The sequence below is a fragment of the Glycine max genome, chromosome 9 (genome assembly GCF_000004515.6).
Source record: "Glycine max cultivar Williams 82 chromosome 9, Glycine_max_v4.0, whole genome shotgun sequence".
NCBI lineage: Eukaryota > Viridiplantae > Streptophyta > Magnoliopsida > Fabales > Fabaceae > Glycine > Glycine max.
Genome location: NC_038245.2, coordinates 31,954,135 through 32,016,885, shown reverse-complemented (window position 1 = coordinate 32,016,885; position 62,751 = coordinate 31,954,135). Strand labels below are relative to the sequence as shown.

The following is a 62,751-nucleotide window of genomic DNA, read 5'->3' as shown; positions in this document are numbered from 1 at the left end:
TCATTTTTTAGATTTTAAATTTAATCATTTAATGAATTTTAAAAAATTCAATCTATGACCACCTTTGCTGGTTAATTAATTGGTTGGCTTTCAATTGAAAACCCTAAACTAACTTAAAACGAATTATAATTTTATCTATCAGAATATATTCTGTCAGATGAAATTACAATTTCTTTTAATTTTCTACTTTACAGGTTTAAATATTTATATCAAAACGATAATTTAAATTCAATTTAAGTTTATATATTTTACTATATAGTATTTTTTAGTCTATTTATAATAAATTCATTATAAAATATTATCAATCAATATTTCTATAATGAACATATTTAAAATCTTTACAAAACACAAATAAAAACATTTATTGACTATATTTTTTTACCGCAAAAATGTTGTTAAAACTATTCTTACAACTTGGATTTGATAACAATTACACTGTAAATAAATTTTTAATTATTTAACTCATGCATCAAACAAAAATATATGTTGACACACTTCTATTAAATTTTGCTTGTACTTAAAAGAACAGATAGGATTTTTTTTTAAGAGATTTTTTTTAAGAGAGACAAAAGAGATAAGATGAGTATATGACATAGAATCTACGTTAACACATTTTTTTTATGACTCCACGTTAACACTTAGGTTATTTTTTGACAAAATTAACTAAAAAATTAGTTAAAAATTGAAAGAAATAGCTAGCTAAAAATTAAAAGCTAAAAAATTAATTTTTAAATTAGAAGTAGCTAGCCGGTTAAACTAATTTTTTAAATCACTAAAAAATATAAAATGATAAAAAAATAATAAAATTATAATTTATTTAAAAATGTAACATGAAAAATAAATAAATATATTGAGGATAAAAATAAAAAAATATAAAAAATTAGAAGATAAAAACTATGATTTTAAAAAATATTATTTTAAGTAACATTTTTAAAATGCTAAAAATTACTTATTAAAATGAACTTTTAAGTTAATAAAAAAATTTAAAATTAACTAAAATATGTCACCAAATATAACCTTAACCAGAAGAAGAAATCAGATTTCGTGTACCGGTGACAAAAGAGAAAACGTACATAACTACATAACGATATTTATTAAATAAATTTTTCTATGGTCAACCCTAAAACAAGAAGAAAGTCAAATTATAGATACGTCTCAATCAACGAGTCGTAAACTAATAAAATAATTAAGAACCTCTCCATCAACATGTAGTACGCATTAGGTTAATAAAAAGATTTTTCTATACACCATTAATATTAACTTTGCAATCTATTATACATTTTTTATACCATGCATTTCTTTTATATGACTCTTATAATACAAATTTATGCAAATGAATAAAAATTGTTTTTATTTGAAATATCATTATAAAATAATTGAATTATTTTATCAATTCATATTCAAATTAAATTAAAATTAATTAAATTTAATATAATATATTTAATCATTTTAACACCTAATAGTAATAAAAATACCATTTAAAATTCTATGCTATTTCAATATTTAATTTTACAGTTTTTTTATTCTCAAAATATTTAAATTATATGAATGTTTTATAATAATCAGTATATATATTGTAGAATGGATATGTCTCATCTAAATATTTTATAATTTATTTAAATATTTTTTCATTAAATATAACTCTATTTTTTGTTATTAAATATATTAATAATGATATCATACAAATTATTCAAATAACTCTGATTTTAATATTTATCGAACCTTTTAGATAGTAAATTAATTTAAAATTTTATGAATAGTTATCATACAAATTATTCAAATAAATAATAATTTTCACTATATGATACATAATATGTGGAAAATATTTATTTATATAAATTTATAAAAAAAAACTAAAAATAAGTTTAATGGTAAAATTAATTCTTTTAACTTTTAAACGTAAACTTCTCATACATTTTTTTTGGTATTTCAAATAAAATAAATATTTATAAATTATATATATATATATATATATATATATATATATTTATATATATATCCAGTAGTGTATATTTTATTAATTGCTAATAGAAGAATAAATACAGGAAATTTTCTAGAAGAATCATGAAATTTTCAAACCATAGAAAGGTTGAAAGATGAAAATGACACTTCTCAATGAGATTTTTATTATTTTGATAATTATTACATGTAACTTGTAAGTCACATATGACAATAAACATATGTAGCGTTCACAGCACATTCAATACATAGTAACAAAACCAATCACAAGTAGTGGTGATTATTATTTAAATAACTGAATAATAACATGCATAGTTTGTCTATAGCTAATTAATTAACACTTCCAATAATAGCATTACTATAACCATTTTGGACATCATTGAATCTGTCCCAAAGCATGACTCCACCATAATTTGAAGACTGTTTAATCACAGGAAGAATCTGAGAGGTTAACACATCAGCAGGCACAAAGCCACCACTTGGAGCAGCTGCTTCAGATGCAGGAAGCCCCATGAAGACTAGAGAAGCTGGCACTGTGATCCACTGGTTCCATGAATTGATCAAATCGTTGGTGTTTCCACTGGAGTATTGGCATGAAGGGTTGTTGTAGAACTGAACCCACACATAGTCAAAGAGCCCAGTTTGGATGGCAGCATCCAAGTGTGCATCAGGGATTATGCACTGTGGGGCTGCGGACAAGTACACCTTACTCTGTGAGCTGAAGCTGTTTAGTGCCCTGGCTAGGTCATCATAATGGTCACTCCCACCAGACTCAATGTCAAAGTCAATGCCATCCAAGATAACATCACCTAATGGCCCTGATCCTGAATTACCAGAAGGAAAAAGATTATTAGTAGACTAATGTTAATTAACACTCAGAGACAAAGAAGAAAAATATACATATCACAAGTAATGTGATGTGATAGAAAAGAGAGTATTAAAGAAAAATAACATATGTTGATAATATTGGACTATTAATATGATACCGATCTTAATAGATAGTGTGCTTAATAAAATATTGTAATTGTCAATAAATTTTATTGAATAATAAGTAGTGATAATATTATTTTTTAACATCCCTTATGAAATCTAGATCTTGTTAATCAATATTCTTATTAAATTGATTTTTTGTTTTGCTAAACCTTTATCAAATCGAATAAGAAATTAATAGAAAACTTTTATGATTATTCTATTGAAGCCGTATTTGAAATTATAAAAGAGTGCACTCCAACAAAAGTATTTCCACTTTTGATTCTTTAATTAGTATCCTTAAAATACTTATCAACATTTTTTTGAGAAGAGTGTGTTAGTAAGTATATTTTTAATATTTTTCTCTTAATATATCTAAATGTTTGTATATCATTATTCTTACCAGTTTGGCCTCCAAGGAAATTCTCCCAGAGGTAGTTTGCAAGTTGTGTGGCATCATCAGCTGAGCTGAGGGAGTAGCTTCCAGCACCACCTCCAAGAGAGAGCAACACTTTGATGCCAAGGTCTTGGCAAGTATTGATATCACTGCTCAACCCTGTGCAACCATTGTTGTTAGGGTCACAATGACCAGCAAGGTTGAGTTGTGGGGTTTGGCCATTTCCAAAAGTGGACAAGAAGGCTATGTTCACATATTGGTAGTTTCCTGTGTTGCAAGCTTCTGCTAAGGTGCCTTCTCCACCGTTTTGGCCCCAGTACACAGCGATTCCTGCTGCATGGGAATGGTTGATAAATAAGGAAAGGGACAAGAGAGGGAATAAGAGTAATGAGGCTTTGTTAGGGGTTTTCATGTTTCTAGTGGGTTGGTGTGTTAATCTTAGCTTCTTGGTTTGGTTTAAGATGAGAGTCTAGCTAATTGGTACCTATTTATAAGAGTTGGAGGCGTGTGAACACATATAATTAAATGTTGCAGCAAGAAAAGCCTATGAGCCGTGTCTGATTGGATATCAGGAATGTGTATATAGTAATTTCTATGAATTTATTTAGGAGTTTAATATATTTTTTAATGTATAGTTTTTAATGTTCCTTTCTAATGTATTGTTTTTATTGATTATAAATTATGAAACAATGAGTAAGACTTAATAAGCAAAAAGTAAAGCTTACAAAATTTTGTAATTTGTAATAAATTCCAATCAATCAATATAAAATCTATTTAAAAAAGTATGTTAACAAGACATTTTTTAATTTTTTAAAATTAATTAAAAATTATCTTAAATATACTTTTTAAAGTAATTATTAAATAATTTCGTAATTTGTTACACATAATGATTATTTATTTTAATTATAAAAATACTCTGATTAGAAAATAAATCTTAAAAATACTGTTATTTAAAATAAATATTCTAATTCTAATTTATATAGAGAAAATATTTATAAATAGATAACTGTGTAAGAAAAAAAACCGTGTGTGGTTAAGAAACTCTATCTTCTAGCGTAACATCCTGTAAGCTGATTAAAATAGCATTATCGTGTGAAGCAGAAATGGGACTAGAAACAGTGCATGACTATAACGCTAAATTATGTTCTGACTTCTGATAGTTGGTCAAGTTCGGTGGAATAAATGCTACCTTAACCAGTACGTTGTAGAGTTTTTTTATTTTTTTGAAACTCAAAATGGTCTTAGGTTCTTATTAGAGCCTATCAATGTTGAAGGTGACGCGTGATATCTAGAAAACGACCAAGTCACCTAATTATCGTCTTTCTTTAATTTTGATATTATTTGAGTTTAATTATTGATAAAAACAATTTTTTTATTTATTTTATTTATTTATTTTTTAATCGATCTCTAAAATTTATCATCTCTGCTACCACTAGTATATGGGTTCCTACTTCGAAAGTTAAACCTGTCCATGATTGCATTAATTCTAAAGTTTTCTTTCCATAGATTAATTAATAAATATTTCACTTATATAAATTAAAATTAGAATGTTCTATTTTTTCCTGGTTATAAAAAAATAGAATGTAATGTTCTTATTTATTATGTATTAATTTTATGGATAATTTTTATATAACTTTTTAATGAATAGTGTTCATTTTTAATGTAAATTTATTAAAAATAGTATTAATTTTTCAGTATATAAAAATTTATTAATACTTTATTATTAAATACTCTTAATTATTCTACTTTGTAAGAGAATAATTGAAAGAAAAAATAGATGTACAGTTACATATTGAAATTTTCGAAAACTAAAATTTTAAAAATGCTGAAACAACAAATTGAGCGAGTATTTTATTAATTAAAAAATTCTAAAAATACTTTCTAAGACATATTCATTTTTATTTTTATTTTTATCTACAAACACCTATTCATTATTCACCATTCATTATACATAAACATATGTGTAATTGTTTTGGTGAATTTGAAAAAAATATTTAAAATTATTTTTTCTTTTAAGACTAAAATGTGATTTTTGTCCTTTAGTTTTTAACATTTATGATTTTAGTTTTTCTATTTTTAAATCGAGACACTTTATCTTTTATTATTAAAAAATTCACGATTTTGGTTTCTCATCTTTTAATTAAAATATTTTATTTTTCACTCTTAAAAAATCATAATTTTAATTTTTATGATCAATTTCAAATGTTGATATAAATATTATGTAAATATTGGCTGATACATGTCTTTTTGTTATTCACATGATAAATATTTTTAAAATCATTTAATTTTTAACAAGTTTAATTTATTAAAAAAAGAATTAAAAAATATACAATTAAGTCTGAAATTGAAAAAAAATATTAAACATAATTCTTTTTTTAATAAAATATATATACATAAAATAATGATATCTTTGGGATTTTTAAGAGTTGAACTCTTAGAATATTGTAAAATTTTAAATTAAACATATACACCTGTCATTTTCAAGGTGAAATAAATGTACAAATACAACTTAGTTTCTGTTATGGGATGGGCTCTTCTCATCTCTATCTTCTTACATGACAAAGAAGAATTTTACCTGTCCTGCCAATCCTTTCAAAGTTTGCTGTTGTGATGTAGTTAGTCATTTGCACCTGAGTAGATCCAGAACCTCATCAAAAACTGATCAGTAACATGCTGAAGACCGCAGTGATCTCTCCCTAGTCCCTACTTTAATTCTTCATTTTTCTCATGTAATTGTCCAAATTCCAAAGCCTTGAGTTCCTCTAAAATTGAAGTTACTGGTGCCAATTGGAAACAGTTCCTACAAAATGAATTTGGCTCAATTTGGAAAATTTTCACTTTATATTTAAAATCTAATTATGCACCTTAACTTTTTTAGAAGCTCTGTTATATAACTTGTTCAAAAATTAAATAACCGTTGATTTTAGTTTAAAGAAGTTTGATTCATTTTAACTCCTTATTTTCTTCTTCTATAAATACTCAAGGAGAAGATTAACTAAATTGGGCAATTGTTTTTAATGCATGTAAAGGCTTTTGGTGAGTAAAAGCCAAGATGTATTTTAAATTGAATCAGGGAATATACACCTTTTTTTGCCTACTTTAGGAAAAAAATGGTCCCTTGAGCCATAACCAATGCAAATATTGCCTTCAAATAACATGGTGACAGTAAAATGTATAACAACAACAACGGTCCTGCCTTATCCTGGAAGACAAATCAATCACAACTAAAATCCATTTATTAACAGCTGTACAGCACAAATGCCAATAGAAGGCAAGAGGCCAATACTACTCATTGACCGGCATCAAAAATTATTTTTTTGTTGTCAATGGTGAAGCTCAACTAAGACCACTTTCAATCTGTAACATCGGAGTGTGATGATGTTGGAGAATCCCTCTTCCACAAAAACATTTATTCCTTCCTTCTACTCAAGTTCTTGTTCCTCCAATGTACCTAAAAATTAAGAAATAAAAGAATCATCAACCATCATTATAGAACCTGAGGTAGAAACCTGAAGTTGTCAAAATTAGAGAGTGCTTCAGCCTGAAGTAGCTTCACCAATAATCACCACAAGAGCATATGCCATCCTTAAAATGGTGAAATTGATTGGTGTCCCTGATGACAATTTCACGTTGAACTATATATATCTTGGGAGATAAGCTTGGCAGCAATATGACAATCTCCACAAACACGGAGGTTTTTGGTAATTCTCATAGGAGATTCTTGAGTCTTCAAAATAGCAAACACAATAGCTAACTTCTCGCTGTGAACAGCTGGATGGCATTCTTTATCCTCCTCTTCCTCATCATGAAGGGCAGAATCAGTCTCGGGCACATAACCTAACTCTTTCATCTTCCCCATCAGCACACTTAGCTCTTCATATATCTCCTTTGACTGTGGATGGTACGTGTCACCTGCAAGAAAGGTGTGGACCTGATTATTCAACTCAACATTGCTGATGCAAGGCATTTTCTGAATTCTTCATCTCTTCATTAGTGATCGAATAGCTGTTACTTCTGTCCACCTACCAGCCTTTGCATAATATTAGATAACAACACATAGTAACCCGATTCCTCAGGAGCCAACTGAAGTAGTTTGTCAGCAGCTAAACTCCCAATATCCATGTTGGAGTACACCCGACACGAACTAAGAAGTGCCCCCCAAACTCTTTCATTAGGCTCCATTGGCATTTGACGATATTATAGGCCTCATCCACTCGTCCAGATCATCCTAAAAGATTCACCAAATAAGCAAAGAGTTCAATTATGGGTGTTATTTTGTAATCATATGTCATCTGCTTAAAGTAAAACTTCCCTTCATTGAGTAATCACGAATGGCTACAAGCTGAGAGAGTTGCAACAAAGGCAATAGAATCTGAATCTTGGCCTGAATTTTGCATTTCAGTGAAGAATGCCACAGCATTATAGCCTTGTCCAGTCATACCATAGGCAGATATCAATGAAGTCCATGATGCAACATTGCGAAACTTCATTCTGTCAAACACTCTTTTTGCATCTTCAAGACTTCCACACCCAGCATACATATCTATCAGTGAATTCTCCGTAAGCAGATTTGGACATAGCTTCTTTCTCTCAACATATTCATGAATCCCCACATGCTTGAAGAACACTAGCACAAGTGATTGCATCGGGTTCCATTTCACATTTCTCCATTTGTAAATATAGATCTACAGATTTTCCAGGCATTGAGTTTTTCATATATACACTTATCCTTACATTCCATGAGACCAAACTTTTCTTCTCCAAATTCACAAACATCTCTTTAACATACAAAACATTTTCCGGTAAAGTGTTAGTTACTGCTGGCAGGAGGAGACTAGCCATTGTACATGCATCTGGCTTCGGCCTCACACCATCCATTTCTCGGCAAATCTCCAATGCATCATCAAGCCGCATGAGTTTGATCCCCAGCGATGGGTTTTCTTGAAAACTTAGATTAAAAACCTTGGAATGCAGATTGTTCAAGGTTTTGATATCAGGGTATTGGTCTAAAACTTTGCCCAGAAGCTCCAAAGAAAGAACTGGGTTTTTAGGGACACCAATGATTTTCGAATTGAAGAAGCCAAAGCTTGTAAGTTGGTAAATTGGTTAGTCAGATGATGAAAAGGTTTCATGAATCTGAAACTGTTACTTTGGTTATATTTGATGACACAGCATTGTTAAGCAAAACCTGGATATTTTACCCCGTTTCCCTGCTGTTGTTGCAGAGAGTGAGATTGAGAGTGAAATCAAAATTAAACCAAAAACTCACAGCTAAATGGCAAAAGAACGAGAAATTTGTGTTGTTAACGTTACGATAATTCTGCCCTGTAGCAATTTGCTAAAAACCTTCGGATTTTATGTTGAATGCTCCTGCTCTACTTTACTTGAACATGCCTGTGCAAGAGAAATTCTTGGGTTTTAATTTTTACTTATTATGTTTTTGTCCCTAAATTCTTTAAAGGGTAAATACCTTGAAAGTATAAGATAGTGATAAATTAGCCCATAAGAGATAAAAAAAAAAAATCAAAATGTAAAAAGTAGATAGATTAATCTTGTGTTAAATTTGTGAAATTATTTTATCCATATTTAATGTTTGAGTATCAATTTAATAATAAATTATATTTATAGGATCACTTTTTCATTACATTATAAAATTTAGGAATCATCATTAAATTATCCATAAGATTAATCTTTCTATTTTTTACACATTTAAAGACACAAATTAAATTTTTTATCTTTAGGAGATAAATTTATCAAAGCAATATGAATATTTACCAGCAATAAATTTTCCATCTAGTCTCCATATTTTTCATCAAATTTCATCGCTACTGTGCCTTTGGTTATCAATTAGCATAGTTTGATAAAAAGAAATAGTGTAAAATAGTCATACGAAACAATAATTTTATAATTAGATGATAATATAACATTATTTTATATTATCAATGTATCACTATTAGATTTAAGGATTAAATATATTTTTCATCCTTGTAAATTAACACTTTATTTTTGGCTTTATAATTTTTTTTTTCATTTTAATCCTTATAAAATCTGTTTGTTTTATTTTTCGTCCTTAAAATACTCTAGATGATATTTTATTTTCACCCTTCAAAACACTTTGTCTATTGTTCAAAGTGCTATCTAAAAGACCTCAAGAATGAAAAATGAAATAAACACATTTTACAAGGACTAAAATGAAAAAAAAAATTAAAGGGATGAAATTGAAAAAAAATAAATAAATTGCAGGACAAATTGTATTTAAGCCAAAATCCAATTAATAATATTTTTGTTGACTATGATATTATTAAGGATGTGTCCGACTGAAAGCATAAATAAATCATTGTTAAGAATTTTAAGCACACATAAGATAAGTATTATTTTTTTAATATAATTTATTTCATACACAAAGATCAAGATCAATTAAGATTCAAACATTGAATCACTTAATTCAGGATAACAAACAGTTACCCCTTGTGTCAACTTGTGTAGCTAATAATCAATGTTTTTACTTTTGTCTAAAACATCAATATTATATCATCTTGATTAAGGGACAAAAATCATTAAGATAATACTCAATATTTTAATATACGTTAACCTTATCAATCATTTTTTTTTTTCTAACCTTATTAATCATACATGATTATTTGCATTTTCTGATCATGTAATTAAAAGATAAATTCTATTTCTTACTTTTATATTTCTATAACTAAGAGAGGTATATGACAAGAGAGAAGGATGATGTGGAATGAATGACCTTCACTCTTTTAGATATTAATAGTCTTGGCTTAAACCGAAAACAAAATAAATTTATAAGTGTATCGAAACAATACAGTGATTTTGCAGATTACTTCAATATATGCTTTGTCAGATTTTACATTGTAAAGTTCAATGCCACAAATTTTACGCATCCAGCAATCCATGGTGCTTTCATCCAGATCTTGAATCTAATATCCCCCATAAACTGCAAAACTCATCCAACAATTCAGATTACAGACATTAGGGGAGGAAAAAATATTAGAGACCAGATTTTAGTGATAAACTAAATGAAACTAAAATCTAGTTACCGTTAAGTGTTTTTTTGGCTACAAACTAAAATTAGAGACCAATACCATTAGAGTACAAAGAAGTATATAGCTGAAAGCATTTTTTTAAGAGGTTTAAAAATTAGAGAAGTGATTTGAAAACAAGAAAACTCAATAGAACACAACATCTATAATTCCTTTACAGCAACAAAAAAAAAATTCTTGAAAAGTAATTAGCTACCACTAGAGAAGGCAAGAACTAAAGAAAGAGGAGAAATGGATATACTTAATCTTTAAATAGATGAAAGCCAATGCGGGAAACACATAAGAGATGTACATAATGAAGTAATGCAGTGTCCTTTAAAAAAAAATGAAGTAAAGCAGTGCACCTTTTGGAATTAGCATTAGGGAGGATAAAGAATTAAAGATGCAAATTCTAAAAAAATTGATTAATGCCAAGATGTACATTTTTTAAGACAAGGCATTCCTCTATTCACTATCAAATTGATTTATTAATTTATTTAATTGAGGCAGAGAAATAACACTATGAATTTCAAAAACAGAAGTTATTGGAATTATGTACCTGCTAGCCTTTAAGACACATATGACATTTTGCTATCTTCAATTCAATCATTACCAATATATTGTCGGTCAATCTGTTCAAGAACCTCAAGTAAGCATTCCTCCATGCTTGCCAAAGTAGCATTGGCCCTAATAAGCTCCAAAACCCTGCGAAGAATCCCAACCCCAAGCTCATGTATAATGCTTCATAGAAAACTGAATTGTCATCTTCGCCATGAATTGCTGGTTCTTGAGGCTTTACTGTTGTTTCATCTCCAGGGCAACTTTTGTTGAGTTGTTCACCACAAAGACCAAGATTTCCTTCAAAACTAGAGGCATCAAAGGTTTGCAACTGTCTTCCCCAAGGGATTCTTCCAATCAGTGAGTTGTTAGATAAGTCTAACATGGCTAGGCGATCAATTTTAGAGAGAGTAGAAGGAATTTTTCCAGAAAAATGATTTCTTGATAAATCAAGAAATTCTAGAGAACTCAAATTCCCAATGTCAGAAGGAATTTCTCCACGGAAATAGTTTCTTGATAAATTCAAAGAAACCAATCCAAGTAAATATCCAATCTCTTTTGGTACTTCACCTGTTAAATCATTGCTTGAGAGATCAATGCTCTTTAGAAGATACTCGGATTCAAAAACATATGTTCCTGACCTTTCCATGTCAAAAACACATTAGTGTCATAAATATTATAGTAAGTCACTAGAGGTGAAATTTTCCGTATCCTTATAAGTTCCCTTGGGATTACACTCCTGTCCGTCATTGCAGTAAAATTGCTCAGACATGTTGGAATTCCTCCTGACAAGTGATTCCTTGAGAGATCCAAGAGATGAATTTGGCTCAAATATCAGAGATGTAAAGGAATACTTCCAAAGAAGTTATTAACTCGCAAGCTCAAGATTTTCAATTGTTGCAGACTTTCTCCAATCCATGAGGGTACTGGACCAGACAACAAATTTTCACCCACATCTAATATAACTAAACTAGAGCAGTTCTTCAACGTGAGTGGTAATTCTCCACTTAAATTGTTGTTTCGCTGGACCAAAGCTTCGAGTTCAACAAGAGTACACATGGACTGCGGAATCTTCTCTGACAATTTATTTTTTGTTAGATCAAGAAATTTAAGTGAACTTAGATGTTCCCAGCAGGTTGGCAGCTGTCCCATTATTTGACAAATCCAAAGTGCGCATGCTTGTAGTTGTATTTATTTCCACACAAGAATGCCTTCAAATCTGAAATCTTATATTTGGAAAGATCCAATGTGTAAGCTTGTGAAAAATAAGTAGGAATTTCACCTTCAAATTGATTTGAATTTAGAATTATAAATGTATAACCATCTATAAGTTTGATTGGAAAATTTGGAATTGTACCTTTGAGACTGTTGTAAGACATATTCATCCAACTTATCTGAGAGATCAAGGATGGAATGAGAAACTGAAAATTTTGAATGAGATTGAAACAAAGATGAAATATTATCATCTGAAAGACTACAGTTAACTAGTCTCAACTCTCTTAAGTTTGGAATAAGCTAATTAATTATTTGTAGACAATGATTCCTGGACAAGAGTTGTTAATGATGAGAGAGAAGATAGCCACTTTGCACTGTTAATTTTAAGATCAAAATTGCCATCAAGTCTAAGAGTATGCAAGATAGGAAGATTTCCAACCTGAAAAGGGATTACTCCAGAAAGTGAAATTTTTTGAAGAGCAGGATACCTCAACTGTGACAGATATCCAAGTTGATAAGGAATTTCTCCATGGATACGATAATTGTGACTTAGATCTAGATATCGTAAACTTGTAAGCTTCCCTAGTTGAGAAGGGATTGCTCCATCAAGACTATTGATTTTCAGATCAAGATACTCCAACTTTGAGAGATTTCCCGGTTGATGAGGAATCCTCCCACCAAACCCAACACTGATAGATTGAGATATCTTAGACTTTTTTTTGAAGTTGAGGAGTGCTTGTCTCTCCCTCTCAATGCATTTCACATGTGAGCTCTGTGATGGTGAGTTGAATCCAAGAATGGATACTATGGTATGCGAAAAGCAAGCGCAGTAACACTGCAAACATGATTTTCAGAAAATAACTTCCCATTGCAATTAATTTCTCTGGTGTGAAATTTCCGCTATGTTATGTACTTTGATAAGAGAAGAAGAACAAACACCACGAATTATGATCTGCTATCTGTTCGAAACCCAGCAACAAGGTTTAAATAGTTGATATTATTGTAGCAACAAGGTCTCTCCCTCTCACATGTGATCTCTGTCCTTATTGACTATTCCAAGTCAAGCAAGGAATAAAATTTCAAAGGTAGAATTATTTAAACGATATGAAAATGAAAGGAAACTCCTCGTGCCACACAATGAAATAATGGAAATAAAGATGAAAATGAGATACACAATTATCTCTTTATCATTTTTTTTGGTTTTAAATCGACATTGAAGCAAAACGAATGTATTAGGTGTTCAATTTTTTTGAATTACGGTGAAATTTTAATGGACAATATATTTCAACTAAATTATTTAATATTTATCAATACTTTATTTTATAAAATATTTAATTTTTTATAAATTTACCATTTTAATAAATTGAAAATAAAATAAATAAATCGTAAACAACTATAAAACCGACGGAAGAGAACGCTCACGCCTCCGATTATCATTTATGAGACAAGAATTAAGAGAGGGAGGGAGATAGGGGATGTGCTAGAACGAAGAAATATTAAATTGATAAATTTTTTTACAGAAAGAATATTAAATTGCTTAAAAACATAAATATTTAACAACGTAATGTTTTATAAACAATTATTCTTATAAAAATAAATGTTAAAAGAGTTTAAAATAAAAATAACGTATGAAAAAATTTATAAAATCACGAAGAATCATTGTTGAAAGAGGTTGCTCACTCTATTATTTCGATTGCTTTTGTACTAACTAGGATTATTGGTCCCAATGAATTTAATTGTGGAAAAACTGGGTCTTCACTGTACTCTTTTTCCGCACTTAGGGCCACTTGACTAATACATGAGCTACTTCCTATGAAGTTCCAAAAATATCAACCAAATCAAGGAAATTAGTTGTGGAAAAACTGGGTCTTCAGTCTTCATTGTATTTGTTGGGCTGTGACCTAAATGCATATGGAAGGTTATTCTCTTATTTCTTCTGTTTCGTTCTGTGCTTATATAAGGCAAGGATGTCCTGTATTTTACACAGAAGATATGCTTCCACTTGTATACTGCAACCATAATAAAAAAAGCTTTCTGTTTTCCCTCCTGTGGATGCAGCCTTACTCAAGGTGAACCACGTAAATCTGTTTTTTGCATTTTTTCTCATCTCTGTCTCCCTTTCAATTTTGCTGCAATCTGTGTATATGATGTTTCTGTTCTACTGCATCTCCTGCTGTTGTTCTTGCTTGTTCTTCATCACTTCCATAACAGTATTCTTTTTCCACACTTGGGGCCACTTGACCAATACGTACATCAGCTAATTGCTATGAAGTTTCAAAAATATCAAGCAAATACAAAGATAAATGCCATAAAACAAAAATAAAAATATAAACTGAAAGCCTACAACGACAAGTTATTTTAAGCTTTTTCAATATTTTAGGTTTAATTCTTTATTTTTATTGATAGACATGAGATTTATAGAAAAGGTGACGAGCCTCTCTTACGCTTGTAGTTTGGTGGAATTGGAACTTCTAACAAGATGTCTTCTAGGACTAGATAGCTCATGATTCTGTAATTCACATCAAATATCACATTTTATGTTTTTCATGAGTCGAGATATCCGTTGCTGACAATCATTGTACATAATATAATGATGTGTCGTGACGGCACCCAAAGAACATTGTCTCTAGGCCCTTGAAAGTCATGAAGCGCCAAAATTTGTGTTTGTTGATCCGAAGGGGGTTAGACCAGCCTGCCGCATGAGGCAACCTGGTTGGTTTGTGATCCCCCTCCTGGAATGACACAACAAACAGTGCTTGCTTTGTGGATGGATAAACAAATTCGTGGGTCTCCTTTCTCTAAGATTATTCATGTCTAATTGAATCTACATTTGTCATGCATTATATATTCAAACTGAACAAATATTTATTTGCCCAGTTATAAAGCAGGTCAAATAGGTATACTACTATAATCATATGTGGTTGAACACTGAAGTACCCACCCTTAGTTGTTTCACTATGCAGTTGTTTCACTATGCAGGTTTGCTTATACCACATCTCTGTGGAAGTTGATATGGCTTATTCACATTTAAGATAATAATGAAACAATTATTTAGAAACAGAACCAAATGGTTGATCGGCATCAGCCTTGCAATTGTGTGAAGGGAAGGATAGGTCATGGTTCGAATTTCTTTGCTAACAAAAACTAACAAACTAATAATTAACATTTGTCGATAAAAAAATTAAAAATTGTGGGCATTATAGTGTATCAGATGAAGTTATGTTTTCAGAAACAATGCCTTCTGCATGAATGCACCAGGAATCGTATATTTTGAAATAATGGTCGCAAATGATGATAATCTGAGTTATTGGTCACACACACACTCAACGAGTGGTTAGGAATTACTGAAAACTGTAATTTAAACTAAAAACTGTCCGCACTTCATGAGATAATAAGGTTTACCTGTTTTTTTATAATCTTTGCCGTATAATTATCAAGGTTTCAATCACCAAAGAAGCCCCGTTCCATATGGTACTGAACATTCTCCAATATTAAGGATATTTGTTTGATACACTCTGTTTGTTGGACTCTTAAACACCATTTTCTACTTCTAACCGTAAAAATTCAATCTGAAATGAAATCTGAATTTCGTCTCTTACACTCATTATGGAAAAAACATGAAACCGTGGAAACCAAATCAATTAATTATAATTTTTGTTTTGATTGAACATTTTGTATCTAATTTCACAAAACAATTAACAAGCATGATAGATTAACAAGGATAAAGCCCTTTAACTCAGCCCTTACTAAAAGCAGCTCCTCAACTTCTTCTATGAAAGTTGGGCTTTTTGTTCTTTAAACAAATGTATTTACACCTTCCCATAATTTTGTAGTGTGATACTACTAGCCCTAGAACTTGTATTGTAGTTTAATGTCAGAACCAAAAAAGTGTTAATGTTGTTATGGGGAAACAAGGGTAACATTTTCTTTAGTCCTTTCTTTAGAAGGCATGCTGACATGAAAGTTAAAGATTCAACATATGAATTGACTATTTTCAACAAGGAATTATTCCATTGTTTGTATATGACAGATAGAAAGAAAAATGGCTATGGTCCTCCAAGTACAGCATTCTCAATGTCTTCTCTGCTCAAAGCATAACTAAACCTTCTCTCCACATCCTTTTCAAGGTTCCCAGGTCCACTCTTCAGATACCTGCACCAATTAAAACTCTAAAATGTAAACCTCATTATGTACCACCATTTTTGTTTCTTATCAACCATTATGCACCACCCATTCAATGGGATTACTCTATACATAGTTACCAAGTATTTCACATCCAACTTTAAAAGACAAGCAATTTACATTGTAATACAGGTCACCACATATGAGGTATTATCCTCTTTTTAGTGCTCGGTGGCTCGACACAGTTTTGTCCTTGAAAAGCACCTTGGTAGGTTAAGGGAGGAGAGTGTTTATAAACTACCCTTGGTCACAACTCCTCAGGGATGTGGGACTTTTTGACAAAAAAAACAAGCCCACTTATATATTCTCTCCAGGCATTTATCGGTCACCAAAATAAAAATCTCCAGGCATGTATCTTCAATGACTTCACTAATATCAGCTGAATCTCCAAGAAGCATCATTTTTAACAAATTAATAGACATTTAAGTAGTATCCTTCTGATTCGTATTCAAATCGTGACACCAAATTACTTCTAAGATCCAATTATATCACTTCAAGTGTGCAAACTTTCCTCAATGGAAACAAAAAGCATTCCTATTTTCACTTTGCAAACATTCTGATTGGCACATCCTCGTGACACTTTTAGAAAAAATCATATTCCTTAGAGGCAGGGAAGGGAAAGTATCTCCAGACAATATAGAAATAATCACATATGATCAGTGATATGAGAAACATAAAACAGAAAAAGCGCAACCTCCACACCCTTCTAATTTTAAATAAAGAGAAACATCTTATCATTCAAAATGCACATTATCATTCTCCTCCCTTTTAATCAAAGAGAAACCTCTTATCTTTAACCATGTAAAACATTTAATTGTCGATCTTTAAATTTTTTGAAAAAAATACATGAATGTATGACTCCATTCAAGAAAAGAATTTGACTCTAGCAATAGTGCCTGATTTCTTTTACACTTATTGAGAATAACATTTGTAATTTTAACAATGGTTATCTTAATACTTTTTGCTGGTAAACATCATTTAGCTTGCCAATTGTTCAGTCCTTTTGCAGATGTATATAATGGGCAACTACTTTAAGTTATATTTTTTTATATTAAAAACAAAAAGAAAGAAATGGTTGTCACAGTTTATTTTAGCTCACCATCATTAGTACTATACACATTGCTCCTAGATCTTTCATTTTCACTACATTGACAGAAAAATTAGACAAATTTCATGTTTGATTTGATCTACTAGTGTCAATATCACTAGGAAGCCCCACATTCAAAAAGCTAACATGAAAAAATTAATAAAACATATAGCAGTGAAGAACTTAACACCATTAATAATGATAATAGTTTAGGCAACTGGTCAAGTTTTAACCATTCTACAATATTCTCGACTTTCAGCAGACTATAATGAAGATTTGCATTTTGCAGTATCAGAGTTTCTCCCATGTTCTTGCTTGTAATTAAAGTTTACAGAAAAGTAAAAGAAACGTTGATTTTTTCATTCCCAAAAACAAGAAATTAAATATTCCTCCAAAATACAATGCATGGATTGGGGACATGAAAGATATGCCAGTTTTTACGTTTTTCTATTGATTAGGGCATTAGAGCATTCACTGCATACTTTTGAGATGTTAAATTTAACAAGTCTTATATCCATACCCCATCTCTTTGTTCCATCTCTTTTTCCACCCAATTATCTTCCTAACTATTGCTTTCTTTTCCAACTAGAATACTCCACCTTCATAAGAAAGTGGTGAGTACTGTCACACATTAGTCTATCAAACTAAGAAAATGTTAAATATAACTATTTTCAGTCGTTTTAATCCCTAGCATAAGTTAATATTATCACTTTAGTCACACATTTTATTTCAAATTTTAGACAAATGAGATTGACAATTTATACTTTCAAGGACTAATGTGATTGTGCCACCTTTCAGTTTCAGGGACTAAAGTGACAGTTTACTCTTTGAACTGCACATACATATGCATGATCTATGTTGACACCAACAAAGGCAGTGGTGGCCCTGAGGGCGGTCGAGCTGGGAGACCGCCCAGGGTCCCATGTTTAGAGGGGCATCAATTTTTTTTATTTAATCTATATAAATATTAAAATAAAATTTTATATAATTTTAAAACTACATAAAATTATTGGTGGGAATCCAATTCTTGGATTAAGGAACACAGAGTTCTTCACTGTAGGCCGATGGACAATTTTCTCCAGCACTCAAGTATAGAAGGAAGGATGGCTACCAATAGAAGATGGAAAATATGGTGGTTGGCAGCTACAAAGTCAATTTGGAAGCTTAGAAATGACATGGTTTTTCATAATCAAACCTTTGTTATCTCTAAGCTGGTGGATAATGCAATTTTCCTCACTTGGTCTTGGCTGAAAGGGATTTCAATGTACCTTTTCAACAATGGTCTTCAGCTATTTCTATAGCTTTTAAGTAGAGTTGGTTTGTAGGGTTGGGTTTGTGGCTGTTTTTGTAGGGTTGTTGTATTTCTTTTTTCCTTATTCAGGAGATGCTTCACTCCTGCTTCTACTATGTAGTACCCCTGGTACTGATTAATTATTAATATAAATTATTTTTGCAGTTAAAAAAAACATAAAATTATTATCAAAAAATGAGATGATTACTAATAATTTTTTAGGAAATTAATTCCTAGTAATTAGTCAACAAATGGGTGATGTTTATATTTGTCAACAAAAGTCCACACATAAGTTTGAAAAAATGAACCAATAATTTATGCACAATGCTAAATGCAAAGAGGATGATGGTATGGTATATTATTTTTCTCCACTTCAATCGGCATTAATGGGATTACATAAACAAGGGTCTTGAATTTTGTTGTTAGCCCAAGGGCAAAGAAAATCTCAGGACTGACTCTGAACATAAACGCAACATCGCAATCCGACAACCTTAAAAAAAAATACTCAAACAACAAATAGAGCACAGAAGCAAGCAAAAAAGAAAGGTACCTAATGTAGAGATCGGTGACATCAAGGGAGAGCTGCGCGTGCCAATCGGGTTTGTGAACGACCCAGAGGGCTCTGTCCTCCTTGCTCTGGCAGAAGCCGAGGCTCCGGAGCCAGGCCTCAATGCAGGGGAGGCTGTGGGAATAGAGCGGCTTCGACTTCTCCGGGAGCTTCTGCAGCCACTCGTCTTCCTCCGGCGGCGGCGCGGCCTCATCCGCCTCCGTGCCCTCGGGGGACTTGCAGAGAAGCGGGGGAAGGAATGGTGGTGGGGTTTGAATTCGCAGATGAGGAAAAGGGAGGGGTTTGGGGAAAAGGGTGTGGAAAAGTGGGAGTTTTTGTGAGGATAAGGAGGTAGAGAGGGAGAGGTTGGAGTTTGGAAAGGTTGAGGAGGGAAGTGTGGACATGTCTGCTTATTTTATTTTTATTTTTATTTTTAATTGTTTGGATGGAATTGGAAGAAGAGAAAAATTGAGAAGGGACAGAAGAAGAAGCAGGAAATACGTAGTGTGTTATGTTGTATTATCTATTTATTCTGCTGCTGCAGCACAACACAAGACTCAAGAGTAAAGAGTTTTTCTCTCGGTTCCGGGTGCTTCTCCTTTCTTGTCTGTTGTTTGAGGAGGGGTCGCTTATTTCAGTTATTTGTCGTAATGAATCTTTATTGTAAGCTGCACCTGCCCTGCACGGGGCATACTTCATAATCAAAGCTTGGCTGATAAAATTTTATTATTCAACTTTTATTCTTTTGTAAATTTTATTATCCAGTTTTTTTTTCAAGTTTTCAAATTTTACATATTTTACTGTCGTTGATGATTATCAAAAAATAGTAAAGAAAAAATAAAATAACATCGTTTTTTAATAATATGATGATAAAATACAAAAAAATAAAAACTTTTTTACTCATAAAATTTGTGAAATATTAAAAGTTTAGTGATAAAATTCATGAAAAAAAAACCTTGGGTGATACAATTTGTAAAATGATGAAAGTTATGTGATAAAATTTGTTATTAAGGCAAAAAAAATATATTACTATTAATTAATTATAAGTGATTTTAGATATTTTTTAATTAATTATTATAAAAGCTCATTTTATTAAATGCTAATTTGTAATTGAAATCATGTTAGAATGATAAATTAAGTTGATTAAACTTTTTTTTTTCTTGTAAAAAACAAACTCTTTTTCTTTTATTTAAGCGTATTGACCTATCAAGAATGGGTTGCATTGGCATTAATATTATCAACTCACTTTAAAAAAAATAGGTCTATCCAATTCAATTTACCTTTGAGCCCCAGATAGTGACTCACAAGTGAATTGGACTAAGATGAGTTGACTTATTTTATCACCTTTAACTTAATGGGATAATTTGCAAAACCTTTTAGAATCATGAAGTTGATATCACTACTACAGAAGTTGGATTCTACATCGATTAAATAAGGCATACTATGTCGATTAACAACCGTCGTCATAGTGAATATCATAAAAAGATGTCGTGTATTCAACGACGGTTGTGTCAGACCATCCTAGGATGTAATGCATTCTACGACGGTCACGTGATAAGTACCGTCTTAGAATGTAATGTTATCTACGACGGTCCTTGGCACGTGACCGTCGTATAATGCATTGCATTCTAAGACAGTCTTTGTCATGTGATCGTCTTAGAATGCAATACATTTTAAGACGGTCTTCCCAGAACCATCCCAGGGTCACGAATCCACCTTTTTCTTTTTAGATTTGGGGGCAGAGTTACGTATTTTGTTGTTGGTCCAAATGCTATGAAAGTTGGAAGTCTATTATGGAAGTTTCTTGTTGGACCATACAAAAACAAGTAGTTGAGTCCAGTTAGCCTAATTTAGAATAAACAAAACTTTGGTTAACGTGTTTTCCATATTACTTGATTAACTGTTCTAGGAATATTTGTAACTATAGGTCTTAGAATTTGATACAATTTGCTAGGTTTGAAATGAACTTCCTAGGTGTGATATTTTCTGATGAAAAGTTTGTTAAAAAAAAATTTGGGGGGGCATAGACAATTGATAAAGTTGTGTGTAAAATAACAGGAAAATGGAGAGGAGAGCTTTGAGGAGTTGCAACAATTTTTTGAAGAGATGTTTAAAGTGGATATTGGATTGGACGGAGGCCCTTCTCTTGCTTCTTCTCATTGCTCAACTTCATCTACTTACATAACTTATAGTGAAAGTTCTAGTTCAAATAAACATAATTCATCTAAGATGCATTTCGGGAAGGTAAAGAATTCTTTTGTCTTTTATGCTGGTTACCAAAATTTCTATTTTGGGGTAAGTATGTACTGCATTTTTCATATTTTTTCTTTCGATATATCATATATCATCCATGGCATATACATAATGATTATGAAAAGTGAAAGGTTAGAACCACAGTATATAGAAATTAAACTCAAAGAATTTGCATGATCTGTTCGGGCTCTATAGCTTAATGCCAATAAAGATTTAAATTGGTTAAGGGAAAACATAGTTCATTCGTGTTGAATATTTAGTTAGAGTCTTTTAATTAGTGGTGCCTTTTATGTTGTTCATGTCATCAAGGTAGGTCATGTAAACTATCATTACCAATGAGTGAGGATACAAAAATAATGTAGTTCCATATGCAAAAGTGTTGTACCCCAACATAATTGTTTTAGAAGTAACATAATAACAAAAACTAGAATCATGTCTGAAGACATAATAACCAATGATATAGAAACCATAAATTTTAGTATCCAATTATCTACAAATTGTGACATTTATGGCAACAATTTTTTTATAAATAAAGCAGACGTAGTAGATTTGCAATCAGCTACAAAAAAAATGATTTTAGGACTTAATTTTATTGTACATGATAATAGATCAGTCACTATTACAAAAGATTATTTATTAATCTCTACAAACTCACAAATGTCACCCATAATAGAGGAACTCACATCAGAGTAACCACTAGTGATGCCCCCACCAGTAACCAATATCCTTGTGACATACCTGGTAGTTGTAAAATAAAAGGATCACAAAATTATGGTAGGATAACCATTTTAGAAACACCCCAAGATTCTTACCGAGAAAATATCTTAGATAGCATAAAAACAAAAGCTGAGCTACAATATGAATTATCTGTAGTAGAATCTGACTACAATTTCGTCAGGATCAACAAAATCATAATTCTTGATAACATACAACAAATTATAGACGAATTAAATAAAACAAGCATAATAGGAGAAGACCCCACTAAATATTGGAAAAAAGATCCTGTTATATGCAAATTAGAAATTATAAACCCAGACCTGATAATCAAAACCAAAGACATTTAGTATAGGAATTTTGAACAAGAAGAATGCAAAAATCACATAAAAGTCCTTTTAGATCTAAAGGTTACAGAACCTAGCACTAGTCCTCGCAGGAGTCCTGCTTTCATTGTTAATAAACAATCAGAACAAAAAAGAGAAAAAACTAGGATGGTCAGGCTTAAAGATAATAGTCACATAGATGGATACACTATTCCTTCTAAAGATGTTTTGATAAATAGGATACAGAAGGTCAAATGGTTTTCAAAATTTGATTTAAAATCAGGATTTTACCAAGTAAAAATGCATCCTGACTCAATAAAATGGACCATTTTTTCTTGTTTAGAAGGATTATTTGAATGGAAAGTAATGCCTTTTGGATTGACAAATGCACCACAAACTTTCCAAAGAAAAATGGATAACATTTTTGGAAATTAAAAAGAATTTATGTGTACATATATTGATGATGTACTTGTTTTCTCAAAAACTAAAGAAGAACACTATCTGCATCTCAAACAAGTTCTTCACTTTTCGAAAAATTTGGCTTAATTATTTCAAAGTCAAAAATGGAGATTTGTAAGACCCATATTTCTTTCCTTGGAACAAAAATAGGAAATGGAAAAATAAGGCTTCAACCTCACATCTCCCAAAAAATCCTTAGTTTTCCAGACAAAATGGAAGATATAAAAACTCTAAGAGCCTTTCTAGGCTTGCTTAATTATGCAAGAAATTTTATAGAAATTTTATAAAAGACTTAGAAAAATATACAACTCCTCTCTACAACAAGACCTCCTTAACTGAACAAAGGAAATTTAATATGGAGGATATAAAGTTGGTCCAGAAAATAAAAGAAATGGTTAATAATTTTCCATATTTATCTCTCCCACTAGATTCTGATTATCTAGTCATAGAATGCGAAGTTGTGAGAAAGGATAGGGAACCATCTTAACGAAAAAGAAAAATAAATATGAAAAAATTCACGATGAAGAAATCTGTAGGTATATCTCAGGAAAATATCACACGAAACCATAGGTATACTCATCTTCTATAGATTATGAAGTCAATGCTGTCATAAACGCCCTAGAAGGATTTAAACTCTTTATGGTAAATAAAAGCGAAATCACCATAATAATTGATTGTGAAACAATAGTAGCTTATGATTGATGCAATCCTACCCCGCAAGGGCATTGGATAGAAGACTCCAAGTAGATTGGGCCAGAGATGCAAGAGAAGGCCCTAGGGTTCTCATGAGCCTTAGGGTAGATTTCGGGCCCATGGGTTAAGTATGAGTCCACTTATCTTTGTACATATTAGGATTTCATTATTTTTTTGTCCTTGTATTTAGGGCTCCATAATGTAGGTAGGGTATCCTAGAAATATAGGATTTTTCAGCCCTTGTATTTTAGGGTAGCTAGACTAGTTTTTGTATTAGGGGTAGTTTTATAATTTCACATGCATTAAGTGAATATTTGATGTGAGTGTTGGGAAATAAATTTAATTGAATTGGGAGAAGCCCAATCCAATTAACTTTTAGAGGAGAAGGTGAGCATTTTCTTGCTACACCCCATTGTCACATCATATAGTCACACTTTGTGCATGTCCTTCATGATTTACATGCTTTATGACACCTAAGCACGCTTAGTGAAAAATCTTGGACTTGATCTTGGATTAGTGGGCTGAACCATATCTGAATTTCACTAATCTAAGCTCCATTGGAGCTTGTAGTATTGATTCCTTTGCTTCTTGGAAGATGAATGGTAGTAGAATGGAGAAGGAAGAGAGAGAGGAGACGCCACTTCAAGGAGAAGATGAGTCTAGAAGAAGCTCACGACCATAAGAGGCCATGGATAAGAGCTTGGAGGAAGAAGAAGATGAATGAAGGGAGAGGAAGAGAAGAGCACGAAATTTTGTGCTCTAAAAGAGCTCTGAAATCTGAAGTTTAATTTTCAAATGATCAAAGTTGTAAAAATGCACACACATAGCTTCTATTTATAGCCTAAGTGTTACACAAAATTGGAGGGAAATTTGAATTTCTATTCAAATTTCACTTGAATTTGAAATTGAATTTGTGGAGCCAAAATTTCACTAATTATGATTAGTGAATTTCAGATATGGTTCAGCTCACTAATCCAAGATCAAGTCCAAGATTTTTCACTAAGTGTGCTTAGATGTCATAAAGTATGTAAAACATGAAGGACATGCACAAAGTGTGACTATATAATGTAGCAATGAGGTGTAACAAGCAAATGCTCACCTCCCCCTCTAAAAGTTAATTGGATTGGGCTTCTCCCAATTCAATTAAATTTATTTCCCAACACACACATCAAATATTCACTTAATGCATGTGAAATTATAAAACTACCCCTAATACAAAAACTAGTCTAACTACCCTAAAATACAATGGCTGAAAAATCCTATATTTCTAGGGTACCCTACCTACATTATGGAGCTCTAAATACAAGGACACAAAATAATGAAATCCTAATATGTCAAAGATAAGTGGGCTCATACTTAGCCCATGGGCCCGAAATCTACCCTAAGGCTCATGAGAACCCTAGGGCCTTCTCTTGCATCTCTGGCCCAATCTACTTGGAGTCTTCTATCCAATGCCCTTGCGGGATATGATTGAATCATTCCCTCCCCCTTGAAATGGATTTGACCTCAAATCCTGAGGTTCTTGAAACTCTGGGCTTTTTTCCTCAACACCTGTAACAAGAACAAAAACATATATATTAGTTGTGTTTGGTATGTTGAAGTAAGGTAAGGTTTGAAAACCCATTTGCTGAGCATCTTCCCATGAAGGAACATGGTTCCTTACCAACTCAATGAGTGGTGCTACAAGTATAGAAAAATATGGGACAAACCTTTTGTAAAAGTTTGTTAAGTCATGGAAGTCCCAAATTTTTCTTATACTTGATGGAGTGGGCCACTCATGAATGACATTTATTCTTAGGGTTCATGGGAACCCCTTGATCACTATTTAAAAAATTAAGAAAAGTAATGCAATAAAACATACATTTTTCTGTATTTTCATGTTGATTATTCCTACCAAAAAGTATGACACACCTAAGGTGTCCCATATGAGTACCTAAGTTTGTATTAAAAATAAAAACAAACCTACCTAATGAGTCCCTACATACACAAATCATGAAGATGTTGGGTGCACAAGTGATTTTATAAAAGAGGGTTGCACCACTCAAAACATTCATCATACCACCTATTTTAGGGATTTGGTGCCTAATAATACCTATTTTGGACACCAACAAAGCACAAGGATTTAAGCTCTTGCGAACCAAATCCTCATCCAACAACTCCTTTACTTGAGGAATAAACTCAAGCCCAAGAGGTGTGGCAATGCTAACAAGTGTCTTTTTACAAAGGAGAAAATGTGGAAGTTGTCTAAGAGGGGAAGTTTCTTTAATGTTTGTCTTTATTGTAAAATGACTTTTCTTCTTAGCTAACCTCTTCGAGGAGACACTTACCTCCTTACACTCCTCCTTAACCATTAATGGTTGTCCTTCTTCTTGGGGGTAGATTTCTTCACTAGATTCTTCCCTTTTTGCTTCTTCACGTTCACTAGAGGAAGGTGAAGTAGTAGCCTCATCTTGGCTACTATAAATGTCTTGGCCCCTCATAATCATGGTTTTCTTGGTGGGGCATTGAGAAGTAATGTGTCCTCTTTCAAGACATTTAAAGCAATTTATAGAGCTAGTTTTCCCTTGCATACTAGCCTTAGGGGGTTTCTTTTTTATTGTCTTCCCCTTATCATCTTTGGGCTTGGAAGGTGCAGCCCCTAAGATGCCTAGACCTTGGTCTTTCTTTGGATAAGAGTGAGAGCCATAAGATTTTAATGTAGACTTTCTTTTAAGTTTTTGATCTTCCCTTATTTCCCAATCTAAGTTAGCCTCTACATTGTCCTTCCCATGGAAGTATGGGAGGTTAATGTTTGTGGCTTTCTTTCCTTTTCTCTCCTATGGGAGTGATGTTTAGTATGTGAACTATGGCGCCCTCTATAATAGTCGCTAAGTTATTCACTTAAACTCTTGCAAGAGTCATGACTATTATAGAAGGCATGTTTTTCTCTTTTCATTTCTTTCATTATTTTTCTTCTTTCTTTCTCTCTTATTTTGTCTCTTTCATCTTGACTTATTTCTTCCACTCTTTTTTTACCTTTTTCTTTTCTCTCTTGTTTTTCTTTCCACAACTTAAGGGATCTCAACTCATCTAATATCTTATACAAGGGGTCCTTAGGAGTAGAACCCTCACCATTAACACTAGATGAAGAATGAAGACTCATGTTGGTTCCTAAGTTATGGTTCTTTCTTGTTTGGGGTTTGAAAACAAAAGGTAAAAGAAAATATGGTTGAAACTAGTCAAAATAAACACTAAAAGAGGTGTGAAAGATAAGGTAAAAACTAATTGGTAAAAGGCAAGCTATCTAGGCAGTTTGACAATGGAAGGTAAAGGAAATAAGCAATGAAAGTAAGCAAGAAATGTAAACTAGGCGAATCCTAAGAGTGTTTGGATGACCACATTTAAGGTTCCCAACAAAACACTCACAATCCTAAGGGAAAATTGCCTAAAATTATTACACACAAATGGAAGTAGGGTGACCTATTGGAGGCTCCCAACTTACTTCCAATGAAAAACCTTTTTGTTACAAAATTTGAAAGCAATGAAAGTAAGTAAATTGTCAATTACAAAATTACAAAAAAATCCTCAATTTTGGTGGTTGTTCTCTCTTTGGTGATTCACTCAATTTGGAGTGCTTTTTAGTCCAATAGCTTTTAAAGTGGTTTTCCCCTTGCTTCTTGACTCAAATTCTTCAAGGGATGACACCAATCCTCCTTTCCAATTCCCTATTTGGCAACTCACAAACAAGGAAACAAAGAGACAAACAATAATCAAAGACCTAAAAAATGAAATGAAAGCTAAACCAATAGAGTTTTAACAAGACAAATTTTCAAGGATTATTCAACAATTAAAGCAATGAAAAGCACATAAAAGCAAGCTAGGACTTAAAGAGAAACTTAGAGTGAGTCTAGAGTAGAGTAAAAAAAACTATAAAAAAAAACTCAAGAAACCTATAGTTTTGGAACTTGTATTCACAGTAATTTTCAATAGAAATTTCAGAACTAGGATTGGTATAAAATAGACACCAATTATATAACAAATTTTGAGCCAAAACAACAAGCACACTTCCCTTTCACTTTTTTTTCCTGGACACTGATTTTTCTGCCAACTTGTGTGATTTTTCTTATTTTTTCCTTTAACCCAAATCTCTTGGTTATTTTTTTATAATTTTTTCCTAGATGTCTAGAAAATTCAGTAAAAATTTCAGCTCAAAACATGTAGTGACCAATTCCCAGTAATTTATACAAGTTTGTATCTTCAAGCTGCTAGCACCAGCACTTTCAACCTAGAAATCAAGAGTAGTGTTTATGTAGCTTAAGACTTGGATAGTTACAATTTGTGTTAGCTTATGCTCAATTATCTTGAATAACACAATTCAAGAGAGCTTAAGAATTATTTTGATTCACAAATCCAGCCACAACTCAGCACCACAACTCAACTTCATCATAGACATCATGTAGGAAACTTAGAAAGAAAAAAAAGTTCAACAACAAGACTACTTCTAGGAATTGATTTAGAACATGTTATGAACTAAGTAACATGCATGAATTAGACTCAAAATTCAAAAGATAGGATAAGAATGACAAGAATACATGAACAAATGTATCTAGAATTCAATCAACAAAAATAAAAATTCAACACAAACTTAGAACATAATGTCATACCCTAATTTCGTCCAGGGACCATCCGTCGTTGGGATGCGACCCCCTTTTGACCACTTTGGGGTATTTGGCATCCATCGTTAGGCAATTTGTGAAGTTCCGAGACATGCCGGAAGCCAAAAGAAAAGCGTCGTAGCACAATTAATCCGTGAAGTTCCGTGACATGCCGGAAATTAAAAGGAAGTGTTAGTGTGCAATCCGTAAAGTTCCGTAACGTTCCGGAAGGCAAAAAAGGGATGATTACGTAATCCGTAAAGTTCCGCAACATTACGGAAAGAAAAAAAGTATCGTTACGAAATTCATAAGTTTCCGTAACTTTACAGAAAAAGAATCACCAAAAAAAGGCAGGGGGTTTATTTAGTAAAAATGGGGGTTCAAATAGCAACTAGGCCCACTTGGGCCTTCCAGGATGTTCCTCCAGAAGGCGGTTGCTTTTGGAGGAAGCAACCTAGCTCGTCTGGCGAGCTGGGTGGCAAGCATCTCCTTCCTTTTCCTATAAATAGGGGAAGGAAGGAAGAACAAAATTGTTCAACCCTCCTGGTATTTGAGATTCACTTAAAATTAGTGAGAAAAATTGTTTCCGTGAAGAAAATCCAAGCCGAGGCGCTTCCGTAACATTTCCATGGGTGATTTCGCAAAGATTTTTAACTGCTCTTCGACGTTCTTCGTTCGTTCTTCGTCGTTCTTCGGTCTTCAACCGGTAAGTTCCCGAAATTGAACTTTTCAATTCATTCTATGTACCCTTAGTGGTTCTCATTTGTTTTACGTACTTTTATTTTCATTTCATTTACTTTCCGTACCCCCTTTTGACGTGCTTTAGTCATTTACTTAAGTCATTTTCTCGCCTAATCAAAAATAAAATAAATTTTCACTGATCATTTGAATTGTAACATCCGTTAATTTCTGTTAAAATGAAATCCGACCGTTCGGTCATGCCGTAACCACGTTGGAAACTAAAAAGAGGTAAAATAATAATATAATAATAAAAAATATCTTTTAGTAAAATAAATAAAAAAAATCAATCGGATGTTTTTCTTTGAGATTTCTCTTTCTTAAATCGAACCGACTAATAACCAAAGTGAAACTAAGGCTAAAATCAATTCATAAACCAAACTTTTGCCATCGCCTAAAAAAGCCATTTTCAAAGGTCCAACGCCTTGAAATGGTCTTTTCCGCTTTTATTGGTTAAATATAGATTTCTGAAGAGCCTAAAATCAATATGTAACTTTGTTACCTCTTTCAAAAATAAAGAAATCATTAATGGTCCAATGCCTTAATGTTTTCTCACTTTTCAAAAAAATCGAAAGATTGTCTAATGGTCCAACGCCTTAAATGACCTTTCATTCAATAAAAACATATCTTGCAAAAAAGGATAAAAAAATAACTTAACCAAAATGCTTTGTTCACAAAAGAACTACGTAGGTCTGATTTCCTTATCACAATTGAGGAATACGTAGGAGCAAGGGAAACACCCTCGTCGACCACAAAAAGATAAAAATATAAAAATGCATAAAAAAGATATAAGAACGTAAAAAGGGAAAAGAATATAAATTGAAGTCATATTTGCACATTTGATTAAAGGCTGCTGTCTCTTGTAACGGACGCGTGGGGTGCTAATACCTTCCCCATGTGTAAATATAACTCCCGAACTTTTCACTTAGGGTTTGTAGATCACGTCTTTTCTGATTTTTCCGACGTTTTCCTCAAATAAACGTTGGTGGCGACTTCGCGTGTATTTCTTTCTTGGAACACGCACCCGCGAGTCACGCGTCGCCCTCCTGCCGAAGGGTAGGTTGCGATACATAATGTAACAATTACTATGACTAAACATGAGTACATGACTCTAAGACAACATGGATTAAGTGATTTACACTTAGATTTTTGTGTTTTTTTTCTAATCAATATTTTGGAAGAAAATTTAGATCTAAGGTTCCGCACAAGAATATTATGAATGAAAAATGATAGAACCTAAAATCAACACAAAAACATGATTCAAGAGTAGATCTACAAAATTTGAACCAGAGAAATGCAAGAACAAGTGTAGATCTAAGATTTAATCGGTTTTTTTTTTTTTTTGAATCTACTTTAAACAGCACCAAACCACAAGACAATGGAGGATATACATGGAGAATAAGATGAAGAACAAGGAATTAAAGAGAATTCACTGAACAAAAAGATAGAGGAAGCAAAAGAATATCACCTAGATGAAGATGCTCTTGATACCACATGATGTAAGCTCCATTGGAGCTTGTAGGCCTAGGATCTTCTTCATCAATGGATTCCTTTGCTTCTTGGAAGATGAATGGCAACGAAATGGAGAAGGAAGAGAGAGAGAAGATGCCACTTCAAGGAGAAGATGAGTCTAGAAGAAGCTCACTACCATAGGAGGCCATGGATAAGAGCTTGAAGGAAGAAGGAGATGAATGAAGGGAGAGGAAGAGAAGAGCACGAAATTTTGTGCTCTAAAAGAGCTCTGAAATCTGAAGTTTAATTTTCAAATGATCAAAGTTGTAAAAAAGCACACAGATAGCCTCTATTTATAGCCTAAGTATCACACAAAATTGGAGGGAAATTTGAATTTCTATTTAAATTTCACTTGAATTTGAAATTGAATTTGTGGAGCCAAAATTTCACTAATTATGATTAGTGAATTTCAGATATGGTTCAGCCCATTAATCCAAGATCAAGTCCAAGATTCTCCACTAAGTGTGCTTAGGTGTCATAAAGCATGTAAAACATGAAGGACATGTACAAAGTGTGACTATATGATGTGGCAATGGGGTGTAGCAAGCAAATGCTCACCTCCCCCTCTAAAAGTTAATTGGATTGGCTTCTCCAAATTCAATTAAATTTATTTCCCAACACACACATCAAATATTCACTTAATGCATATGAAATTACAAAACTATCCCTAATACAAAAACTAGTTTAGCTGCCCTAAAATACAAGGGCTGAAAAATCCTATATTTCTAGGATACCCTACCTACATTATGGAGCCCTAAATACACGGACAAAAAATAATGAAATCCTAATATGTACAAAGATAAGTGGGTTCATACTTAGCCCATGGGCCCGAAATCTACCCTAAGGCTCGTGAGAACCCTAGAGCCTTCTCTTGCATCTCTGGCCTAATCTACTTGGAGTCTTCTATCCAATGCCCTTGCGGGGTAGGATTGTATCAATGATAGCCAACAAATAAATACTGATGAAAAAACCTCACAAAAGATGACTTTTATTCCAAGAATATGTTTATCATAAGAGAATAAAGATAAATTTTGAACACATAAAAGGAGCTAAGAATGTTGTTGTTGATATTCTTTCTTGTTTTGCAGGAATCTAATAAGATGAAGCCCTCTAAGGTGTCCTAACAAAACATAAAACATAAAATATAGTTTGGCAATCAAGAATTGTCAATGCTTACAAATGAGTTTCACTACCCTGGTAGAGAAGCCATCAATGATAAATTCAATTGCCTTATTGACAATATTTGGAATTTTCCAAAACACACAAACAATAATGAGTAATTCATCTGTTAGGTAAAAAAAGGGCATAATTTGTGCCTTATACAATTTCTGTATAACAGATAACCGAGTAGTATCTCTCCTTACAAAAGCCTCTCATTCTGGGAAAGGTTATACAGTTTTTGTCCTATTATCAGGACCTTATAAAGGTGTTTACACCAATTTTAAAGACCTTTGCTTGGCAAAGGAGGGTATTCAAAGCCCAATCTACAAATGATTTTTTCAAGGGAAGAAGTAGAAAAAGCCCTTGAATTAAATAGCACTAATATTAATAAAATTAAAAGACTCAGTCATAAATGTTGACCAAACCAAAACCTCCCCTAAAACCTACAAAGACTCAATCATCCTAAATGTCATCGGACCAATAAACAACTTGAACCTAGACAATTTCAAGAAAATACAAAAATTATTGTTTAGGGTACACAACAACCAAACCCAAATTCTTGGCCTTTACATAGGTGTGCATGCCTATTTCAACCAGAAATTTGTGTGTACTAACAAAATGCCTTTCTGCGAAGATAAAATTAATTGTCGGTGCAAAATAAAATTTCTTTTCAAGAAAGCTAGACTAGACCTACACCAGTTCAAGTCTTTTGAATATGAAGACTTGGCAATCTCCATAAAAAGTATTTTGGACTATGGATGTCTAGAATCAATCCAGATCCCTCCCTTGGACAAATTTGAAGGGTTTAACCCTTCTATAAATGAAGCTATAAATCTATTATAGGCAAAAATGATGGATTATATTTCCATCAAAATTGTAACATACCCGAGTAACTTTTTTGCTAAAATTTATCCCTGTCATGTTATGAAACTCCTACTAGAAGATCACAAGGACTTTCCCTGCTTGTTCAATGATGAATACGAAACCTGGGATGTAAAGGGCAACATACAACACCAATACAGCCTCATGAGGTCACAAATACAAGGGTACCAATGGTTTTTCTCAGAATCAGACAAACGAGATTTTGACCTGATAAGACAAACCCATGATACAAAGCTCTTCCAGCCAACATACAATGAGGATTTTTTTATACCCTTCTCGGTTGATCATAACAATAAATTGGTGCAATTCTTCCAAAAGGAGAAGAAGGTTAAAGAGATTTATGAGGCCAGTGGTTGTCATGGATAGCAAACTCCTCCATTTCCATCCACTGATCTTTCCATGGAAGACTCATGAAACATTTTCTGCTCCGGAAACGTCCAAGAAGAAGAAACTGTTACTGTTACAAAGTCATCAAAGAGTTTATCAGAAGAAAGACACATCTTGCCAAAATACAGCTGTAAACTGAAGCATGAATCTTTACTTTTGCCGAGACTTTGATATTGAGTCTTTGCATAAACAGCTGTTGTAAAAATAGGCCCTATGATAAAGAAAATGAATAATAATTTTACTATTCTTAACTGAAGGGGTCTTTTGTTTTATTCCTTCATCTTTCTATATAAAAAGAGCCTCAGGGCTTAGTTTTAACACACACGGAGACACTAGAAAGATAGTGAGAGAAAGAAAAGAAAAATGTTTGTAATAGTTTTTTGCGAGCAATAATATCTAGTGTTCTTCGGATATCCCCATCTTCCCCCTTTTTTCTTCCTTCTATTTGTAAGTATGTTATCTACTATGGCTGGCTAAGTTTTTCGAAGGCACCCTCAAGGGGCCTTATTTATCTTCATTTAGAAAATGCAAATATGATTTAGAATCCAAACATTTACTTTATTTCTTCCCTTTTTTAGAAAACCTGGGATTTGTAAGCCTGTAAAGGTGTGCCCTTGATATCTGTTTTCAAAAAACAATGGAAGTCCTTTATGGTTAGGCTGATACTTGTAGGAAAATAAGATCCTTGTAAGACCCAAAGAGTGTGGGCTGTTAGAGATCTTTAGTACTCGGCTTATTATTAAGAAAATTGCAAAAGTGTTCCTATTTTCTTTATTTAAAAAAAAAAGAGTCTGACATCATCATATTCTATATTTTTCTTAAATGAAATAACTTACCGTGTCCACTTGAGGAGTACCCTTTATCCATCTAAATCGATATTTCCTTCCGCTTACTCTTATAATTGTGTTTTTCTTTAGTCGTGTTTTATTTCTGATAAAAATATAATATAATCTAACCAAGAGGCTTTGCCATCTTTCCTGATCTATATTATATTTATCTTTATCTTATTATTTATTATTTTTGTCTTTATTTCTAACTTGTATAGTCTCAAAGACACAAGACCTGTTCGAGCTTAGTAAAGAGTCTTCACTCTTGAGTTTTCAAAATCAGAAGGTCACTTGGCTTTTCATGTTTGGTGAAAGCCGAAGTACGTAGCTAGCGACATTGTTGGCTCACTTAGAGTTTCTTTCAATACCTCCTTGACAAAGAAGATTACAAATTGGCATTCAATGTTTGACATGTGCTTGGAGAATGATAAAACTGATAATGTGTCTTACTTTAAAAATAAAAATTCAATTACACATGTAAGGCTTCACTACTAAAAAAACTATTTTCTACGACACGATATCTATGTCGATCATATAGAAACCGTCTTTGATTATATAATGATGGCAATTTTGTAAATATGATGAATATTTTAAAGACGGGGTTTCCCTAAAACGTCTTTGAATGCTTATTATTTTTAATTTTTCCTTTTTCTCTCTTTAAAGACGTGTTGGCCCTCTGCCTCTTCATTGCCTCAACTTGTTCATCGGGACGCTAAGGGAGCTAAGGGAGTTGGCGCCTCGACTTTTTCATCGCGTCACTCTCTCTCTCTTTGTCCTCACACAACTCCAAAATCCCTAGAAACAAACTATTCTCTCTCTCTCTTTCTCTTTGTCTCCTCACATTCCTACGTTTTCTGCACTTCGGGGCCGAGCAACCATAAGATCCGCACCGTCACCGGAATCAACCTCAACGACAAGATGCCAGCAGTTCAAGAAGAACATCTTATGGGTGAACCCTGACTGTGGGATCAAGACTTGTAAGTACTTACTTTTTAGTGTTTGGTTTATGTGAAAGGAAAAAGCCTTAGGTAGGTGATGGTGAGGACAACTGAACAGAGTGTTGCTTCTTCTTCCAATTGTACTTACTTTTTTTTTCTCTCTATATTGTTAGGAATCGTAATGGACAAAAGAGATGCTTTTCTTTTCTTTCTCATTTCTTTTCGTGAAGAATTTTTCACGCGCTGGAATAATTGGTACACCACTCTTTCGGAAAAGATAAGAAGAATTGGAAAAGAATGAATTGACGGTAAGTAGGGCCGAAATTTTGTTTCTTTTCCTTTCTTTTGAGTCACTGAGTTCTCCATAATCAAATTGGTATCTCTATCACTGTAATTGATGGGTTACATTCTGATTAATTATTAAATTCTTAATCATGAAAAATATTTGTCACTATAACTGGTGGGGGTTTCAATTAGGGGTAATTACATGCTTAAGAAAAAAAGGTTTCAGAGTATTTCTTTTTTCTTCAAAAAAAAATAAATACAAAAATCCTTTAAAAATCATATTACGAGTTTATTTGGCAAGTCATTGTGGCATGAAGAAGCTGATATTGATGCATAACAATTTCGCATCTTATTAATAATAAACTAGTACTGCTTTGTCCAGAGATTCCTATAACTATGTCAATAAGGCACACATTGTTAAATGACATGTACTCTTGTGCTGGTGGTCTAACTTATTATTCCCTCATGCATTTGTTTATATTTGTAACTATCAGATTGACAAAAAATCGAGTTCCTGGGGTGAACCAAAGGTAAAACTATGATGTCAGACTACTAGCCCAAGTAGATTTTTTATTTTTATTTTCAGATTTAATCTTCAATGCTTTACAAAATCCCAACTAGTTTTTGCAAATGGCGGCAATGATTGATTTCACAATTCTTGCCTAATATATGATTTTGTAATTTGGACACATTTTTTATGTGTTGGTGTAGATGTATCCTACAACTTCTGGGAATTTGAAAGGGTTGCCACAAGGTGTAGTTCATGCTAATTCGGATTTGGAGTTAAAACCATTATGGTCGACAAGTAGTTCAAGGTCAAAGGTTAGAATTTTGCATTATTCTTCTATATTTTAGTTTTATTGAAACTGTTAAAAGATAGGTTAAATTTGGGAATTTGTTGCATCACGCTTGGGGTTTATGAAATTGCAGGCTGTTTTCTCTAACCGTAACTTATGAGTTATTTAAAATTATATGTAAGAAAATTAAATTTTTAAAGCAGGGTGAGTTTTCTGCATTTTTTTTTATTTTTCTTCATTTATTTTGATAATGTTGACAGTGCATTGCTTGATTCATTTGGTTCAGCTTGTCAGTTCAGGACCTCACTTGAGAATGATGTTGAGAAGTGGTCATGCTTTCACCAGTAAATGTTTGCATTTTGTTTTGGGCCGAGTAAATGGTATGTGTTTTGGTAAACTTTTTGGTAATCTTCTCATATTATCTATCACTACTTTGCACTTAGTTTATTGATTAATTTAAATTAGATTCTTATTAGCACTTAGTTCTTATTTGCAATTCACTATACTTAAAACACGTTTTACTTTCCATAAATTATGTACTATTTTAAGTTAATTTTGGGGGTAATGGTTTGGTGGAATTTAATTATATGTAGGTGGATGACAAAAGTACCAATATTCATGTCACAACAAAGATAGCCAAGTTCATGGATGGGAAGACGCTAAACTAGCTAAACTACAGGTTTAATATTAATTTACTTTATCTATCTAATATATAAGTATATATTATATAGCTTATTTTATAACTTAACTAATAGTGACACTAGCATACAAATATATGCCTAGCATACGTATATATTATCTAATATATCACTTTTATTAATTGTTTTTTTATGACATATATTTAAAGAGCTTTGTCAAATTCAGCAAGCACACGCTGATTTGGATATTTTAGTTCGGTCAACGGTCAATCCTGTTGTTTTTGTAATTGTTACCTGTAGCAGTAGGTGGACGAGGAAATTCTGTTGCGATTAAATTTGAGTGCTGAGTCAGATGAACATTTAACTAACAACAACACATATTCTTCTCCACCAATACCATCACCATCCCTTCCCTTAGTTGTCTCTGCTTAATTATTTCCTTTTTATTGTAATCTATCTCCAAAAAAGCCCTTTTTAATTTCCTAAGATCATCATCACTTCACTTGGCACTTGCTCCTAACATTCAATTGAGTTAAATCTATCCTCGGTATTCACTGGCTTGCCACTATTTTCTCACTTTTTAAGTTATAAAGATATTTACATGAAAAATCTCAAAGTTTCTTTCGTTTAGTTTATGTTATTGTTTGGTAGGCATGTTAATTTAACTTAGTTTATTGCTTTTCTCAACATGTTCCTTTCTTTAAAAGTGTTTTAGTCTCTATCTCAGCTGCATGCCTGCATGTTTTTTTGTTGTGGTGTTATTGGTTAATAGATATTTGTCATGTTTTTAGCAGTATAATGGATGAACAATTGAGGATACTAAAAGTCATTGTTGTGCAAGGCAAAAAATTAGTGATCCGGGATTCAAGAGCAGTGACCCTTATGTTGTTGTCAAGCTGGGGAATCAGGTAACTTGGTTTTACATTTCAGTTTTGTCTTGTATCTTTTTTATGTCAACATTATGTAGCATTTTTAAAACATCTGAATGTTGAAATGATTCACTAATTATCATGTATATCAGACAACAAAGACCAGGGTCATTCATTGTTGCTTGAATCCTGTCTGGAATGAAGAGCTGAATTTCACTGTGACAGAACCTTTGGGACTTCTGAATTTGGTGAGTTTCCTCTTATTTATTTGCATTTGTAAATATACACTTTTATTTGTTGACGATTCATTTTGCGTTTTGAAAAAAAAAGAGCTTGACATTGAAAATTTAGGACTTGTTAGTTAACAGGTCAGGGTCAGACCTCTACATATTTTCTTCTAAGTATCAATATGATAACCTAATAAGTAAAATGGTAAACAATAAGGGTGTAGTAATTAACTCACCACTTGTATCTTTGTGAGTTTGGCCACATTCAATTTGCAGCCAAAGATAACCATTACCACATTACTAACCGGTTTAGTGGTATATATCTCCTCCCAGACAATTTACATGCATTTTATTATAACATATTGATAAGTTTTGTGGCGAAATATTTGAAATGGTGAGTTTAATTAGGTTGTAACTAAGTTGGTTTTTGGATAGTGATCGAGGCCGTACCCGAATCAAATAAACATTAAAAATACAGTATCTAGGAAGTGATCTTAGGTCGTCTCCTAACGAGCAATGATCAACCAAACGTTCATAACAAATGGTAATAAAACAGTAACGAATGGGGGGGAGGGAGTTGTTTGTTTTTGTAAATTAAACAGCAAGTAAATTTGAATTAGAAAATATCATAATTAAAACATGTTGTTTCCCCTTGATTCACAAGCAAGTCTCTTATCCTAGGTTACGAGGATTTATCCTTTCTCAGTTCAACCACTTAATCCAACCCTAAATTAAATTACTAAGCGAAATTTAACATAAGGTATTCATTATGTGATTAAGCAACACATATACCAAAGAGAGAAAAACTAAGCGCAGATACAATTAATCAAGCACTAAGCATGCATGGATTAATAACAACAAATACAGAGTAATTGGTGAAGAGGAAAAACTGAGCAGAATGCAATAGTAATAATAAAACCTCAAAGAGAGTTGTGCTTGATCCTCAAGAGAAAACAACGCTGGAGACTTAGCCTTGCATTAATCAATAGCAAACAAAATTGTAGTAGAAAAACAAAGAAAACTAGAATTATTCTCCAAAACAAAAAAGCTAAAACGAAAGAGAGAGAGAGCCTAAAACTAGAACCTTGGTGCTGTTATATAGTTCTCAGCTCCAAAGCTTACAAATCTGTTTTAAGTCCAAGCCCATAAATAAAATAAAATCTAGACAAGATAAGATAAGATAAAATCTAGATGAAATAATATCTAGATGAAATAAAATCTAGATAGGATAAGATATAGATAAAATAATATCTAGATGAGATAAAATTTAGATATGATAAGATAAAATCTAGATGAAATAATATCTAGATGAGATAAAATCTAGATATGATAAGATTTGGTAGAATAAAATTGTTTGCTCTCTTCAAGTCCAAGCCCAATTCCAGATTCAAGCACAATTACTTATAATTGTCCTAAAATTAAATTAAAAACACAAATTTAATCCAGTAGGCCCAAATGATAAAACTACATAATTAATTTGACAATTAAGGCTAATCAGTTATTAAAATGGTGACAAAAAGGGTTAAGAAATATGAGAAAATGATGACACATCAAATCCCCTCACACTTAGCCTTTTGCACTCCTAGGCAAAATAAAAAAAACAAAGTAAGGGACAAATCCAGAGACATTAAAGAGAAACAAACAGACACAACAACAATTACATATTTCTCAATGAATCTAAAGGAATGAACAAAATGGGTAACATGCAACACGTAAAGAGTTAAAGAGTCAAGGCCGTCATGAAAATCATCCAAGCATCTAAAAAATGACAAGATAGTAAATCAGCTCAAGAATGAAAAGTGATCAAGCCTCACAAGATATGCACTCTATCTCTCAAGTGTCTAGGCTACTGTTTACTCTCATAGCACCCATGAAAACAAACACCACATAGACTTGGCAAGACTCTAAAATTGACAACCACATCACAAGCACATGCATATGAGGATCAAAAAGTCTTTTAAGGTTATAATGGGGCCAATGACAAGGTAGATGAAAGTATGGGATGGTGGCTAAAACCCAAAGAAATAGAGGAGCAATGGAAAATAAGTGGGAAGTAAGAAAAAGTAATAAATCCCAAAACCAAAATTATAAATTAAGCTCTAAAAGTAACCCAAAACAAAATCAACTGAATCCCCAAACCAATTCAAGTCTTCAAACCAAGACCTCATTTATTCAACCTCATTCTTTTTCTATATTTTTTTTTATTTTTTTTCAATTTTTTTTTGAACGTGAACAGTAAAAATTGAAAGCATTTGAAAAATAAAGCAACAATTAGACAATATATGTATATACATCAAGCATGGCCAACAAAAACATATCATCCAATGAAACACCCCCCTTCACACTTATTCCCAAAACAATTCCAAAGATCCAAAATTCCTTAAGAGTGTGTTTGGATGGAGGAATTTAAAATTCTGAGAAATTTTAAATTTTAAGAATTTCAAATACTTTAATTGAAATTCTTTTATTTTCAAAATTTTGTATTTGGATAAAAAAAGTTAAAATTATGAGGGTGAAAAAAAATGAATGAAAAAAAAGAAAAGATATGATTGGTGTGCTAGTTATACGTGTTCCTCTACGTTCTCAGGCCCGAACGATGTTCCACAATCTTTGACGGTGTTTCTTGAAGAAAACGGTAAGAAGAGAATTTCAATTTCTCACCTTTTAGAAGGAAATTGAAATTCCAGATTTTTAGTTGTTTAAAATTCCAAAATTTTAAATTCTTCAAAAAAAAAAACATCCAAACAATGAATTGTAGATTACAAAAATTCAAATTCTCTGATAAATTACTTTCCTCAGTTAAAATTCTCTATCCAAACATACTCTAAGGGTAGGGTGAAATCATGGTTTTTCACTTAAGGCTTGTAATGAGTTTCAAAACAAAGAAAGGGAAACATAGGCTCAAAGGGGCTATCAAAGGAATTAATTCAAGGTAGGCTCATTTGGCTAGAGGCTTATAAGAATAAAATGCCTAAATCATCTCCCAACATGCATGTGAAGCAAGAAGTATCAACAAGAGTCAAGCCAAGGCTATTGTGCAAGCAATCAATGGGGCAAAACACACGAATAAAATAGATGATGATGGCTCAAATTCTCACCAAGGGTAAATCTATCACCTTCAATTCAAACTTTCAAAACTAACTTGACATGCAGATAAAAACAAGGATTTCAATTCACAAAATGCCAAGAAACTCCTATTTCAAAAACAATTAGCCATTACCTGTACATAACCTATAATTCAAAGAGAACATGCAATGTTGTATACAAAACATAAAACCAAAATAACAAAATTAACCTCGAAAACCTAACAAAATTAAACTAGAGAACCTAATAAAATTAAACTAGAATACCCAACAAAATTAAAGACAATCTTCTACCCCCCCTCCTCACACTTAAACAGCACATTATCCTCATTGTAGCACAATCATAAGATCAAGAATAATCAAAGCAATCAATAAATTTAGACAAGTGCAATAAAAGTAAAGAAGGAGACAGAAAAAGAAAACTCCCTAAGTCATGGCGGAAGAGAAGTAGGGTGAAGTAAGGAGGTATCCTCCACCACTACATCCATTAAGGAGGGATTTGTGAAGAATGGTTTCAGCTGGTGTCCATTGACCTTGAAGTCCTTATCTGTGGATTCACTTTTGATCTCATCTGTACCATAAGGAAAAACATTAGTCACCACAAAAGGACCAATCCACTTTGACCTCAACTTACCACTCATGAGTCCAAGCCTAGAGTTATACAATAAAACTTTTTGTCCAACCACGAAGTCTTTCTTAGCTATCAAGCTGTTATGGGTGCTTTGTAGGCAGTCCTATATGCCCAAAAGCATAATCTAACCTAGTGCTCCAATCCTTTCTGTTCGGCTGCATAATCTTCTCCAAGATCCTTTTTATCTCCCTGTTTGAAATCTCAGCCTGCCCATTAGTTTGGGGGTGGTATGGTGTGGAAATTCTATGCACGACCCCATACTTTTTGAGCAAGACATACATGGATTTGTTACAAAAATGGGTGCCTTGATCACTAACGATGGCTCTCGAGACTCCAAACCTACAAAACATATTAGATCTAACAAAATCTACAACAACCTTAGCATCGTTAGTTCTGGTGGGTTTGGCTTCCACCTATTTTGAAACATAATCAACAGCAAAGAGAATATAAATAGAACCAAAAGAGACAGGGAAAGACCCCATAAAATCTATACCCCAGACATCAAACACCTCACAGAATAACATGGGTTGTTGAGGCATTTGTTGTCTCCATGAAGGTGAGCCGCCTGCTCTCTAACAAGGCTCACAAGTGCTATAGATTCTCCACACATCCTTGAAGATGGTGGGCCAATAGAAATCGCAGTCAAGCACCTTGCAAGCTTTCCTCTGTATGCCAAGATGGCCACCTAGTGCGGAAGAATGACAGAATTGCAGGACTGAGTCAATCTCATGGTCTAGAATGCATCTCCTAATAACCTGGTCACTGCACAACTTCCACAAATAGGGGTCATCCCAAATATAATGCTAAACATCACTCTTAATTTTATCATTTTGAGCTTTACATGCTTAGGGAGGAAAAATAGAAGCAACCAAATAATTCACAATATTAAAAAACCAAGGAGTGGGGAAGGAATCAGAAATACTATACAGAATGTACAAATGATCATCTGGAAAATCATCCCGAATGGGTGAGTCCTCAGACGCACGCTCAATCCTACTCAGATGGTCAACCACGAGGTTCTGTGTACCACTCCGATCACGGATCTCTAAATCAAACTCTTGGAGCCAAAGCATCCACCTGATCAATCTAGGCTTTGATTCAGCCTTCTTCAACAGGTACTTCAGAGCTGCATGGTCAGTATAAACAATAACATGAGTACCAAGCAAATATGAACAAAATTTTTCAAGAGCAAAAGCTATCGCTGTGGTAGTGTAATTTGCTTGAGCTGCATCCAAAGTTCTGGAAGCGTAGTAGATCACTCAAGGCAGCTTATCAATCTTTTGAGCAAGGACAACTCCCAATGCATAATTGGATGCATCGCACATTAACTCAAATGGGGTTGTCCAATTAGGTGCCTGAATGATAGGGGTGGTAGTCACCGCACGCTTGAGGCAATCAAAAGCCTCTTTGCATCGGTCATCAAAATCAAACTCCACCTTCTTTTGCAGCAGATTGGATAATGGAAGGACCACTTTGCTAAAATCCTTGATAAAGCGCCTATAAAACCCTGCATGACCAAGAAAAGAACGAACCTCTCGCATGCAAGAGGGGTAAGGCAATTGTGAAATAACATCTATTTTTGCAGGGTTTACTTCTATGCCCCTATTCGAAATGATATGTCCTAAAACTATACCTTGTTCTACCAAGAAGTGACATTTTTCAAAATTCAACACAAGGTTAATTTCAATGCATCTATTAAGAATTATTTCCAAACTATCCAAACATGCATTAAAAGAGGGTCCATAAACAGTAAAATCATCCATGAACACCTCTATGCAACTCTCTAAAAAATCACTGAAAATGCTAAGCATACACCGCTGGAAGGTACCAGGGGCGTTGCATAGGCCAAAGGGCATCCTCCTATAGGCAAAAGTGCCAAAGGGACAGGTGAATGTGGTCTTTTCTTGATCCTCGGGAGCAATATGAATTTGTAAATAGCTAGAAAAACCATCAAGAAAATAGTAATGAGATTTACCTGCCAAGCGCTCAAGCATTTGATCAATGAAAGGCAGGGGAAAATGATCTTTTTTGGTTACCTAGTTTAGCCTCCTATAATCAATGTAGACTCGCCAGCTGTTCTGCACTCTTGTAGGGATAAGCTCATCCTTTTCATTTTTGATCACTATGAGGCATGTCTTCTTAAGAACCACTTGGACTGGACTCACCCACTAGCTGTCAGAAATGGGGTAGATGATTTTTGGAGTTTGGGAGCCCCCAACCAGCTTCAATGGGTTGCCACAATATGGAAATTTTTTTTCTACCCCAAATGCATATATAATAATAGTTATTCTGATACCCAGAGCAAAAGTTATGGCCGTTTTAAGTTTTGCTAAAAACAAGTTCCAAAATTTTTTGTCTCTCTCAAATAATGCCACACCACGTGCTCTTGGTATTTTTCACACAAAATATGGATCGAAAGAAGCTACCACACAAAAATTCAGCCAAAAATAGCAACTCTAACTATCAAAACAAAAATCGTTAATTAAATTGCAAAATCCGTCGCTAATTCCCAATCGCTAATCACTGTTCAGCACTGTTCACAGCAAAACAAAAGGCTGAATCAGTCGCTGAATCCGTCGCTAAACAGGGAATGCAACTGAAATGCAAAACAGAACGCTACACAAAATAAGATAACTAAACACTATTATGAACCTTTAGCCCATTGCTCCCCAGCAACGGCGCCAAATTTGATCGAGGTCGTACCCGAATCAAGTAAACATTAAAAATGCAATATCTAGGAAGTGATCCTAGGTCGTCTCCCAACGAGCAATGGTCAACCAAACGTTCATAACAGATAGTAATAAAATAGTAACGAATGAGGGGTTTGTTTGTTTTTGTAAATTAAACAACAAGTAAATTCGAATTAGAAAATATCAGAATTAAAACACGTTGTTTCCCCTTGAGTCACAAGCAAGTCTCTTATCCTAGGTTACGAGGATTTATTCTTTATCAGTTCAACCACTTAATCCAACCCTAAATTAAATTACTAAGCGAAATTTAACATAAGACATTCATTATGTGATTAAGCAACACATATACCAATTAATCATGAACGAAACTGATCATTAAGCATGAACGTAAATTAAGCGCAGAGACAATTAATCAAGCACTAAGCATGCATGGATTAATAGCAACAAATACAGAGTAATTGGTGAAGATGAAAAATTGATCAGAATTGAATAGTAATAATAAAACCTCAAAGAGAGTTGTGCTTGATTCTCAAGAGAAAACAACGCTAGAGACTTAGCCTTCCATTAATCAATAGCAAACGAAATTGTAGTAGAAAAACAAAGAAAACTAGAATTATTCTCCAAAACAAAAAAGCTAAAACGAAAGAGAGAGAGAGAGCCTAAAACTAGAACCTTGGAACTGTTATATAGTTCTCAGCCCCAAAGCTTACAAATTTGTTTTAAGTCCAAGCCCATAAATAAAATAAAATCTAGATAAGATAAAATCTAGATGAAATAAAATCTAGGTAAGATAAGATATTGATAAAATAATATCTAGATGAGATAAAATCTAGATACGATAAGATAAAATCTAGATGAAATAATATCTAGATGAGATAAAATCTAGATAAGATAAGATTTGGTAGAATAAAAGTGTCTGCTCTCTTCAAGTTCAAGCCCAATTCCGGATTCAAGCCTAATTACTTATAATTGTCCTGAAATTAAATTAAAAACACAAAATTAATCCCGTAGGCCGAAATGATAAAACTGCATAATTAATTTGACAATTAAGGCTAATTAGTAATTAAAATGGTGATAAAAAGGATTAAGAAATATGAGAAAATGATGACACATCAGATAGGAAGTATTTGGTAAAGATTTTGTGAAGGCTGATGACAAGATGGGAAATAGTTATCTAAACCTTCAACCATCAAACTCTGCAGCCAGATAAAGATTTTTAAAGGTGTACTTATCATATTTTCAATTAATTTTCTAATTATATGTACTTATCATATCTTGATTTAATTTTTAAAATAAGTATATGTACTTGTCATATTTTTAATAATGTGTTGTTAAAATATAAATTTATATATAAATAAATTGTTAATATTAATTTAATATAAATAAATTAATAATAAAGTGTCTACGTCGGTGCTTACGTGATAGACGTCGTGTTTAATGCTTTCTACATCGGTCGTATCACAACCGCCATCGTAGAACACGTGATAAACGACGTCGTGTTTGTGCCAGTAACGTCGTAGAAAAAAAGCTATCTACATCGGTTGTAAAATGACCGTCGTAGAACACGTCATAAACAACGTCGTGCCTTCGACAACAATGATGTAGAAAACAATACTTTCTACATCGTTGTTGTGGTAGGCACGATGTTGTTTATGATGTGTTTCTAAGATGGTCATTGTATGACCGATGTAGAAACTCACCCTTTACAACGACATTCGTTTCAAAGACGCGCGCCCACCGTCTTTGAAAGTCCATTTCCACCGATGTAAAACGCTGTTTTTCTAGCAATGCTTCTAACATTTTTCAATTGTATAACTTTGATTGAAGAAATAGTAATTGTATTTTGTAGATACATTAACACACACGTATAATGTAGCATATATGTGAAACTCACAGTTACATACCAATTCCAATATTAGCAAATATTTGAGCCTTCTAAAACAAAATATTCTAATAAAAGCTCATATACCATCCGAGAAGTGGTATTTTTTAATCCTGTTGCATCTTTTATTCCATTCCCATCTCTTAAGATTAACAATTTATCTTAACAAAGCACATTTTACATCTTCTAATCACACTTTCTCGACCTTTTGATAAAACCAAAGAGAGACAACAATGCTGGCATTGAAAACGCCATAGTTAGCATCAATGGGATTCTGTAGACTGAGAACGAGACCAATATTCTTGGACAAGTTGTCTGAACAATGACCCTTCTCGCTTCATCATGATATTTGGTTCATCATACTTGACCAATTTTCCTATAAATACAATCCTGAAGTTCATTTTCTTTTAATAAAATAAGCAAATGATCAAGCATATTATTAACATTTTTTGTTTTTTGATAAGTGATAACAGTTCAAGTGTGAAATCAAATATTCCATATTTTACATGTGATAACATGAGTTGAGTTAGATTGGGTTTGGAAAAACTCATCACTCAATCCAATTAAAAAAACCTTGAGTCGGATTGAGCTAGATTTTAATGATTTTGCTCTTAGGTATTCATTCAGATTGAGTTGAGTTGAATTGAATTCTAATGATTTTGTTGTCAAACTCAATCCAACTGGATCATGAAATTCAAAAATTACAAATATTAGAACAATTTTTTAAAAATAATTTTCTTTAAAATATATAATATAATTACATAGAATATAAAAATTTGTTGCATATTTAGATTTCATTATTTTTATTTTTTGTATTTTATTATATGTTAAATTGTAGTTTTGGTTATGCTAATTTTCTAAATCCATGATTTGGGTCCTTTTAATTTTTAATTGTAATATTTATTCCCCTAGTTTTATAAAAGGAAGAACAAAGTGTTGTAAAGGATTAGAGTTAATAATTTTTTATTATAATTTTTAATTAATTTACAATGAACTTAATAATTCTCAATCAAAATTATTTATTAATAATCTAATAAAAGGATCAAAATCATTAATTTATAAAATTAGGAGAATCAAAATTACAATTTAATATTTATCATATTGTTAATAATAATATTAATATATTTTTTTTATTATTATTATATCATCAAGTTAGATTGAATCACGGGTTGACAATATGTAACTCATTATCCAACTTGAATATAAATAAGGTCATATTATATAAGTTGGATCACATTTTAACCCGAATCCATTAAGATCCCATTTCTTTCTTCTCACAATTCATTGACTGATATAATTTTGCCCGGAAATTCATTGTGACTCCAGGTCTGTTAAGTTTGCTGAATATACCAGTTCCACCTTGTGAGAGTTGATTTATGGCTCTTGTTTCATAATCACCTTTATATTAGAAATCCAGTCATACATGGAACACTTGAAGTGGTTTAATTTGGCTGTGTTCCATTTCCAAGATCTGACTTTGATGAACTCCATAGCCTTTTCCACATCGAGAGGATAGTCATTGAAGAGCAAATTATTTCTTGTGGTACAAATAGTCCATAGAGCTGCTAACCACACATTCCACCACATTAGTTTTTTTTTTTTTTAATTGCACCAACCCTGCAAACTGCCAAAAGAATTCCTCCACTGACTGATTATATGCTGTTTGAATTCCACACCAATGTGCACATGCATACGACAGACTAGACGAGATCTTGCAATTAAAAAATGAGTAGCAATTTCATCCTTTATCCTACAAAGAGAACATTACAATTGAATCTTTAATTTTGTAAAATTTTTATAATTGAATTGAGTCCTTAAAATTAATTTATAACCACTTAAAATTTGTCGTGGTTTAAAAAAATTTAAAGACTCAATTGTAATTTTCTTAAAAAAAATTAAAGACTCTATTAAAACTTTAAAATTTAAAAATCAAAGTAATTAAGATTTTCTAAATAATTCACAAACTACAATTAATTTAACCTACTTTTAGTGCCCCACCATCAGCGTATCATATGGTTAACATCTCTTTATTTATAATCAATCATGCTTTATTGAGCTAGACTAAGTTTACCAGATTTTTCTTAAAAATTATGCGGGGGCTTTTCCGTAGACCTCTCTTCCATCCCCAAGGATTAGCGATTTGCGCTTTTATAGGCAGACAGAGTTTTTTACACAAAAATATTTATCCTACAAAAGCAAGTGAGAAATCGATCTCCTCCAAAACCGATTTCTCACTTTCATTTTTTAAGTACCTTAGAGTTTTTATCTTTTCAAAATCATGTTATAAAATCGATTCCTTCTTTTTTTTTTGTTATTTCTTTTATTTTTTAAATTTTTAAATTTTTTTCCTTTTTAATTATCTATATTTATGTTAAAAAAATTTAAACGGAATATAATTTTATTTTGTATATGTTGTTGTTATTTTATTGCATATCTTTTGTTTTATCATATTTTGAAGAGTTGAAATATTTTTTAAAAATGAATGATAAAATAATATTGATTTGAAAAAAAGAATATGAAAATAAGTATGTTTTTATTTCTTATATCTTTATTTTATAGTAATTTTACCAAAAACACAATAGAAACTAACAATAGTGACTAAAAATTCATAGAATTACTCGCTTAAAAACTACAGAATATTTTGATATTGAAATTAAAAAAAAAAGAAAAGAAATATAGAGTCAAAAGACTAAATAAACCTAAAACAATTCATAATCAACAAAATAGTATTTTTTAAATTTAACTATTTTTTATTTGTTTTTATTTGTGTTAACCTTTTTATTTTACTAATTTATATATATATATATATATATATATATATATATATTAATTTATAAAAATTATAATTTATCTAGAATAGTATTTATTTAAAAAAATAATTAATCCTTAAATGAAACTCTTGAAAAAACAAATGAGAAAGTGGTTTGAAAGAAATTAATCCCTTAAAAATTATAGAATATTTTGATATCGAAACTAAAAAAATAGAGTCAAAAGACTAAATAAGGATTATGTTTAGAGTAGAAATATCGGTTAGGCATAAATATTAATTTATTTATTTATCTTTTTTGGGTTAAAAACACTTGAAAGATTATGTTTTTTAAGGATGATCAGGGATAGGTTGATTCAAGTTAGGGGAGTTTTGAAGTCCAAACCAATTAAGTTCTATTGATTCTATTTCTTTTTTCTTTTTAATGTTGGTATCAAAATATTCATAATTTTTATGCGAGAAATTTTTATAAGTTTTTAATCATTATTATTAGTTATTATTGTATTTTTATAAAATTACTATATAAAATAAAAATATAAGAAATAAAAACATGCTTTTTTTATCATCTCTAACCAGTATACGTTGACCACACTTATAAACATTATAAAAGGGATCAACAGTTTGAATTTATTGAATTATTCTAAATTATCGCAAGAGATAGTTTGCTAAGTAGTAGAATAATTTATTCTAATCTAATAAGTAGATTTTTAGCATATGACTAATAAGACTTTTTGTTTTTGTAAAAACAAAATATAGTTAACGTTAACGTAGATACCTATCTTTCTAATAATTTGATGAAGGGGTTGGGTGGCATGTGAAACTAATAATTATTATCATGAAGTTGTATTCTTGAGTCGATCTTTAAAACAAATATTTTTAATTTACCTTCTACGTAAATATATTTTTTATTCATTGTAAAAACCACATAACATTAATGAATATTTTATGTAAAATTTAATTAAAATTTGCATATTTATTGAATAAACTCTAATTTTTATAATGCGTCTGTCCTCCTATCTATATATCTACATATATATGCTGGCTCCCTCCCTGACCACTAGTAAATATTTTCCTAACCCAACTAACAATCCACAAAGCATTAAGTCACTTTGTCGAAAGGATAATCGGATGTTAGTATGCATTTAATTTGCATTTTAGAATAATAGGAATACTGGAATAGGCCACGCGATGTTATAGTTTGTGTTAGTATGAAGGTCTACCAAGCTTCAAGTTGCTTTCTCGTTAGTAATGGGTTCCTTAACATTAAGTCGCTTTCCATGATATTTCTTCCCTCCTCGCACCAATAAATGTTAAGGTAGACCCTTCATACTAATTATATAACATGGCGTGGCCTATTCATGTATTCCTATTATTCTTAACGGTGAACGCTTCAATATTCTAACACATAATCACATACTAAAATCCAATAATATTATCTTATAGGGAGGAAATTACTAAACACTGTTTCGGTGCCACTTCCTCCAAGGTCCCACGATACCACACTTCTACTATATATATTCTCTGCATGCAGTTACACCCTCTCCATCCTATCTCTTTTTAAGCTTATGCTTTTTTTTTTTTTTTTTTTCTATTTTGTCTTTCTTCTCATCAAACAATGAAACATAATAAAGCTTATATAATTCTCATGGGCTTGTTGTTAACTTAAATTGGAATTAAGTTCGAAGGCTCAAGCAACAATCCCTTCAAGCATTCAACAAGCCCATGTAATTAAGATGTTTTTCCTCACAGCTGCATGTTGTCATGTCTTTGCATCCTCAACTGAAATGAGCTTGCCAACTACTATTTTCATATTCCACATGTCTGGCGTAGTTGGATGTCAAGCACTATTGTGAATTCTCATGGACGAGTTATTATGGTGGTATATCATCAACGTGTTTCTCTTATTGGTGGCCTCATTATGCTTCAACAACTACAAGGATATTATTGAGCTCATCCGTGGCACACGCCACCTGCCAAATTTGGATGAGCAAGAAGCTAGAATGTAAGACTAAGATATATATGTGTGTGTTGCACGCATGCCCATAACTGTTAGAAACAATTTAAATTTCTAATTTCAAATTTTTAGAATATTGTTTAAATTTAAAAGAATATTACTTTATCTTTAGAATGTTATTTAAATTTAAAAATATTATCTATATATTAGGTATTTTTTTCTCTTTTAAAATTAAGATGCTAAATTTATAAATAGAAATTATTGAAATGAGCACAACTATCAACCTTATGATTTTAACTTTTATTTTATTGTGTGTTCTATCATCGCATGAGAAAAGGTGACTTTTACCGAACAATAAGAGCTGCAACGTGGAGTACGTGTCTTAATTTCCTAGCTTTTAGGAGTTTGTTTTCTTCAATTTACATTTCATAATTTCGAAGTTACTGATTTTGTTTGAAAATTTTGAAATATTGTTATGCCTAAAATTAAGCGGATATAACTTATATGTTTATGCTTTTTACATAGAGTTTTTTTAATAAAATATTAGCAATTCTTCCTGTAGATTATTATTTTTCTCTTTAGAATATATGCAATAAATTGGTATCTATAACCCTTATCTTTTTTGAGAGATATGTAAGTGGAAAGAAACATTATAATGGACGGAGAGATACATCATACACAAAAGGCTCACTACCAATTTTGGATACTAAGTAGGGATAACAAAAGAATTCGCATCCACACAAATAAAAAATAAATATCTTTAATAGGTACCCACATGTAATAGGTTTGAGTATTATTTGTTTGTTAACAAACAGTGGCATGAATACAATGGATTGAAAAATTGATAGATTTTTGGGTGATATTTTATACGAGAAAGATAGATTGTGTGAAGCTTGTAATACATTGATTGCTCTTTATATCTCATGGTTCTTGTATTCTAAGAAAAACCAAATTCCTTTGAAGTCATGTCACAATATAAGCCTTGATCGAGTTCTTGTGATTTTCATGTGTGTGCATGCTCTTTATTGCTTATGAGAAGGAAAATAAAGTTGAATTGTGTGATGCATGATTGTGAGTTGATATCACCTAAAGTAATTGGTGGTTGAGTGACAGACATGTACAATGTGATACCCTCTACCCCTCACATATATACTAATAAGGAATAAAAAAATTTAAATATTAATTAAAAGTATTTTTAAAACAAGTCTTTCAAAGGGAAAAAAGGCTCACATTCATTTTCTTTTACATCATATTCAAATTTGTCCAAATAAATAATAAAGTATTCTCGAATCAAACAAGGTCGTCTAAGCTTCATACAATTAATATAGAATCTGTATCCTAATGTCACATCTTATCAGAGCGTTGTGTTCTCGTGTCCTCTAGCATGAGGTTCTTCATAGTCATCCACCTATTCATCTGCTCCCCCGAACATAAGTTCAAGATCATCACAGGATCCAAACTCAACAACACACAGGGAGTGAGTTAACATATTCCTAGCTAATAGAGAAACAAGACAATTAAATATATATATATATATATATATATATATATATATATATATATATATATATATTATAAATGAGATACCACTTGCTTAAACATAGCTCACGTAACTTCACCATTTCGTCATTCAAAATTTACTTTTCAATCATCAATCACATTACACAAGAATCCCACACTCCGATCAAGATATAATAACACATCAATTAGCAAACATATGCAATAGTTATGCTAAGACTCAATCCTATATGCAATGTGGTACCATGTCAGTGAAAACCACCATAGGGCGCTTAGGAGTACATAACAAGACACACCACACAATGTGTTTGTCAGGTCATTCTCACTAAGTAAGATCATAGGGAGATCAGTTAGGGTCACGATATTTTGTGAGAATGCTCCAACCATATGGGATCAGTATAGGCTTAAAGGAGCACTCAAACTCGGTGACCCCCAAGGCCTACACTCCGAAGAGTCCGTCAGGGCCTCTCCCTCCTGATTCAGGTCCAACCCCTAAAATAATTTTGTATGCAGACACTGCTCATGAATTATACAATATCCACGACCTTACACTCGTGTTTTAAACACGTTCAACACAATTGCGCTACGATTTAACACTGGTTCCTAAATAGGAAACCTACATTTTCTCTTTAACACTGTGCATCAACGCTTTTCTCAAGATAACACTGGCAAGGTTATTGTACAATTCATAGCTTACAACACAAGTAATTTCACACCAAGTGTTAATTACACACTTATCCACAACTAAAACTCATTCACAATTTCACATCTCATAGTGTCACAATCCACCATCACATGTTTACACGTATCTCACAAATTAACACGTGTTCAACTTTACACTTATACTCAATCTCAATAACAATATTATAATCTCAAAGCAACATGTTATTCCACAATTCATCACATATTCCATTTATAAACACTGCTCATGAATTACACAATATCACGACCTCACACTCATGTTTCAAACACGTTTAACACATTGCGCTACAATTTAACACTGGTTCCTAACTAGGAACCTACACTTTCTCTTTAACAATGCGCATAAACATTGGTCGGGTTATTGTATAATTCATAGCTCACAATATAATTAATGTAACATCAAGTGTTAAACACATCCACTTATTCACAATCGAATATCATGCCCACATTTTAACATCTCATAACATCACATCAACCATCTCATAACATTCCTAATGATATTCATAAGGTACAACATACACATGTTCATCAAATTTAACCATAATATTCTCAAACTCCAACACTTAATAATTTTTGGAATCATACTATAACACTCTACAATATTATTTACATAAATTATTAATATAAATAACTACTTCTATATATATAAACTAGCATACATCATATTGAATCACAAATTTCAAAGTAAGCTTTCAATGCACAAATTCTAAATAATTATATGAACACTTTGGTCAATTTCAATTATGATATTAATTTTTAAATTATATATAAAAAACATAAAAAGCAAGAAAAAGAGAAAATACAAAATCAATATCTCACTCTAAATTTCTCCTTACTTTATTTCATCAATTCATGTTAATTAGAAAAATGCTCGATTTATAGAGTTCACGCTCAACACAATAGCATATCAATTTCAAAACAATTGGTTTGTCAAACATATATAATTCACAATTATAACTATAAGGATAGAATAAAAAAATGACAAAAACACTCAAAAACTCATTCCAATTGATACTCTAAGGATCCCTACACATGTTCTCACTAATCCCCTAAGATTTCTCCAGTTTTTCCTCCGATTGCTCGGATGGAGTTCCCAAACGTCAGAGAGACAGAGAAGAGATTGAAGCCTTCATTTGTTCTATCTTCATGCGATTCCTTTTTCTACCTCCACGAACATTATCTCAACAATCCCAACAGTGAAAGCGTGCACAATTGAATTTCGAACAACATATCTAAATTTCACGACAATCCAACGGTTAACAAAACAGGGATCATAGTTTTACCAAGACAGCTCTGGGTTTCTGCAGGAAAGAAAAAGGCTACAATGCAAAGGATATTTCTCTCAACTCAGACATGATATCGAAATTCCCAAACGGTGAGAATGCTTGGAATTGGGTTGTGAACATGGTGTTTAAATTTCACGACGATCCAACGGTGAATGAATCCGAGATCGTTATTTTTCTGAGACAGGTTTGATGGCCTGTGGGAAAAAGAGAAGGTTTTGAAAGAAGAACAGAGAAAAAATGAAATTGGGAGGCAAAGGAGGCTGAGGAGTCAGTCTGACCTTGCATTTTGTTATTTATAGCTAGGGGTATTCACGACCTATCATTTACTCTATTTATTTATTTTTATTATTTTATAAAAAATAGAAACTCTATTTTATTCTCCATCAAATGAATAATAAAATATCCTTTTTATTTATTTATTTATTTATAAAATATCATTATTTTCTAAAATTTTATTTACGAAAAAAATGGGATGTTACATGCAATGAGAGTCAGACATTTTAGAAATTATCAAATTAAGATTGTATGCTTGTTTTGTATTTTGAATTAAAACAATTGCATTCCTGCTATGTTTGCTGTTGAAAGCACCACTCTTGAGTTTGAATCATTGGTTTAGTCTTTCATGCTAGAAAAGAAGCATGTGCTGATTTGTTATGATGAAATTGTCTTAGTTCATGTATGTCATTGTAATATAGGTTCTTAAGTAGTATGGTTTTTTAGTCATATTGTATCTTTTGCTATAGGCAAACAAAACTTTAAGTTTGGAGGAGTTGTTAAGTGCCTAATACACGTACTTTTAAGATACTAATTAAGATATTTTTATCATCATTTCTTAAATTTAGAGAGTTGTTTTGACTCTAATTGTATTATCTTTATTAGTTTATGAATTCCAATATAATATTTTCGTATTTTGACTACTTTGTAGTAATTTATCTCATATTTTTGTAGATAAAGAGTTTGAATTGGAAGAAGTATCTTGGAGAGAAAGCTTGGAGTACTTAAGCGCAAAAGGATCATCTTGGACAAACAAAAATTCAAGCAGAATGAAAGTTGAAATTTGACCAAGCTAGAATCATGGTTGAGTGAGTCTGCACTCAAAATGGAAATAATGTCTTTTGTATTTTTAGGCTTGACTTGCAAATATACTTTGATTCCCCTTCTCTTTTTGCATCATTATTGTATCAGTTAAAGTTTTGTACTATTGTATTGAGGGAGAAAACAAGCTCTCAAGTGTTCATGTCTTTTTCATCTGTTTTCTCACTTTCCCATGCAAAATCCGAGTTGCTCACTTTCACCATGGGGGCTGATTTCCATTGTTGTAAGGGGTAGATGTAGTCAATTATAAACTCTCATGTGTCTTTGGATATGAATATTTATATATATATATATATATATATATATATATATATATATATATATATATATATATATATCACATATTTATTTCTATATATGTTAGCATTTTGTGTCTTTTCTTAATTTTTGTTGCAGATTGATTAACCATGACACGATTTTGGGATGTAAATGATGTTGGGAAACATTTTTATTATCTTGAATTGAACAAAATGTTCATGAGGCTTGGTGTTTAGGAATGAGATTGAACTAAGTCTTTTAGTAATCTTGTGGTCACAAAACTTAAAATTAGTGTCTTTGTTAAGTCTTTGAGGGATCTTGGCTTAGGGGAGGCATCTAAGGCTGTTTTTATCTAAGGAATTAGGATTAAGAAAACTTTTATTGTCTGATTTTGACATATATGAACCTGAATGAAGTATGTATAGCATGTTAATGCATGAAGAAATTGAAGATTTGATGAAATCTATCCCTACAACAACTTTAATGATGTGTAGCACCTTGTTTATTGTGTTTATTTCTTGTTTTTAGAACCACATAAAAAATATATTTTTCTGTTATAGCTTGATATGTCTGCCACTCAACAAAATCACCTCCAATGTTCATGTTTTTAGTACTTTTTTGTATTGTTCTTTTAGTCTAAGTAAATAATTTGCTACCTTGTTTATTTTACATGAATCTCTCGAAAAACGATATCTAAACTTATTCATTGTACTACCTGTTCGATCAGTACACTTGTAAGAAATATCCCATCACTAACTCAATTTATAGGTAATATAATCTATATACGAATTGATCCTTTGTTTTTTAGTTAACAATTTAAATTGTCAAAATGACCACTTAAAACATTTAAAAAAAATCAGATTTGAATCATATCTAAATCTTCTTATATTCATTTTTTTGAAGATGTTGTGGGAGCAGTTAGTGCGATATCATCACAAGGGTCACATGTGAGGATGGACTCAATTCTGAAAAGACTCTACTTTGAACTCATTGATGATACGTATGAATACATTTATTAAGTTAAATACAATCTATTGTAGTTAATAATTATTTTATTTTGCTTCTAAGTCTCTAATGAAGGATTCAACTCAAGTTTAATTTATGATTTGTCAAATCATCCAGGATTGATTTTAGTATCTTTTTGTGCAGGGGAAGGATTGAATGTGTCTTATGTGATGAACTAGTGTAGGACCCGTGTATCGTGCACGGGGCTCAAATATTTCTTATTATTGAATGATTTTTAAATGTATTGTGTTAAAGCATATAATTTGATACATTTTAGAAATAAAAAATATATTTTTTTTTATCAAGTTAATTACTAATTAAGACAAACAATATATTAGAATCATATAACAATAAATCTTAAAGACGGATGCAACTTCCATGTCCAATATTGCAAATCATCTGCAAAGTAGCCATACAAAAATAACTAAAATTTGTGACAAATAAATTCAAAATAAAAGAAAATAATTATAGGCGTGGTGCCACTTCAGGTTTAAATTTAATCATCAACAATATCACATGCAAAATTAAAATAAAATCCAAAATTATAACCTGAAAACCCAAATATTTTCCACAAATGCAGTAAAATGGACAGGAGAGAAAAAGAATTTCACAGAAACAGACCTTGGAAGCATTATCAGGATATTTGAGCAATACAATTTTGTTCTGTTTTAGCTTGGTGCATTCAATCACTTGCAAATTCCATCAACTCATAATTATAATTTTTTTTCCTAAGAACAAATAAAAAATGTTGAACCAATAACATATCTGGATTAACTTTAATCAGTTTGATAATTAGAAGACAACCAAATTATCCAATATTGAACATACCAGAACTACAGATTTTTTAGAATCATGATCTAAGAAGTAAGAAGTGCAAAATTCTCCAACTTTAATACATTATAAATTATTATAACAATGAATTAAAGAAATTTAATTCACCCCTAATAATTAAAATTTATTTTTTATTTGACAAAAATATTCCGTAAAAAAATTCTTCTCATGAATTAAGTATAATTTTTCTTACTTAAAAAATCCTCGTGCTTTCTTTAAATTTAAATATAATATGTATATTAATAATTAAACTTATACATGCATATCAATTTATAAAAGAAAACAAAAAAATGTTCATTTAAAAGAAAATCTTGAAGAATTTATTTAACTGTAAAGATAATAAAAACGAAAATAATTTGCTTGAAAATTAATCTTAGACACTAATTTTGCACAAAGATGATAATGATGATTATTCACTAAGTAAATATTTATTTATTTTATAACAAATACAGGCTAAGACTTATAGCTATTTTATAACCGGTATTAAAATTGATACTTTTAATAACGATAATTTTAATATTGATTCATGATCTATGCCGAAGGTTCCAAAAAATTGATGTTAAAATTAAACCTAGTAGTAAAATAAGAGTGTCATAACAAATGAGGTTTGTAATTTGGTTCGCAGCATCACTCCTTTTATATAAAAACACCAGACCTAGCTAGCCTTTCTCTTTTTATCCTCTCTGTGCTTCTTTTGTTCTGTAGGGGTATGAGAGGATAATTTGCTTTCTTGGCATCTCCCTATACATGTGCATTGTTTAATCAATTCTCTCAATTTCAAATAACTACCAACAATCATTTTGATATTCTTTCTCGCTCTTCTTTGCATCAACAGAATGAAACTTAAAGCACATACTATTCTCATGTCCATGTTGTTGACTTCGATAGGAATCAAGTATGAAGGCTCAAACACCAACCCTTTGCAGCATTCAAGTCCAATTAAGATGCTTTTCATCACAGCTATATGTTGTCATGTCCTTGGACACACTGCTGAAATGAGCTTGCCAACCACTATTTTCATATTCCATGTTTCTGGGATTGTTGGACGTCAAGCACTGATGTGGATTCTCGTGGCTGAGTTATTATGGTGGTACATCATCAACTTGCTTCTTTTACTGGTGGCCTCATTTTGCTTCAACTACAAGCATGTTATTGAGATCATCTGTGGTGGCATGGGTGATATCATGACAAATTTGGAAGCACATGAAGCTCAGATGTAATGCAACACTCTAAGATATGTGACCTGCAAACATGGATATTATTAGTATGTCATGGTCCAGTTTTAATGTGTTTCTACAGAAATTGTCTTATCTTTTGTTGGTATTTTGTTCTGTTTTTCTAAATTAGAAGAATTTTATACTTCAATAGTTCATTTACATAGAGAATTAATGTATATCATAGTTTGTCTTTTACATTTATTGACTACAAAGTTAGATTGTTGTCTTGCCTAAAGACTAGAAAGCCACTCTCCTTTGTTGCTTTCCTCGCCTTTTGCATATGTTCACTATATAAGAAATAATGAAATTGGATTAATGGTAAACTTACTATGAAGTTCTACAGAGGCTTCAGCCAATAAATTTTACTTATTGATAACAGTTAAGTTGCATAGTTGGACCAAAACTCTAGTTCAAATCAGTATTGAATATTGGGTCTCGTGACTCTATTGATACGGTACATTGTAGCATCTCAATTTTTCGTAAATAAATTTAAAAAGCTTTTTAGTAAAATAAATAAATAAATATATAGCAAATAATAGGCTGAGTATCCTAGGTATAAATAACTATGTTAAGTCAGGTGTCTCCTCTTCCCCTCATTTTCGTTTTTCTCCACTCAAAACTCTTTCTTTTTCTCGCAGTCCACAGAAAAACGATGATCTAGGACTCATTTACCGTTGGATCGTCGTGAAAATTTAGAAGCACGTTCGCAATCCAATTCCAAACATTCCCACTGTTGGGAATTTCAAAATCATGTCTGAGCTTAGAGGAAAACCCTTCGCATTGTAGCCTTTTATTTTCCCGCAGAAACCCAAAACTGTCTCGGTAAAACTACGATCCCGGTTTTGCTAACTGTTGGATTTTCATGAAATTTAGATATGTTGTTCGAAATTCAATTGCGCACACTTTCACCGTTGGGATTTGCGAGATAATATTCGTGGAGGGAGAAAAAGGAATCGCATGAAGACAGTACAAGTGGAGGCTTCAATCTCTTCTCCGTCTCTAACGTTAGAGAATTCTATTGGAGCAGTCAGAGGAAAAACTGGAGGAATATCAGGAAACCGCTAGAGATGCCGCAATTGTTGTCGAAAGACACGTGAGTCCGCTTAGAGGTAAGGGATGAGTTTATCGCAATTGAGGGTTAGAATGAACATGTGTAAGAATCCTTATAGAACTAAATTTGGGTTTATTTTGGGATGCTTATTGAATTATAATTTTCTCTTTATGATTATAAATACAATATTATTGTGTTTTATGTACCAATTGATGTCTTGATGAGAATTGATTGATAAACTTGAGTGCTCTTGATGTCTTTGTGTTAACCCATGAATTTGATTAATTGATTTTGATATAATTGTGAGAAACTATTTCAGGGGTTTTACACCCCATGTTGTGATAAAATATTTTGTATAAATTGTTATGTTGAGGTTATGAAACGATGATTCAAACTGTGATTATGTGATAAATTGAACATGTGACGGATGATGAAATACATGTGTATTGAGATGAGATGTGTGTATTGAGTTGTGAACTATGAACTGTGCAATCACATAATTGTAAGACCCTTTAAGGGCGACGAGTATTGTGATGGGATTCATTGTGGAAACTCGACGAGTTAAAATGATTTTGAAAACAATTGAGAAGTTGTGTATATTGCATAGTTCATAGGTAAAGTGAATATGATTCATGAGGTGTGATAACATACTATTTTGAGATTATACCATTGTGATTAAGATCGAGTGTATGTGATAAATTGTGTATGTATGTAATTGAGATGTTGTGTGCATTGAGTATGAACTATGAATTGTACAATCACACGACTATAAGTCCCTTTAAGGGTGACGAGTTAATGTTAAGTCCCTTTAAGGGCGACGAGTTAATGTTAAGTCCCTTTTTGGGCAACGAGTTAATGTTAAGTCCCTTTTTGGGCGACGAGTTAATGTTAAGTCCCTTTAAGGGCGACGAGTTAATGTTAAGTCCCTTTTAGGGCGACGAGTTAAAACTATTTTGAGAACAATTGAGGTCTCGTGTGTTTTGTACAGTTCATAGATAGAGTCTGTGTGCTAAAATATTTTCTGAGTTGGACCTGAATCAGGAGGAAGAGACCCTGACAGACTCTTTGGAGTGTAGGCCTTGGGGGTCACACGGTTTGAGTGCTCCTTTAAGCCTATATTGATCCCATATGGTTGAAGCATTCTCGCAAAACACTGTGACCCTGACTGGTCTCCCTATGATATTACCTAATGAGAGTGACTTGACTTGCTAGTGTGTGGTTTGTCTTGTCATGTACTCCTAGACGCCCGATGAGGTTTTTCACTGACATGGTACCACATTGCATATAGGCTTGAGTCTTAGCATAACTGTTGCATACGCTTGCTAATTGTTCATTATGAAATTGATGTGTTATTATGTCTTGATCGAAGTGTGTGATTCTTGTGTATTGTGATTGATGATTGAAAAGTAAATTTTGAATGACAAAGTGATGAAATAATGTGAGATATGCTAAGTAAATTGTATTTGGCTACTATATGTTGTCTTGTTTCTCTCTAGTAGTTAGGAATGCGATAACTCACTCCCGGTTTGCTGTTTGTGTTTGGATCTTGTGATGATCTTAAACTTTGTGTTCAGGGGAGCAGATAGATAGGTGGATGAATATGAAGAACCTCATGCTAGAAGACACGGGAACACAACACTCTGATAGGATGTGACATTAGGATATAGGTTCTATATTAATTGTATAAAGCTTTGACGGCCTTGTTTGAGCCAAGATGACTTTATTATTTATTTGGACAAGTTTAAATATGATGTTGAAGAAAGTGAATGTGAGCCTTTTACCCCTTTGAAAGGCTTGTATTTAAAAATGTTTTAAAAATACTTTTATTTAATATTTGAAATTTTATTCCTTTGTTAGTATATATGTGAGGGGTAGAGGGTGTCACATACATATTTATGGATTTGGGCCATTGGTGATATAGGTAAAACAATACTTGTACATGTTCAATATAGAACTGTTTGTAATCAACTTAGGGGTGCAAATTTTCTTATTAATGTAAGGAAACTTTCAATTAAAAGAGACCTAGTTTTAGCCTTAGAGATGCTCTAAGTTGATAGTATTGGGGAAAGGGCAATATTTTCAAAGGAAAACCCTAAAGTGAAAAATACTTCTCCAAAACAGGATTGATTGTTTTGGTTTGTGATGATGTTGAAATTACATCAGTTATTAATTATAGTATAAGCCTACGATTGGTTTAGATATAGTATTAGCCATTAGCAGGAAACAAAAGCTTCTCCTCAACGAGTAATCAACAATTATTAGCCTGCTCTGTTCCTAAGTAGGGGTGACAAATGGATGGATCGGATTAATCTTAATCTATATCATAAATGGATTGGATCAAAATAATTCATTAATTCATTTTAATCAATTAAAAATTATTTGATGAATCTAATTCGATTTGATCCATTTGATTAAAAAAATCCTTTTGATCCATCCATTAACACTTTTTTCATGGATTGCTATTCAATCCATCCATAAAAAAATATTTTTTAAATCTCAATTTCTTAAAAAATACTATCTCTCTCTAAGTTTTCTAGGACAGTTTTCGATTACCTCTGTCAAAAAAGTCAATTGAGAAGTCCCCTGCCAAAGGCGATTGTTATGCTTCAAATTTCAAACCATCACTTGTTTTTAACTAACCCCTACTTTCCTAGTTAAAACGAAAAATCCCAAACATCTTACACACTGAGAAGATACATAGCCTAGACCAAGACATGGGTTCCAGGTTGTTTCTCCACTCCAAGTTGGGGTTTAATGAATATATTCTTAAAATGTTGATTCAAGAATCCATATATATATATATATATATATATATATATATAATTTTGGAAGCCAATATAAGAATTAAGAAAAAAATTATTTTGCCTATATAATTCTTCTCATTTTTTCGAGCCATGTATTTGCAAATGTGTTTTCAATCATAATTCCTTCTATTACAACATTTTTCTCAACCAATACATAGAATTCAACCATTGGATTTTCTTGCTAATGTAATGTATGGATTCCAAAGGAAAATTTTCAGCCTTTTCTTTTGTGTCGCTAGAGGTCATGTGTGTGTATTTTTTGAACTTTGATCATTTGAGAATTAAACTTCAAAGTTCAGACCTTTTTGAGGCACTAAATTTCATGTTGCTGCTCTTCTTCTCCCTCCATTCATCTTCTACCTTCAAGCTCTTATCCACGACTTCCTATG

At 32.1% G+C, this 62,751-nt stretch overlaps 2 protein-coding genes, 1 long non-coding RNA gene and 2 pseudogenes across 3 annotated transcripts; 1 reads left to right on the top strand and 4 right to left on the bottom strand.

Annotated features, from left to right (window-relative positions):
- Positions 1 to 2,104: 2,104 nt before the first annotated feature.
- LOC547454 (Chitinase III-A) lies at positions 2,105 to 3,783 on the bottom strand. Its single transcript, NM_001249780.1, has 2 exons — positions 3,332 to 3,783; positions 2,105 to 2,783 (listed from the first exon to the last, which is right to left on the bottom strand). The coding sequence occupies exons 1-2, from the start codon at positions 3,735 to 3,737 to the stop codon at positions 2,290 to 2,292; spliced, it is 900 nt and encodes a 299-aa protein (NP_001236709.1). The 5' UTR covers positions 3,738 to 3,783; the 3' UTR covers positions 2,105 to 2,289.
- Positions 3,784 to 5,859: 2,076 nt separating this feature from the next.
- Positions 5,860 to 9,275, bottom strand: LOC100813895 (putative pentatricopeptide repeat-containing protein At3g49142; annotated as a pseudogene).
- A 720-nt stretch (positions 9,276 to 9,995) lies between these two features.
- LOC121172738 (uncharacterized) lies at positions 9,996 to 13,237 on the bottom strand. Its single transcript, XR_005886266.1, has 2 exons — positions 10,928 to 13,237; positions 9,996 to 10,283 (listed from the first exon to the last, which is right to left on the bottom strand). It is a non-coding gene; the product is annotated as an uncharacterized lncRNA (long non-coding RNA).
- A 2,895-nt stretch (positions 13,238 to 16,132) lies between these two features.
- Positions 16,133 to 19,886, bottom strand: LOC100801986 (uncharacterized). Its single transcript, XM_003533912.5, has 2 exons — positions 19,252 to 19,886; positions 16,133 to 16,293 (listed from the first exon to the last, which is right to left on the bottom strand). Exons 1-2 carry the CDS (start codon positions 19,650 to 19,652, stop codon positions 16,188 to 16,190), a joined length of 507 nt encoding a protein of 168 aa, XP_003533960.1. The 5' UTR covers positions 19,653 to 19,886; the 3' UTR covers positions 16,133 to 16,187.
- Positions 19,887 to 34,542: 14,656 nt separating this feature from the next.
- Positions 34,543 to 45,202, top strand: LOC102669293 (protein C2-DOMAIN ABA-RELATED 11-like; annotated as a pseudogene).
- Positions 45,203 to 62,751: the final 17,549 nt, after the last annotated feature.

What these genes read in the sequence shown, in the direction of transcription:
- LOC547454 (NM_001249780.1), bottom strand. Translation starts at nt 3,737, where the DNA reads ATGAAAACCCCTAACAAAGCCTCATTACTCTTATTCCCTCTCTTGTCC. An exon ending in TTTCCTTGGAGGCCAAACTG is followed by an intron (nt 2,784 to 3,331) that starts GTAAGAATAATG and finishes CTGGTAATTCAG; the next exon opens with GATCAGGGCCATTAGGTGAT.
- LOC100801986 (XM_003533912.5), bottom strand. Translation starts at nt 19,652, where the DNA reads ATGTCCACACTTCCCTCCTCAACCTTTCCAAACTCCAACCTCTCCCTC. An exon ending in GTCACCGATCTCTACATTAG is followed by an intron (nt 16,294 to 19,251) that starts GTACCTTTCTTT and finishes TAATTGGTGCAG; the next exon opens with GTATCTGAAGAGTGGACCTG.